Source organism: Rattus norvegicus, chromosome 12 (assembly GCF_021556685.1).
Source record: "Rattus norvegicus strain SHRSP/BbbUtx chromosome 12, alternate assembly SHRSP_T2T, whole genome shotgun sequence".
Taxonomy (NCBI): domain Eukaryota; kingdom Metazoa; phylum Chordata; class Mammalia; order Rodentia; family Muridae; genus Rattus; species Rattus norvegicus.
The window spans coordinates 15543637-15604584 of record NC_141545.1 but is presented as its reverse complement, the minus strand read 5'-3'; the positions used below and the strand labels follow the sequence as shown (position 1 = coordinate 15604584).

The 60948-nt window shown below is 41.0% G+C and overlaps 1 protein-coding gene and 1 pseudogene across 1 annotated transcript; one reads left to right on the top strand and one right to left on the bottom strand.

The window, feature by feature from the left end:
• Positions 1 to 807: 807 nt before the first annotated feature.
• Cyp3a18 (cytochrome P450, family 3, subfamily a, polypeptide 18) lies at positions 808 to 50797 on the bottom strand. Its single transcript, NM_145782.2, is given in 13 exon segments — positions 808 to 1319; positions 4538 to 4700; positions 9972 to 10198; positions 13006 to 13166; positions 16090 to 16156; positions 17655 to 17782; positions 19697 to 19845; positions 20075 to 20163; positions 21584 to 21697; positions 25210 to 25309; positions 27847 to 27899; positions 40422 to 40515; positions 50649 to 50797. Coding segments are annotated over 13 exon segments (1494 nt in total). The 5' UTR covers positions 50720 to 50797; the 3' UTR covers positions 808 to 1241.
• LOC148002187 (Nuclear RNase P) lies at positions 29362 to 29617 on the top strand (annotated as a pseudogene).
• Positions 50798 to 60948: the final 10151 nt, after the last annotated feature.

The following is a 60948-nucleotide window of genomic DNA, read 5'->3' as shown; positions in this document are numbered from 1 at the left end:
AGATGACCAAAATGCATATGCTCCAACTCCTTCTTAAAAGGGGGGAAATATCCATAGGAGGGGATATGGAGGCAAATCTTAGAGCAGCGACTAAAGGAATGACCATTCAGAGCCTGCCCCCACATGTGGCCCATATATATACAGCCACCAAAACTAGATAAGGTTGATGAAACTAAAAAATGCATGCTTTAAGGGCCACATAGATCTCTCCTGAGAGACACATCCAGAGCATGTCCAATTCAGAGGTCAATGTTAGCAGCAAATCCCCCAGTGCAGGGGAATGCAGAGGGTAAGGGGGGTAGATTGGGGGAGAACACCCGTATGGGAGAGGGGAGGGGATGGGTGCTTTTGGGCAGGAAACTGGGAAAGGGAATAACATTCGAAATGTAAATAAAGAAATATATCTAATTAAAAAGTGAAAAAATTCTTCACAGGCATGCCTGGAGACTCATCTCACTCCCAGGTGATTCTAGATTCTCTGATGTTGACAATACTAACAGCCATAGAGTCCAAAGAAGTCTAAGAAAACATGGACTTTCGGAGATGTGTGAGGAGAGAAACATAATGCTACGTCAATCCTAAGAACAAGGTTTCGTCTAAGCTCTATTATAAATACTTCAAATGTGGCAGAATTAAACCATGGATACATTTCTCAAGGAATGTGTCAAATCCAAAAGGGTCAACCTCACCTACCTTTTAGAGTCAAAACAGGCTCACATGAGTGTCATCAGAAAGTGTTAGTCTCTTGTTTTATTGATTCAGTGGTTTTGCAATTGATGTGTAGAGTGACAAAAGCAAATCACACATCTTGAAAGATATATTTATTTATATTCTTAATATCATATATTTTTACAAAGAGAAAATTTGCTACACATTTACTAACTGTCAATACAACAGTTTCTATTGATAGAACTCTAGAGAAACAGCTACTGCAGTTAGAATACAGAACTGATGGAACTAACTGGAATCTGTATAGATGGTCCACAAGAATCATATGATGAACCTCCACATCTACCATTGAGTTAATAATTTTCTTTGAATCATAAAATAGATGATACACCGCAGAGCCACTGAGCCTGTTCAGTGAATTTCTGAATACTCAGTAATCGAGGAAAATTGATGAAGCCTATATTATATTGCTCTTATTCTAATGTTAATTAAATTCTCTGGTGTTCTGTGAAACAGTCTCCTTGAAGATTATAACATGGTTCCTGAGGGAAATTCACTGTCCAAATCTGGGTTTAATCTCTTGACACAAGCTTTAGGATGATGGGTCCTTCTGGTTGGAAAATTGGTTGCCTACTGATCTTCAGTGGGATCTGCAGTAATTGAACAAAAATAATGAGAAGCAGTGAGTGAACCACCAGCAAGGACAGAAGCAAGGAGAACAGATATATTATGAACACAAATACATTGTATATCAGCATGTGTGATATCAGTCATTTATATCAGCCATCTATCCTGAGTTCTTTATACCTATGTATTCACTTTATGCCTATATATATTTATATAGTAAAAAGCCCTTATCTATTTTTATACAGGAAAGTGTTAATTGAACACATATTGTGTATACAGAGCCAGGAAAAATTTATGTTCATTTGTACTCTTTAGTGACTTAAACTTTAAGTGAAAAGGACATGTGAAATCGAGCATATGGAAAATGAATTTTGAAGTCAATATAAAGTTAATTTTACATTTTTTGAAGCATAAGGTAATCCTGAATAGGTATCACAATTTCACCTCTATGGAGAGGCTCAGCTATCAGTGTGCCTGGGCATCAGATTTGCCCACTTGGTTCAGTGGTAGACAAGGACTTCAGGAAGCTCTGACCCTTGTTATTTTAGCTTCCCACGGGTTGTGCGAAAGGTGACCTTCTGAGTAATTCAATGTTTTCATAATCATTTGACTCAGTTGCTTCAGTCTGGAGGGGGAAATCATCCACTGTAGCTACTTGGTCTCAGTACAAGGCAAAAAAAAGAAAGAAAATTGTCATGGGGGAGGGGTGTCAGACTGTGGGTGACTAAAACTTGTCAGATTTCTCCAAGCCATGCTTACTTTCAAAACTAAATACTTTGTCCATGTGCCCATCTAAAGAAATGCTTCCCAGTCTTACTAGACAGCTACACTGCAGCCATCGGCCACTAAAGTCCTCCTGGCCTGGCAATGAAACAGGAAATCAGTATGTATTCCATACATGTGTGTTGGAGCATAACCATCAGGCAGTGACATGCATAGCATCCCCATTGTCTTAGTCACTGTTCTAAGTCACTTGGTCAATTCTCGTCATGGTGAGAAGGAGCATGGTAATAAGTAGGCAGGTATGGTGCTGGAGATGAAGCTGAGAGCTGCATTTTGATCCACAAGCCAAGAGAAGAACAATACTGGGCCTAGTGTGGAGTTTTGAAACCTCAAAGCCCATCCCTAATGATGCACTTATACCAACAAAGCTACAACTATTTCTTCTCAAACAGTGCCAATCCTTGATGAATAAGCATTCAAATATATGAGCCCATGAGGGCCATTCATATTCAAACCACCACACCCATTAATGAGAAATAAGACATTACATAGTTTTGAAATGAGATATTTGTCTTTAAGTTCTTCAGGAAAGATGTTTCAATGTTCTACATGTCCTATCTTGTTATTCTAACATTTTATTAGAATAATAACTTGGGTTGTGTGCATGTTCTCTAAAGACATACATAAAAATATTCACCTACATATGTTAGTTAAAATTTTAACAATAAAGTTTTAAGAACTCTTAAGACAACTGGCAACCACTCTTTAAAATATAGTGAAGAACTTTAATGTATATGTTTCCCAGCAAAGCACCACAAATACTTTATATAAGGGATGGTGTATTCTGCAATCCGAAGAAGATACAGAGAACTGAATTGGATGTTTTAGAGAAAAAGTATTGATTTGAATGAGCAACAGTGTGTGGGAACCAATTGTTGGGCTGGTCTTTTGTGCACTGTGTAAAGGTAGCCTTCATATTATTCTAATGCCAGCAGAGATCTGATTACAGGTTGGACTTTGCTATTGTTATTCTTGTGGCTGAATCATATTTTGTAAACACTCCCTCTTCTGATTGGCTTAATAAAGAACTGATGGCCTATAGCAAGCCAAGAAAGGAGAGGTGGAACTCCTGGGCAGAGATAAGCATGCTGGGAAAGAAACAGGCGAGAGGCTTCACCAACCAGATAAGGAGGAAGGAACAGGTGCCACATACTCAGGAAGTAATGGGCCATGGGGTAGAATGTAGATTAGTATAAGCTGGTTAAGTATAAGAGCTTGTTGGGAACAAGACACAGCTAAGGGTTGGGGATTTAGCTCAGTGGTAGAGCGCTTGCCTAGCACTCTCGGTCCCCAGCTCTGAGAAAAAAGAAAAGAAGAAAAAAAAGACACAGCTAAGACTAAGCTTTCATAATTAATAAAAAAAAGGTCTCCATGCCATTACTTGAGCTGCTGGTGAGTCTGAGACAGTTTGGCAACAACCAGTAGCAGAAAAGGAGTAAATGAGTCCTGATTACAATTGGGAATGCTTCTTTCAGTCTTTTGGGTATTGATTTGACCTGGAATTTCAAGGGTAAAGAGGAAGATGAAATAAGAAACAGAGACTTATTATGAAAGTATGAAAAGGAAGTTATTTTTGCTGGAGCAGAACTCCTTAAATGTGGGATCAAATGGTCAGGATGGCCTGAACACCTGAAGTGCTTGATACCTTGTAACAGTCTTGTAACAATATATCAGATCAACCCTTCTCAACTTTGGTTGTGCAGAAGTAAGGCATGTTTTAAGTCCACACCTGTGGTGAATTATTTCAATGTATCTGATTTGACCAGACATTGTGAAAGTTTAAGGCTCTTCAGTAGTTCTAAAGCACAGCCAGTGATTGGGAACCCCTGATACCTAGAAAGTTCTCTTAAGTCCTGTTATGTCTCCCACTCACAAACCATGAAAAGATGATTGATGTAAGCTGTGTACAAAACCTCTCCCCATATCCAGTTAACTTGTATTCAATTTCAAGGAGATTTCATATAGCCTTGTCCCACTAACCTGGACTGACTCTAAATAAATTCCTCATTTGAGCTTTATCCAGACACAACTCAGGGTAAAAGGACCTTAAAGTTCATATCAGACTACACATTCTTTGTTCCATACATTATTAAAATGTTTAATGAGTGTTGTGGTGGTTTGAATGAGAATGACCTCCACAGGTTTATGATTGGATATTTGGGTCCCAGTTGATGGAACTGTTTTGGGAAAGATTAGGAGGCATGGCCTACTTGGAAGTGGTGTATCACTGATGGTGAGTTTGAGGTTTCAAAAGGCTGGTACCATTCATTGCCAGTCAGTCTCTCTCTCTCTCTCTCTCTCTCTCTCTCTCTCTCTCTCTCTCTCTCTCTCTCTCTTAAACCCTTTAAAAAATACATTTCCTTGGTCATGGTTTTTTTATCACAGCAATAGAAAAGTAGCTAAGACATGCATTTTATTTTCCACATGTAAAGCTCTTAAGTCTTTTTTCTTGCCTCACCTGTGTCTTCTCACAAGGCTGGATATTGAAGTTCTGCAGGACTCCTATGACAGCAAGTTTCATGCTGATGAGAGCAAACCTCATGCCAATGCAGTTCCTGGGTCCATTTCCAAAGGGCAGATATACATAAGGATCAATGCTGCCCTTGTTCTCCTTGCTGAACCTGGAGCCACAGAAGGGATGAAAATGAGGTGATGGAACATAAAGACCCCAAGTGCTGCATGTTTGGAGTTCACTCCAGCAGGGATGGCACAGCCTACGCGTGTGAACTTGTAGCTGAACTCTTGCTGCAGGTGCCTGACTAAAAACCTGTGAGCTAAGGGTCCTTCCCACTTGCACCAAAATATAGGCACTCGCTGTGTTGTTGAGACAAATTAAAGTAAATGCCTTAAACACACAAAAAAAATCCCATCCAGAAATGGTGACCTGAAGGTCATATTGGGATTGGATAAATGAAGGCTTAGTAGGTTCCTGCCTCACACTTAAGGGGGATGTGAGGAAACTCTGTTACTATGGGGAACGCTAATTTCCCCTCCCTCTCACTGCTAACCTTCCCTCTCATTTCTTTCCTTTCTTTGTAGTGCTCCTCATTTGGATTTTCCTTAATTTCTTCTTCCTCTCTCCTTTTCTCTGAATTGTTTTTCCTTTCTCCCCTCCTCCATAGAATAGCTGAAGTCAAATAATTTTCTGGGGCACCGGACAAGTTTCTATTGTAGTTTCATGCATGACTTTCCTGTCTACCTTCTCCATGAAGCTAAAAAATAAATCTACTGAGCACTTAGAGCTTAATTTATTCAAATGTGATTTTTTTTTATTATTTTAGTATATAAATGAAAATAAATGCTCCTCAAAAGGTGAGAAGAATAGGACTAATTGGTGTTTTAAAACTATTTTTATATTTTGGAGAGAAAATGAAATATTTACTTGTGATACGCTATACAATATTATGGGGATATAGACAAATTGGGTTGTGTGTGGACAGAGAGTTCATACAGTAGACACAAGTTCATTATAATATTATATGGGGCTTGGGAGATGGCTCATGCAGGAAGAAAGTACTGGTATGGCAAGTATGAAGTCCTAGGTTTGATCCCAGCAACTTCCACAGAAAGTTGGTCATGGTGTTGTGTGCCTTGCAGTTGCAAGATGAGAGGTGGGAATAATTAGAACCCCAGAGTGCACTACTCCACTTAGTGAAATCCTAGGCCAATGAGATGTCCTGTCACAAACAGAAGGCACAGGGCAGTAGAGTGTAGAATCTGAGGTTTGCTCCAGACTTCAGACATAACGATAATCATGTTCATCCAGTTGTGCACATATACATACATATATATGTTCCTCCAACACACACACGTGCACGTGTGCACGCATGTGTGTGTGTGTGTGTGTGTGTGTGTGTGTGTACCCCTATAAGCACCTGTACACACACATGGATCCCCCTACACAAAAAAATCATATGGATTCATAACCTATAACACACTTACAGGTCAAATATTCTATACACATTTAGGTTTCTCACTGACTGACTCGATTCTGGTCATCATCTGCATGTGCTGTTTGATGACTGTATGAGTCAAAGAAAAGCAAAGTGATGGGCTGTGAACTACAGGAGGCAGGAATAGTGAGACTGGGGGAAAACCATAGATGTTATGGTCAAGAGAGCAGAGAAATCAATCAACTCTGATAGACCCCTTCCATATGTCCAGTGTGCAGTCATAATGATGGCACTAGGGCCACCACTGCCAACAGGTGGATGAGCCTATGAAATCTGAGAGCCAGACTCACTCTCCTTTCAAGCCACTGTCTTAAATTTTATTCTTGGTTTTGCTTTCCAACACAGTAGGGCAGCACAATCCATTTTTAAAGTGAAAACTTGCCTAACTCCTGACCTTGACTCTAACAAGGATGTTCAAGCCATTTCCAAGGAGGAATATCTTAGACTCAGGGGAGACTCAGGCTTTCTTGGATACTGGGAAGAAACTGGCCCAGGATGGCAGATTAAGACAGGACTGGAATTCTGGATGGTCTCTGTTGTCTCCAACTTCCAGACCTCTACTTGTGCTATTATGTCTATTCAGGAAAAGGTTTCTAATCAAATGGATGAGGGAAACTGTTTCCTAGAGCTGGTGATAGAGCAAATGAGATGGATCAGTGGACAAAGGAGCTTGCTGCCAAGCCTGATGGCATGAGTCCCATCCTCAGGGTCCACATGGTAGAAGGGTAAAGCAAGTCCCCCAAAGTTGACCTCTGATGTCCACACACATGCTGTGCATGCACACCACCCCTTTTTTGACACAAATCTAGTAAAATCTTCTAAAGCTTGCAATAAATTCACAAAGGTAAAAGTACTTGAAAGAAAAAAGTTCTCATTTCTAAAACTAGGTAGTACTTTACTAAATTAAAGCAGAATAGAGTCACTCAAGAAAATATACCTAAGCAATGAATATCCTAGTAAGAGCACCAGTGGAAGGGGAAGCCCTGGGTCCTGCTAAGACTGAACCCCCAGTGAACTAGATTGTTGGGGGGAGGGCGGCAATGGGGGAAGGATGGGGAGGGGAATACCCATAAAAAAGGGGAGGGGGAGGGATTAGGGGGATGTTTGCCCGGAAACCAGGAAAGGGAATAACACTCGAAATGTATATAAGAAATACTCAAGTTAATTTAAAAAAAAAGAAGATATACCTACTATGAAACAGCAGATTGCTTGTGATTTACTTTAAGTAAACAGTAACTCAAAATATAGCTGAAATACTGCTTTTCTAGGTCTCTATGTGCAACAACAGATGTGCCTCCAAAAGGATAGGTATCACCTTATTAATGAGGTTATGGTTAACATGCTGGCACTCTCAATAGTATATTTGTGTGATTTTGACAATAAGAATCACTTTAGAATTTTTTTAAGTTCTAATTCCAAGGACTTGGGAGATGCTCAGTGATCAAGAGAGCTCACTGCCCTTGCAAAAGACCTGAGTTTGGTCCTCAGAACCCACAATGGATAGTTCACAGCCTCTTGTAACTCAAGTTCTAGAAGACCTGATGTCTTCTGGTCTCTTCCCTCACCCCCCCCACTCTCTCTCTCCCTCCATGCCCCTATGGATCAGGATAAGCTGTAGCTCTTAGTTACTATCACATTGCCAACCTGTATGCCACCATGGTTCCTGTCATTATGATAAAAAACAAAGCCTCTGAAACTGTAAACAAGTCCTCAATTAATTGTTTTCTCTTATTTCAATAATTGACTTGGCCATAGTGTCCTTTCACAGAAATAGAACAGTGGCAAAGACAGAATTTGGTACCAGGGACTGGGGTATCACTGTGACAAGTCCGACCATGCTGTTTGTTGGGGGAACAGGAGAAGCATTTTGGACTTTGAACTAGGAAAGTGGTTGACTTCTTTAAGCAGGGTTTAATGGGCCATCTTAGTTGGAGCATGGAGAATTCTGCTGAGAGAGGTGTGAACTGTGACAGCCTGGTTCAAGAAATTTCAGAGAAGAATATTAGTAATAGGCCTAGAAATCACTCCTGTAATATTTTATCAAAAGAATTGGCTGTCAAAAAAAATCTGTCTGAAGTTAAATTGAAGAGTTTTGGACTAATGGTGTTGGCAAAGGAGATTTCAAGACATCAGAGGAGGTATTGACTTTGTCACATGTTTATTTGTGTTCTCTGTTATGTACATAGATCTATAATGATAAGAAGCAGACTGAATAAGGAAAAATAGAAAGTGTATGTTTGAAAAGAAAAGGGGCAGCAGGAAGTTCTATAGAGCCAAGTCCTGTGCTTGAGGAGATAAACAGACCCCAGCCAGCTAAGCTTTCAACTTGAGAAAAGGAACTAAAGGTAAGCTTCAACAGTGAAGGGAACCATCTACAACAAAAATATGATGCATATGTATTTGAAAGAGGTGGTCAAGTTCTAGCTCTAGCGAGTAGCAGAACTTGGCAGCTTCAGCCACGTGGTTCTGGCTTTAGAGTCAAGGATACAGGAAAGGTATTATGAAATCTCCCTCCATGACTAACTAAAGCTGTAGAAGCCAGACATATATCAAGGGTGACCCTGCATGGAGGCCCAGAGAGGCCATTAAGTGTAGCTGTAAAGGAAGCCTGGATTTCACTGGAGATGCCAAGATGTTAGAGATTCCAGATTCTCAGGATTCCTTCTAAGGAAAGCTGGAGACCAAGAGTAGAACCAGCCCAACAGAAAGAAGTGTGTTGCAGTCAACAAAGCTGAAAGGATTGGAGAGCTAAAGAATACCTTGACATCAAACTTGGAGGTACAGTACTTGGAGTCTGTCCTGCTGTGGTTTGGTATTGCTTTGGTCCAGTATTTTCCTTACTGTGGTCCCTCTTTTCCCTTTTGGAATGGTGATGTAAATCCTGTACCATTGTATGTTGGGAGTTATATGACCTGGTTTTTATTTTTATTTTCCAGGGGATTATAATTAAGAGATTGCCTTGAATTTCAGAAGAGACATTGAATTTTGTACTTTTAAACAATGTTGAGACTCTGATAGACTAGGGGGACTTCTGAAGTTAAACTGAATGTTTTTTTTGCATTATAATATGGCTACAAGCTTGTGAGGACCAGGGAGTAAAATGTAGTGGTTTGTATAATAAAGATTCCCATATCTGATTACTTAGTCACCTGGGAGTAACACTATTTGAAAGGATTAGAAGGATTAGGATGTGAGGCCTTGTTGGAAGATTTATGTCCTGGAGATGGGCTTTGAAGTTTCAAAAGCCCATGCTAAGCCCAGAGTCTCTTTTTCTGCATATAGGTCAGGATGTACCTCCCAGTTACTGTCACAGCACCTGCTTGCATGCCACCATGCTCCCTATCATGATGATATGGACTAAACCCCTGAAACTGTAAGCAAGTCTCTAAATAAATGGTTTTTTTTTTCATAATTGTTGCCTTGATCATGGCACATATCTTAGATGTTTTATCGGTTTGAATAGACACCATGACTGTGGCAACTCTTAAAAAGGAAAACATTTAATTGACACTGGCTTACAGTTTTAGAGGTTCAGTCCATTATCATAATGATGGGTAGCATAACATGACACAGGTAGACTTGGTACTAGAGGAATCAAGAGTTCGACATTTTGATCTGAAGGCAGCCAGAAAGTGACTTGCTTCTGCAGGTTGTCAACAGGAGGATCTCTCCCATACTGGGTGGATCTTGAACGTAAGACCTCCAAGCCCACCCCCACAGTGACACATTTTCTCCAGGGCCACACCTATTCCAAAAGCACATACCTCTTAACAGTGGCACTCTCTGTGGGCAAAGCATTGAAACACATGAGCCTATGGAGGCCATACCCATTCAACCCATGACAGTATCTCTTCACAGCACGGAACAGCAAATGAAACAGATGTTACATATTTAACCTGCCTGGTTCATGGTGGAAACCCCTTTCCAACACCTCTGTACCTTTCAGGGTTGAATTCCTCAGGCTCTAGCCAGTACTCAGGGTTCCGATGAAGAGGATAGATTGGTATCGTAACTACAGTCCCTTTGGGAATAAAAACTCCATTGATTTCCACATCCTTTTTTGAGACTCTGTCTAGCCTGGTAGCAATTGGGTACAATCTTAGACTTTCATTCACCACCATGTCCAGGTACTCCATTTCCATCAGAGCATCATAGGTGACAGGTGCCTGGGAAAAGGACACAGATGTTTCCAGATGAGGCTTGGATTTGACCTTCAGTCCAGTCTGTAGTGCTATTTCATATCAGAAGCTCTCAGGTATGACCCCAATTAGTGGAAAAGCTTAGTCTTAGTAAATCATTCTACACCTATGAGGTATAAGTATAAAATATTGGAGCCATTAGAATACTCCCATGCCCAGATGCCCCATTCTCATTTGGGACACTCCCATGCCTAGATCCCCCCATGCTAGGCACTGTAATACTCTGATTTCTTTTTCCCTGTGAGTGTATATGACCAATATATTATGACAGTTACACTCAGACAAAGTGGTCTCATTCATTTCCATAGGCTATTGGCTGACACCAAAGAAATATGTCATTGCAAGGAACAAACTCCCTGCTCCTGGTCCAACCAGGCTGACAATAACAATACCACATGTGATAGCACCTGTGATTTCAGACAGGATTAGTTCACTGAAAAGTACAATGAAGGGTTCTTGGTAAGATGACAGACTGGGTGCTGCCTTTGTGTGATCTGGTGAAGGAGAAGAAAATACCCTTTCTAGAGAAAGAAAGAGAGGAAGAACTTCAGAAACACAAAAAGAAGGTGGAACAGGTTAAAAGCCTGAGAGAAGAGATGGGTGAACTCATGGAAAAGAAGCCAGCTGAACTGAAGTTGGCTCCAGCTGCCCTGTGTCCCAGTTCAGGAAGGAGGGTTAGTCAAAGGTACCCCAAAAGTTAAACCAGAGGATCTGATTGAAAGAGACTGCAGCACCACCTTCAAGAAAAACTCCCACCTCTCACAAGCTCAAAACCAATGCAGGCCTGAATGAGATAACAATGTCTTCATTGACAAAATGAGTCCCATAGTCACTCAGTAAGACTGAGAGAACTTAGTGTTGTAAATTGACCCATGAACAAGGCCAGAAAATTGGGGACAACCATAAGACACAGACTCTTTTGGTGAATCTAGGATATTCAAGGTGACAGTGCTAACTGAGACTCCCTGAGTATATATTTAGAAGACTCTAGGTCAACACCACATTGATACCAGTATATTTAGAAGATTCTAGGTTAACACAACATTGATACCAGTGAGCCTCTGTTTATTATTTCACTATTCACAATAGCCAAGAAGTAGAACCGGACTTGGTGTCCAAGTAGAGACGAATGGATGGGTAAACCAAATGGGGTGCTTGTGCAAAGCAGAATGTCTTTTAACTATGAAGATATGAAACCAAAAAGTTTTCTGGAAACAGGTGCACTTAGAGATCATTAGGTTAAGTAAGGCAAACTAGGATCAAAAAGAGTGTGGAGGGCAGGAGAGAGGGAGGCAAGGAGGCGGGGAGGACAGACAGGAAAATAGAGAGGGAGGGAGGGAAAGGTGTGAAATGAAAACAGATCTACATGCAATTTAGGGGAATCCTGGTAAGAGAGGTCAGGGAGGATGCAGGATGGCAAAGTAGGAGGATGAACATGAGTCCGTTTTAATGCCATGCATATGAGAATGACCCAGAGAATCAGATTGCTTTGTGTGCTAACTTTTAAAAGGATATAAATTTTAAAATGTTTAAAACCATTTCCAATAGGGACCAGAAGCCATGGTCAACAGCATCCTTGGTAGCTGGATGAGCGTAACAGTTGTTGCTTCTGGGCCTGATGATGAATTCTGGAGGACATGTGTTTTGCCCCACTCTGCCCGAACAGCCACATGAGTCCCAGATAACTTCACAATTCCAAACCTCCCATTTGAGCAAGGAGATGGAGAGAGCCTGGGTATCATTATGTCTGTCACCTTTGGTGACATTTAAAAGACCATCCTGTAGATTTAGAATTTGGTTTAGAGGGACTGTGAGATGGGTAAAGATAGCTGCCAAGACTGAAGGCTTGAACTTGGTCTCTAACAAAATTGTGGAAAGAGAGACCCAACTCCTGCAAGTTATTCTTTGACCTCAATACATGTGCTGTGGCATGGACACTTAGGCACACACAGAGTAAATAAATAAATAAAACAATCATCAACAACAACAACAATAAACAATTGGCTTAGAAATTGAAGATACTGGCTCATCCCTTGACTTCTTTACCTCTAGCTATATCACTGAGTGCATTCCCATACAGCTAGGGTTAAAACATAAGCCAATTCTAAGGGTTTAATCTGGAGACTCCGAAGACAATGAGAGAACCTGTCTGGCACATGGACTGTAAAGAAGGCTATTGTCAGCAGAGGGTGCAGATACACAAAGAAACTATTCAAGTGATGCTAGTTAGCACCAGAAGACTTCAGACAGGAAGTAGTCTGATACACTATCTATACGATTACCAACCATAGAAAAGAAAAAACCTTCCTAGCTCAACTCATGTATATCACACACATAAATGCCATGCTATTGGACTGGACAGCAGAGCCATTTTGAGAGTAATATCTAGTCAGCATGCTGAGATCAATGAAGGCCAGGCTAGCACACCTTAAATAGCCAGGAGAATATCTCACAGTTATCAGCAGAGATAATTGTCCAGACACATGGATATTGACACGTCATTATACTTAAGAGCCATACCAGTTTCCTGGGTATCTCCTACCTGGCTCTATTGTCATTATATATAACAAATCCATCAGAACTAGCACTCTATTAAAGATTATGTATTTATGGGTCACATTCATTTCCTATGTCCCTCCCTTTATTTCTTTTTTAGACTCTTGCTAGGTGGAAGAACTATTGTATAGCTCTCTGTAAAAATTCTCATTGCAAGTGAGACGTGTTCTTATTAGTCTTTTACCTCTGCCTTCCCCCTCCTGGTACCATCCACTCACCTTATTGGGCAGAGCTCTATCAATCTCATTCTGGAGTTTCTTTTGCACATTGGGGCGAGTGGCCAGTTCATACATTATGAAGGAAATGGAGGTGCTTGTGGCATCATAACCCCCAAAAATGAAAATAATAGCTTGTGCTGCCATTTCTAGATCAGAAAGAGCTAAATGGAAAAAAAATTTTTCAGAAAAAAATGTCAAAGCAGAACATCATAGTTGAGATGAGAAGAAATTCAAATGGTACTCCCAGCTGTCTAGAGACGAACAGAGAAAGGCAGTTTACAGTAACTGGGACTGAGTTCCACTCTGGTATCTGTTTGAAACACCAGAAAAAGGTCAAATTATTATTATACTTTAAATATACTTTATGTGTATGAGTGTTTTATCTGCATGTATATCTGTGTACCACATATATCCCTAGTGTCTATGGAAAACAAGAGAGGGCCTGTGACATCAGATTCTATGTGATTGGAATTACGAATGCCTATGAGCTGTCATATGGATGTTGTTAATGGAATCTTGGTCCTCTGGAAGAGCAGTCAGTACTGTTAACTGCTGAGCATTCTCTTCAGTCCCAAGGTCAAATTATTTTAATTTTGGATTTAATAATCTAAGATCTGTATTATTGTTGACCACCTCTGTTAGGCTAAATTTATATCATTACAATAGGGCAATTTCAAGAGACAGGATTCTCTCCAATCTATACTGTTATCATAGTGTGGGATTAAAACAAAGTATTGTCATAGTTCACAGTGATTTTTTTTACCTCACAGGATCTGAAATCACCTAAGAGATGAGCTCCCTGGCATGCTGTCATGGTATAATCTAGACTTAATTTCTTTCTGGATATGCTTATTATGGTTTGTCTTGATTAAGTTTATTGATCTTGTCTCCAAATATTTACTTTCATTTGTGTGTGTGTGTGTGTGTTTGTGTGTGTGCGTGTGTGTGCGTGTCCATGGAGGCCAGAAGATGGTGTCAAATTCCTTGGAATTGGAGTTGCAAGTGGTTGTGAGCTCTGGAAGAGCAGCAAGTGTTCATTAACTGTTGAGCCACTGTTTCAGTTCTGGAAGACCTATCTTAATTATGGCATCATTCCATGAGGTAGCTTCCTGGACTAAATAAAAAGGAGAAAATGAGCTGAGGGCCAGCACTCCTATTTCCTGGATGCAGATGAAGTGCGATCAGCTGCCTTGAACACCTGATGCCATGACTCCTACCTCCATGATGGACCATGATGGGGGCCAATATGCACTGGCCAAAACCCATAGAATACAGAGACCAGGATTCAGCCCCACATAAACAATCTCAGTATAGGTCCATCTTATAACAGTTGCACCAGTCTGCAGGACAGGGTGTTTGGATGGTTGGGTGGGTGTTACATGTACCCTTAGGCACTAGCAGATTAGAGATCTCTACACTTTCTTTTCAGTTCTTCTGTGAACAGAAATCACCTTATAAATAAAGGTTGTTTTTAGGAATCAAAATTATAGAAGGGTTGGTAAGATGGATCAGTGGATAAAGGTACTTGGTCAGCAGTCCAGGTGAACTGATTTTGGTTCCTGGACCCATGTAAAGAGAAACCTGATTCTACAAAGTTATCTTGTGATGTCCACATGCATATCACAGCAGGTGTACTCCTCCATGCCACACACACAAATGCTGCTGTTGTTGCTGCTGCTGCTGCTGCTGCTGCTGCTGATACTGATGATGATGATGATGATAATGATGATGATGATGATGATGATGATGATGATCAGATTAAGAAAACGTGAATGAAAGTTGGCTAGAGATGGCTCAGAGACTAAGAGCTTCAGTTTTGCAAGAGGGGAGAGCCTGAGTTCAAATCACAGAACTCACATATATATGTATGGTCACACATCCTGGTAATTAAATCAAGGTGGGAATGGGGATAGGAAGGCCACTGAGGCTTGGTGGCTGCCAGACTAGATCCAGATTCATTTAGGAACCCTGTTTCAAATGATTAAGACAGCAACAGAGCAGAATACCAATATTCTCCTTTGGTCTTTGTGAGCACATTCACACACCACATACATTGCATATACATGCCATACACACACACACACACACACACACACACACACACATACACACACACCACACATGCTCATACACACACACACCATACATACCACATACAAACACACACATATCATACACACTACATAACCATAAATATCACATACAAACACACACATAACACACACACACACACACACACAAATAAAAAGGAACTAAAATGAACAAAATGGTAAGGAACCACAATGTTACACAAAGGATCCTGGGTAGACATGCATAAGACAGTTGAATGTAAAATAACTAATAATCAAAGAATTATAGCAGAGAATGCCAGAGGTCATATTCATAGAAGCAGGTGAACACAGTTTTTAAATAATTAAGAATAGGATTTAAATTTTTTAAATACTAAAGAGCAAAACATTCCTGTATTCTGAGTGATGACAGGTGAGAACAGAATAAATGATTGAGCTGGAAGCCATCATTCTGTACCTATAACAGTATAATAGTTTCCATTTCAAAGCATACACAGATGATATGAAACCAGGGGGACAAGAATGAAGAGGGGCAGGGTATATTGTTTCCCAGATGCTGCTTACACAGAGAAGTAAAAATAAACTGGAGATAAAGCTGTTGAACACAATTCCACCACTCACTTCCATTGGTCACCCCTACCTCTGGACAGTGTGCTTCCTGGGAGGGCCAAGATATAAATTCCTAGACAGGGATCCAGAATCAGTGAGATGGGATAATTTGATAATCAGAATTTTCTCTGTCATAGATGACCCAGCACTGAGGAATTCTGGGCATAAAGTGCTCCTCTGTCACTGCCCTACATGCTCTGGTCACACTTACATGGGTGTCCTTCCAGAAAGTTCCTGTGGATACCATACTTATCATCCATGTGCGTGACATGGGTGTCTTTCTGAAATTTGGCAGAAACGCTCCAATGCCTATACTGCTACCACCCACCTGTCCCCAGCATGCAGATTCCTGGCACCCTCTCCCCTGGGCTTCTTGATCCACACACTGTGAAGCATCATGGGTTACCTTTCTGGGACTCTTGGCCTTTGGAGTTCTGAGTATTCATCATCAGTTGAAGAAAATCCACTCGGCTCTGGAAGCAGAAAGAGAAATGTCAATGATGGACGTTTAGTTGGAAGTCAGACTTGAAATGGGTTCACCTCCCTTCTAAGAATAAAATTGTCTCCAGGAGTTTACAAGTGTGGCTTGAGTCATCGATGAATACAAGCATCTATGGGACTTTAAAATTGCTCCCTGTTTAAGAGTACTGAATGCATTTGCAAAGGACCTGGGTTCGGTTCCCAGCACCCATATGGTGACTCACAACTACTTATAAACTCCGTTCCAGTGGATTCAATGTCCTTTTCTGGTCCCTACAGGCACTGCACATACTTCATGCATAGGCATACAGGCAGAAAAAGGCACCCATACACTTAAAATTAAAGGAAAATTAAAGCATCTACCGCCAAACCTTGGGGAGCAGGACATTTCCCTGAGAGAAATGCAGCTTTTAGTCTTTGTTCCTTTGGTCTAAGTGTCTCTGGCTCATGAGCAAACTCCTGGTCAGAGAGCTGCTGACTCCTCTCATTGCATTTGCTCAGGAAAGTTCCCAAACTCCAATTCTCTGTTCTCTTCCACAGTGCTTAACCAACAGCCTCCTTAATTAATTCTATCTGTAGTGCTCATTGCCTTGTTTTGTGCAAGCATCCCCTGGTGCGCCACAGTCCAGATATTACAAAATTCTAAGTGATATTATAGGTCTCCCTGATCTGGAGATGGGAATTTTGAAACTTCCAGGCCACAAACAGCAAAGCTAGAGTAACAGCTAGCAAATTATTTGTCCAGAGAAAATATTTATCTATTGGGCTTGGGGTCTCACTGTCAAGAAAATACCCCCACACAAAGCAAGGCTTACTCAAATTTAACATGGGCTAAACTTTACCAGTTATGATAATATTTCTGTTGAAGACTATGTCAAGAGGTTTAAGATAGAAATCATTTTTGATATTAACTTTAGAGACAGAATAATAGTAGGTATCATTTCTAAGTACAAATTCTATTTTTGGCATTTTTTTCAGTGAAGGGTGGTGACAATGTTATTTGACTGGTACTTATCTCAGTTCATAGTAACTATCCTTCCTTTTGGCAAATCTGACACTGTTTCTCTCATTCTTTCTCACATTGAAACACCCAGCACTTATCTTCTCCCTAAGATATAAATACCATCTTTCTCTAATCATAGTTTTCTCTATTTATTTTTAAAAGGACACAAAGGAAAGTACACAATTCACACACTGAGAGTTTGATCCATAACCAAACCCTGAACATCAAGATTAAACCCTTTGCATTGTGACCAGACCCTGGATGCCATGATCAAGTCCTGAGCATTGTGACCAAGACTTGAGCATCATGACCAAACCTTGCATGTCATGGCCAAACCCTGAGTGTTATGACCAGATCCTGAGCATTGTGACCAAATTCTGAGTGTCATGACTAAACCCTAAGCATTATGACCAAATCCTGAGCATTGTAACCAGACCCTGAGCATTATGACCAAGCCCCGAGCATCATGAGAGTAGCATTCCATTTACCTTCTGGTTTGAATCAAGGCGATTTTTCTTCATTGTTTTTACGAATTTTTTGAAAAAGTTCATTGACTGTCTTGGAAAAATTGAAAAATTTAACATCTCATATATTGGAGTAAGAAATGGAAACAGAACTAGAGAGAGAAAATAAATAAATGCAGAGAATGAGTGATGATGGACTGTCTAGCATCAACTACAAGGCTAAGGAAAAATCATGCATGAGGGGGGTAGAAAGGTTGTCAAGGCAAGAAAATGAGATGGCTTGTCATAAGATTGTATCTTCTAGGTGTCTTATCTTTATATTCTGTGCAGGGACATACACTTCCTGAGTTATAACCACTGTTGTCCATAGTCCTGGGTTCTGGGGGGAAGTGGGGTGATGGAACGTCAAATCCTCATAACGCAGCCTCGGGCTAATATGTGTCTGAGAGTCTTAGCCACAACTTAATGAAAGACAGCATGAGAAGCAGGTTAGGAATGAACAGCTATTTGAGGAGAAAACCTCACTGGTTACTTTCCCCTGACCTAACTTGCCTCCTCCAGCCTTCCTTGTCTCTAATATTTGGGGATTCTCAGCTTTAGATGCTTAGGGAATGAGGCTGTTTCCTTCTCCCTCCCTCTTTTCTCTCTACCCTCAACTTATTTTCACCAATGCACAGTTTCTGGCGTTGTATATTAGTTAAGTGTAATCGAGTCAGTTTTAATGCCAAGTGGTGTTGCTATGTAGACAGATGCTCAAGGTATTTTGTGATGTCACTAATCATTAAATCAATCTTTAAAGGGGAAAAAATTGTATCTTCTAGATATGACAGGAAACTGGACCTATGAAATCTCAAAGCTGTTATTGTCCAGACAAGACCTGTGTAATGATAATGTGGGCTGACTTGTCAGTGTGAAATGGGAAATTTTTCACAGACTTTTATCTCTAGATTAAAAGCCACATGAAATTAGTGGCTACAGAGAGAAAGTACCAGTTTTCTCCAAGGATAAGACCCTGATAAACTATCCAATCCCAAGTGTTTGGCCATAAGCATGTGTACATGAGAGCAATACTAAATGGGCTTAGTATGATATATACATGTGTGTATGTATATACACACACATATATGCACACACATATATATGCTTATATACATAGTATATGTACATATATATGCATATACACATACATATATTAAGACACATATAATCAACCATTATACTTAAAGGATAAGAGTCATGAATTTGAGATGGAGTTGGGTACATGAAAGGAGTTAGAGGGGGATATGGAGGGGTGAAAATAATGCAAATATAGAACTCATATATAACATTCTTAAAAAATATAAATAATTACCCATAAGGTTGGACTCCAAAATGTGCTCTGAAGTGGTAATCATTTAAAAAGTCATAAAGAAAAATGAAGTTTCATATGGGATAGAGAAAACAGTGTCCTTGAGAACTACTGGCAGCAAAATTAAATGCTGCAGCTATTGTGGGAGCAATTTTTCAGTTGCCCAACAAGTCAAACCTAGAATTCTTTTATAATAATTCACTAATTACACATCAATTGCCTACCCAGAAAACATAAAAACAAATGTTGAGTCTTACTCTTGGTTACCAGTGTCCATGACAGCATTATTCACAACACCTCAAATCTGAAAATAACTTGAATAACTCTCAGATGGTATGGAACATAACTTGTCTACAGAATATGGGAGCTTCAGCAAATGGTTCTGTTAAATATATGATGGTAAGTGAAAGAAACTTGTTGCCAAATTTCATATATTCTATAAAATATTTGTATTGTATTTGGATACTATGCCCAGAATAGGCAGATCTAAAGGAGCACACCGTGAGCTGGACATTCTGTTATGATGAGAAGGAATGTGAGATTAGAACACATTTTCTGGTTGACAATTATGATGGATGTATGGGCCTTTGGTGAACAAAAATAAATTATACATTTTAAGTAGTCGAATTATTTTTACATGCGAACTATATCTTAATGATGTTATTTTGACTAGCGTGTAGAGGGAGGGATATAAAGAGAGATGAAATATTGTACATACCTACAGAGAGAAGAAATGGATCAAAAATTTGAAATTTTAAGATCTTCTTGGCTTTCTGCACGAAGGGATCCTGTGGATTGTTGAGGGAATCGACGTTCACTCCAAATGATGTGCCAGTGATCACGTCCATGCTATAAGCTCCAAAGATGCTGAGTGGGGAGAGACATGTGAATCAACATTTGTATCAGAGGCAGCTCATATTCCTGAGCTACCCAGGCAGGGACCCACAGAGTCAGAACCACAAGATCATTAGTGGGGTCCAGGATCCTGTCACACTCACACCCCAGCCTTTACTGGTGTCAATTTGAAGATGCCTTATTTCCAGAGTTGAGGGAACACTGAGGTACTTACTGTCCCATCAGCCACACCACCACTCACTCTTTCATGTTGATGGGCTCCCCTTTTGCTTCTTCTCGCCTCAAGTTCTTCAACAATGTATCTCCATACTGTCTCATGAGGGGGAACATCTAGGCACAAAACACAACACCTGTAGTGTAAATGTCAGCTTTATTTATGAAGGGATGGAGATGAAAGTTGTATCCAAGATGTACAAATACATGGCTGAAGCCAGAGTGTTTCTGTCTCTGTTTTAACTATCCCTAGTCCTAGGCATGGAAGCTTCTAGTGTCTGTACAATCTAATCTTCCAAGCTGACTGATTCAATCCAGCTTCTCTTGACTTCTGCCTAAATTGCCCTCGTTGTCCTTAACTAAATTTGGCAATACATCCTAATCTGGCTCTTTCTCAGTCTCTGGATAGTTCTGTCTTCACCTGTTTCTAATTTATTCTGTCTGTCACCTATCTCTGTAAAACTGCGACACACACACACACACACACACACACACACACACACACACACACCCATACCACCACAAACAGCAGCAACAACAATTGTGTCTAGTCTGTTCTCTTTCCTCATGATACTCTTAAGTAGCCTCTCTTGTGGATTACCCTAGTGCTGTTTGTTTTTTTAAGCTAATTCCATTTTCTAAACATGGGCTGCCTTGCATGAGGAGTGGATCACATACTCAGGTGATTTCCTGTGAACCTCCCCATCTTAACTGGTCAAATAAAGGCTATAGCCAGTGATTGGGCAGTAGAAGGGAAAGGTGGAATTGAAAGTTATAGAGAGGGAGATAGAGAAAGTCAGAGGAAGAGGAGGTGGAAGGAGAATGGAGCAGAACCACGTGGCCTGGGGGAACTCCAAGTTTCATAGCTGAGGGTTTCATAGCTGAGGAGTAGAGCAGTGTACTGGTATACTGTCCAATCCAAGTGTGCAGTTTATAAATGATATAACTGAGTTGTGTTTCTTTGCATGGGTTTATTGGGGTTGGAGAGTTAGCACAACACTCTCTTTCCTATCTGTTCTTGTGAGAGTTGACTGTATCTTATCTCTGACTCATTTTGTTAAATCATTCTCTGATTCATCACTTTGTCTGCCCCTGCCTCTCGACTAGAGATCACTTTTAAACGTGGCTGCTTCCTTCTAAAAACTAACATTACCTCGATTATTAGGGATAAAAAGTGTGTACTAATGCTGTATCTATATTCCAGTCAGATCATACAGTCATTCAAAGGATGTCTGCACTGAAGCCAGATCACATAGACTTAGAAGGTCTTTGGATGTGATTTCTTGCCAGAGCAGCCATGTTGCTCTATTCTGTCTAAATGTGGAATTTCAGGTCCCAGAAAGACACATCATCTCAGTCATGAGCTGATGAGTGGGATATTCCAGTTGATTTTATGATGGGTCCTCTTGGTATGAAGACAAAAGATCATCCTGTAGGAATTGTAACTCAGAGGATCAACCCTTGAAAAAGAACTATGGGCTTCTTTTCTACCTGTCTCTGGATTTGTTCTTTAAGTAAACACCCTCTTCATAATCACCTCCTTGAGTTTGCCACTGGTGAAGGTTGGAGACAGGATTGTTCGAAGTCTCTTCCATTCTTCATCCTCAGACATGGTAATGGCCTTTTTCATAAATCCCATTGGCCCAAAACACTAGAGTTCAAAGGGAAAGAAAGTTTATCATATTAAAATTATGATAATCTTCACAATTTTAGAAAGTTGATTAAGCAAGCATCATTTGCTTAACAAATATCACTGTTAAGTATCTGGATCTTACCAGATGTTCAACAATCTTCTATTGAAATTTTCTGTAATTCCTATAAATAAAGGTGATAGCTATACACCTGAAATAGCTTTGCATCTTTCTATGACCATCTCATTTTAAATGAAAATCACCCTTGCAGAATCCATGAGAGCAGATAGGACAGCCCTACAGTATCTTTCAAAACTGTGCAGACAAAAAAGAATGGACTAGTAACAGACAGCAACTGGCCTTAGCAAAGTTTACTACTGTAAATAGTGTAAGGAATTGAAGAATAGGGATGATGCTTTGAAGTCAAGTTTTAAAAAACCTGTAGATGCTATAAAGTATTTACTTGATATTCCTTGATAATGCAATTATTTTATATTAATTTCCATACATGGACACAAGGAAATGGAAATATAATTCTATTTCTCTGCTAGGAACTTTTTTCCTTCATGTACGTCAATGAACATTGGATCGATGGAATGTCTACATCTATCTATTTACATATATATGTACATGTGAACATATAAAATACTTCAGTCAATATCATACTTAGTGGTGAAAGCCTGAATGCTTTATTCACTAATTTGGTAGCAATCTTAAAAAGTCTGCTCTTGCCACTGTCATTCAGTCTCTTTCTAGAATTGCCAGCTAATGCACTAAGGCATGAAAACAAAATAGAAAGCATACAGATTGGAAATCAATAAGCAAAAATATTATTTTCAGGCCACATAATTGTCTGTGCAGAACATATAAAATAACACACAGAATTTATAGGAATAATATGTGAGTTTGGCAATTGTTCTATGATACAACAGCAATTAAAAATCAATTGTATTTAACATCAATTATATGAGAAAAATTCAAGAATATTACATAATATTCAAATATGTCCAGAAATGTTATATGTTAAGTCATTTTTACTTAGGAAATAAACTTTACAAAACATGTACAGGGTTTTCAGCTGAAACATAAAATTTCCATGTGGCAATCAAAAGAAATCTATAAAAGTGTAGAGCACACAATAGTCACAATAGATGACCCAACACAGAAAATATGTTCATTTACTCATGGGTCAGTTTCAATTTTTCATCAAACTGAGATCATTATCAGTGTATACAAGCTTGTTATGACTTTTGCTAGAAAGATAAAGGGTCAAGAATATTTCAATTAACTTTAAAAAGTGGGGAGAATGAATCCACTTGATGTACAGAACCAGTTGTCAATAAGATATGATCCTAGAGGATAGAAAGACATTGTGATCAATGGAAGAAAATATATAATGAGAAAATATTTCATACAAATAGGTCAATAAGAAAAAACTTTAGACTTATTTGCTTCATGTGTGTGTTTTCCTATATGTGTGTCTATGTACCACATGTTTATAGTTCTCGCAGAGGCTAGAAGAGAGCAGTGGATCCCTGAAGCTAGAGTTGCAAATAGTTGTTAATTGTGCGTTCTGGGAATTGAACCTGGGTTTTCCGGAAGAAAATCCAGTGCTCTTTAACCACTAAGCTACCTCTTTAGCCTCTAAATAGGTTTTGATAATATTACAAGAATTCTATGGAGGGAACAGTTTTCCCTAAATGATATACAAAAAACTAGACATGGTTGGTACAACCTGAGTTTCACACTTATACCCCAAAGTACAAATCATATAAAGTATAAAACTATGTGCATATATTTTTAAAAAGATAAGAGTGCTATGCATGACTGAGAATGTAGCTCAGTTGGCAGAGTGCTTGCCTGGCATACGTGAAGCATTTGGCTTGATCCTTAGCACTGCATAAATCAGGTGGGTGGCACATGCTGGGAACCCCAGGACTTGAGAGGTTGAAGGTTGAAGCAGGGACACATGAAACCTTATTAAAATAAGAGTACTGGGGTTGGGGATTTAGCTCAGTGGTAGAGCGCTTGCCTAAAAAGCACAAGGCCCTGGGTTTGGTCCCCAGCTCCGAAAAAAAAAAAGAGTACTAAACAAAACATAATCAGATATGACGCTGAAAGCACATTTATAAAAAGAAAATTGAATCAGATGCTATGAGGAAGAGAAACAGGCTACGTATGGCCACTAGAACACACTTGCAAGAGAAAACTCAATGGTGAAGAAGGGACAGTCCTGTGTCTTGACCGCATGAATGTCACCTTTAGATTTAGAAAATATGACAAACTGCAGAAAGCTACACATATACCCACACAAATCAGAAAAATGTAAGCTGTAAACAGTATCAAGGTCAACCTCCTTTGTGTATCAGTTGTGTCCTAGTTATCATCGTCAACTTGACACAGCCTGGAGTCAGTCATCTAAGAAAAGAGCCTTGAATAAGGAATTACCTCTATCACACTGGCCTGTGGTCATGTCTATGGGGGATTGTCTTGATTACTAATTGATGCAGGAAGGCCCAGTCTACTTATGGCAGTACTATCCCTAAGTCCTGTGCTTTATACGGAAGCTAGCTTATCATGAGTCTGAGCAAGCCAGTAGGTAGCTTTCCTTCATGATATTTTGCTTCAAGCTCATACTTGAGCTCAGTCTTGACTTCATTCCATAATAGAGTGTGACTTGGAAGTGTCAGTCACTGAATCCTTTCCTCTGCTACGTTGCTTTTGATCAGAGTTCTTTCTTTTTAGAATTATTTACTTATTTTACGTATATGAATACACTATAGCTTCTTCAGGCACACCATAAGAGGGCATCGGGTCCCATTACAAATGGTTGTGAGCCACCATGTGGTTGCTAGGAATTGAATTCAGGACCTCTGGAAGAGGAGTTAGTGTTCTTAACTGCTGAGCCATCTCTCTAGCCCCCAGAGGGTGCAGAAATGGAATGCAACAGAAATGAAAGTAGAAAAAGTAGAACTGAGATAGATAGATAGATAGATAGATAGATAGATAGATAGATAGATAGATAGATAGGCAGACAGACAGACCTTAAGAGCACCAAGAACTTTCCTGAGAATGGTCATGGCTCTTTACCATTATTATATAATTATCTTGAAATTTTAAATTTAATAGATTGTGGTAGTGGTTTGAATAGAAATTGCTCACACAGCTCATATATTTGAGTGCATGGCCATTAGGAGTAGTACTATGACAGGGATTAGGAAGTATGGCCTTGTTAGAGGAAGTTTGTCACTGAGGGTGAAACCCAAGCCAGGTCTGGTGTTTCTTTCTTCCTGTTGCCTATTGATCTTGATGTAGAACCCTTAGCTACCTCTTCAGCACCATGTTTGCCTGCATGTCACCATTCTTCCCACCATGATGACAATGGACTAAACCTCTGAAACTATAAGCCAGGCCTGATTAAATGTTTTCCTTTATTAGAGTTGTAGTGGTTATGGTATCTCTTCACAGCAGTAGAACACTGACCAAGTAAGACAATAGTAAAGGTTTATATTTCTAAAATCAGGATGCCTACCCGACGGTTTGTGAAGACTGAGTAACATTCTTTCACCAGCACCATTTTGATGATCTCTGGATCCATGATAGCCAAAAAAGGCTGTGGGCCCTCATAAAACCTGAGGTAGGAAAACAGAATGGACTGAACCTCAGAAGCCAGATTCTACAGCAGAAGTCACACACAGGGTTTCAGTCTCAAGTCCTGATGCACAGTGCACACCCTCAGCTGTATAAAGCACAATAGTATGAACTCCTAGTTCAAGTTCTGACTGTAGAAGCCATTAGAGTCTTATGAAATGAAGTCTTATGTAGCTGAAGCAGGGAAGAGGCAATTAGGACAAAACAGTCCTTCAAAGGCATCCTGGTTTTTGCTATTACCATTCTTGAGTGTTTAAATATTTCAGTATCTGTGTTGGGGCTATGGCTCAGTGGTAGAGTCCTTGTCTATCAAGTGTGTGGCACTGGATTTTACCTCCAGAGATATAAAATATTTAGGTAAAATGAATAAATTATTCCAAAGTCAAAACAGTGTGTATCAGAGGAAACTTAGAGACAAACTATTCTGTTTGTAATAATATTGCAGATGCAGTTACTTCGGGAACACTAGAGGGTAATACAGCACATGCCTAGCATTGGTCACATGGTCTCTATGGGCTGTGTCACCTCAGCAAACCCTGTATCCAGGCCTGTGGTTTCTGAGGATGGATGAGAGGAGATGAAAAATCAGAGACTCCCCCCATGTTTTTGTGTCTCACAGTGCATGAGGGGCACCTCCTCCAAGTCTCCAAAGCACCAGGTGTACTGAGAGGAAAGGATTGTACAGTTGGCTTAGCCAATCAACAAAACCACTGAAGACTTAACCTTGGGGGAGTAAACCATGACTGAATAAATCCCTGCAGTTCTTCTTCAATGTCAGCAGAATTAGATGGGCAGGAAATACCCATATATACTTCTAGCAAAGTTCTTATCTTGAATTTAATTAGTGGACAAGAAGCAAAATTGTTACACAAAGGCCTCATTTCAGGGCTGAGCAATCTGCAATCTCTTAGTGTGTGCACATTGACCAGTAGTGGATCTCCATGGAAATCATGATCTACTGAAGAAAGGAGCTTTGCTGATGAGAACCAAGAGGTGAGCTCTAACAAGTCATCTGGAGTCCATTCAAAGCTATGTCCATTTAGCAGAATGATAGTAGCAGATTCTCCTCCCAACACTCAGGGCAGAAGTGGGGAGAAAGATTCTAGAAGCAGAGGATTACCAGGAAACTGGTCTGAACACAATGGGGCTGTTGTATAGATGGGTCCACCATGGTTGTCACAGCATGCACAAGACCTTCATAAGCTCAAGACAAAAATCCTGGCATGCAGAGGGAAGGTTGGCGGGAAGTCCCATCCATAGCAGAGGAACCACTGGTGACTAATATAGCAACTCCTATTTTCTCCCCTCTAATTCCTGTCATTGCCCTTCCCCTCCAACTTCATGTGTTCTCTCTTTAAACCTACTTACTGCTGCCAGTATGTGCATGCATGTAGGGCCACCTACTGGAGCATGGAATAGCTGTTTGGGGACCCATCCCTGAAGAAAACTTGTCTTCCTACCAAGCCATGATTTACCAACTTTTCAGCTAGGTGTGGAGCCTTCTGACCATCTGACCATGTGTTTTCTGATGGTCATGACACACAGGTTGAAAAGTGCTGTTTTAGCAGAACATGGTGATTAGCACAGAGAGCCACAACTGCTCGACATGCAAAGAGTAAGAGATTGTGGAGTGTTGGTCTTATATGGGACATCACTGTCATTCCCTTAGTCAGTGTTACTGTTGCTGTAATGAAATACCAGAACCAAAAAGCCAGTTGCGGGAAGAAAGGCTATACTCCTCTTTCATTTCCGTATCTGTGTTCATTATTGAAGGAAGTCAGGACAGGAACTCAAACAGGACAGGAACCTGAAGGCAGAAGCTGATGCAGAGGCCAAAGAGGAATGCTACTTACTGGCTTGCTCAGCCTACGTTTTTATAGAACTCGCAGAACTTCCAGTCCTGGGATGGCATCACCCACAATGGGCTGGGTCATCCCCATCAATCATTAATTAAGAAAATATCCTGCAGCCTTGGCTGCAGCCCAATCTTATGGAGGCATTTTCTCAGTCAAGGTTCCCTCCTCTCAGATGACTTCAGCACGTGTCTAGTTGACATAAAACTATCCAGCAACCCTCCCCCTTTCAAGGCTCTGGTATTATCCTGGAAGATGGGGTAGAAGGATTGTAAGAGCCAGAGGCAGCAGCAGATGACTCCCGTGAAATTATTTTCTGGATACAGCAGTACAGTCCTACATCTGAACTGACATCAGCTACGACTGCATGCACAGAATTGTAAGGACTGCTTCATGTTCCTGAACATGTGCTTCAAGGTTGTGAATGTAGCCTTAATATATTAGAAGGGAAAGGTGGTAAACCTGGGGTTTTTGGGCTACCAAATCCCAGAGGGTGTCATGACAGGCAACCCTTTCCACTGAATTCACGCTGTTCAACTTGATACCTGTGACATGTGCCACATTAAAAGGCTTCACCCCCAAGAGCGGTGTGCTCACACTGTCTTCGTGCAGGAGAGTGCATTATCCTAATAAGGATGCAGAATGGAAGATTCCAGAGGACTTACCCCCATATTTTTCCATACTTTTTATAGCAGTCATCATCAAATTTCCACATGCCCTGGGAAGACAAATAGAATGAAACTTGTTATTGTTCAGTTACATAATGACTGCTTCCTAACTAGGGCAGAAACAACTAAAAACTCACAAAACTGGTCTTCGTGTCTCATTGGCAAACAGAGGCTAATTACTTTATTATATTTTAAAAATGTTTTAACTTACTTTACATCCCACTCACTGCCCCCTCCCAGTAACCTCCTCCCATGATTCTTCTTCTCTCTCCCTTCTCTTCCCCTCTGAGAAGGTAGGGGTCACCCTGGGTATCTTCCCACCCTGGCACTCATATCTCCATGAGGCTAAATGCTTCCATTCCCCAGACAAGGTGGTCCAGCTAGAAGAATATATCCCACATACAGATGACAAGTTTTGGGATAGTCCTCCCACTCCAGTTGTTAGGGATCCACATGAAGACCAAGCTACATATCTGCTACATATGTGCGAGGAGGCCTAGGTCCAGCCTATGTATGTTTTTTCTTTGGTTGATGGTTCAGTCCTGAGAACCCCAAGGGTGCAGGTTAGTCAACTCTGTAGGTCTTCCTGTGGAGTTTCTATCGCTTCAGGGCCTGCAATCCTTCCTCCTATTCTTCCATAAGAGTCCCCAGGCTCCATCCACTGTTTGGCTGTGGGTGTCTGTATCTGTCTGAGTCAGCCGTTGGGTGGAGCAAAGGCAAGTTCTTATTAGAGGTATCTAAAGGTATGGGGGAAGGAATTATCAGGATGATCTGGAATAAAAAGTTTAAGCTGTTCTTGCACTTCCTCGGTGCTGTACCTGTTGAAGGAACTGTTCTTGTCTATGGGTTCCACGCAACTGTGTCCTTCAGGTGATTGGCTCATGTATGTTGTTTCAGAGATCCTAGAAAACTCACCTCTTCCCTCCTTGAGCAGGTGAAGGATCCAATGGAAATGTGTGTGTGTGAGCTTCCTGATGCAACACATAAGCTTTCATTTCCTGGCTAGACTCCATCCCCCAATCTTTTATTTCCTGGCTCTACCCGTCCCACAATCTTATGGATAGGAGCGTTTGAGAAGGGACTGAAAAGATGGCTCAGTGGTTAAGAGCAGAGGATTGGTTTGAATTCCAGCAACCACATGGGGGCTCACAGTATCTGTAACTCCAGTTCCACGGATCCAATGCCCTATTCTGGGCTCTTCAGGCAACCCATGTACATGGTGCACAGACATGCATGAAGTCAAAACAACATACACATTTAAAACTAAGGTGAGACAGTGAGGCCAGGCTTAGTGACACATGCCTGTGAATCCTAGCGCTCTGGAGGTGGAGTTAGGAGGCTTGATTTCAAGTAAAGGTAGAGCCAAAGGCAGGAAAGGGCAGGATGGATACTTTGTTCCAAAAAGCTGCAGGTGTTTGCTGAGGCAGGTGAAGCAACGCAAGGTTTTAAGCAGCAATTTTTCTTCTTTTCCTGGTTTAGGGCTATTTTTGCTTATAAAAGAGTTAGCTAGGGGGCGGGGGAAGCTCATCAGCGGGGCCACGCGCTGAGTGCTCGTCACTCCATCGGCCCCTGGGAAGGTCTGAGACTGGGGCCTCCCGCGGCCCTAACCGGGCTCTCCCCGAGTGGGGAGGTGAGTTCCCAGAGAAAAGAGTTAGCTGAGCAACAGGAAAAATGTGGATGGAATTAGAGAAACTTGAGAATCAAAAAACGGAAAGAAAAAATGTCAAACACAAGAAAAAAGAGAACAAATAGGGTTATTCCCAGTGACTAAACCAGAGAGAGGAAGTTCCCCCCAGGAGGAAAGAGGGGAAGGAACTGTGCCAAAGGACAGTCAAGTCAAAGAAACGAAAAAGCAGGACAATGGTCAGATGAGGCAGCCTTGTTCAGGAGACAGGGTTAAACCCACAGCACCCTTTGAGGATGGGCAGTCCTAGGTCATCAAATTACCAACAGCATTCCTAGTCCTTATACAGCAAACGCCTGCTAATGGGGATGATTCACAAGATTATGGTGAAATAGGAATGACAAACCTACAGCATTTTAAAGAGGCAATGATATCTCACAGGATGCGTCCTCTCTATGTGAAACAAACCCTAAACAATTAGGCTATTAAAATAGAACTATTCCCCAAGACCAGGGGGATTGGTAGCAACTGTACTACAGGCTAGCTCTCAATTAACTGTACTACAGGCTAGCCCTCAATTAACTGTACTACAGGCTAGCCCTCAATTAACTGTACTACAGGCTAGCCCTCAATTGCAATAACTGTCATGGAGGAGAGAAGTCAGGAATTTGAAACAGTGAGATAGAATGAGGGGAATGAATATAGCAAGAGGCCAGTAGATGGAAGAAGGTTGGTATGCTGATATACAAGAATGGATTCAATCTGAAGACGCAATCCTAGAACAGTGTCATTTAGCAGCTCTAAGAGCTTGAGACAAACTTGAAGAGCTAGAAAAGGAGTTCACATCATTTACAAAAATTATACAAAGCTCAGAGGAAGCCTTCACTGATTTTTTTTACAAAGATTGGTCTCAGCAGTAAACAAAACTATATCTGACTCTGAAGCAAAACAGGTATTGATAGAGGCCCTAGCATTTGAAACTATGAGTACAGAATGTTTAAAAAGTCCTAAGACAACTGAAGGCACAGGCAGCAGCCATAGATGAATGGATAAAGAAAATAAGATATTGGTTCAAACACATTATATATATATATATATAATATACACATATATATAATAGTTCAGGTAATAGCTGGAAGTCTCTGATATCAAAACACTTAGTGCTTTAATTGTGGAAAATAGGGAAATTTGAAACAAAATTTTAAAAGCAATGATTTTTCTAAATGTAAGTCAGAAAGAAGGTCTAGGCTTCCAAGGCTGTGCAGGTGCTGTGTTAAGGGTTGCCACTGGATGAATGAGTGTCCTAGAGAGATATCCAAGACAATTTCTTGCCATCAGGAAATGAAATGGGAGGGTATGCTAGCTCAAGGCCCCGCAGCAAAAAGTACAAGCCATTTGCCTCTTGTCAGCCAGGAAATAAGCAGGCAGAAAAACCTGAACTAAGCATTGCAGATCTAATGCATGCTACCACAGGAAGTGCCACTGTAGACTTGGGCATGGATAAGCATCTTACTCTGTCAATGTTAGAAAATAACTACTGGAGCTTATGGTTCTTTGCCTTCAGGGACAGAAGGAATGGTTTTCAAAGGAGCATTTTGACTTCCCGAGGATTTATTGTGCATCCAGAATTATAACATGAAGATTTCAAAGGGAAACTAAAATAATGGCTTATGTAAAAAATAAGATATGCAACTTAACATAGGTAATAGGATTCTTCAGATGCCTCTGTTTCCTACCTCAGAGGCAAAGCTGCTCCAGGGGAAATATCAAGAGTGGGATTGCAGTAGGATGAGAGTAGGGTCCCAGCCAGCAGAAGAATGGGGTCCAAAAGACAGCATTAGAGATGACAGACAGTGCAGGAAGACGGTTAAGTAGGGCTGGGAAAGAGAAGAAACAAGATTGAGCAGAGTGAAGATTAAAAAAACAATTCATCCAGGAGAAGCTGAGCCAAAGAAGATATTGTTAGAAAACAGGAGAAGGATTCAAATAGAACCCACAGAGTGGCAGATATAAAAATAAAACAAAATAGAAGTTGCAGAACTTCTGTCACCATGTTTTTCTCAGAAGGCTGGAGTTCAAGATATGTGCAAGGGGCCTGCTCTACCATTCCACGATCTCTTTCATGGGTGTTTCCTTTCCCCAGGGTATATAAGGTGTCCTTAGTCAGCTATGAAGCAATGAGGGTCTACTTTAGAACTCAGGCCTGTAGTCAACTTCTAGCTATAAAACGTAAGACCTGACTGACAACTGGAGTCTTTAGGACATGAAATCTTAAACGAGAGCAGCTCACATGTATGTGACTTTCTTGGCCTGCCAGCTCCTGAACAAAACAGGAAAACCTTTTATTAATTATGAAAGATTTAGGCCTTAGCTGAGGCTTGTTCCCTACTAACTCTTATAACTAACTAACCCATTTATATTAATCTGCTTCTTCCACATTGTTCATTACCTCTCTTCAGTTTTGTAAACTCACTGTGTATCTGGCTGTGTATCCTGTCCCTGACTCTTGCTCTGAGTACTATCTCTCCCAAAAAGTCTTGCCTTTCATCTCCTGCCTCAGATATTGGCCTTTTGGCTCTCTATTAAACCAACCAGAAGGTGTTGCAGGGGCTGTTTACAAGATATGATATAGCCATATGAGTAACAGTGCCAAAGTCCAGCCTGTAATCAGATCTCTGCTGGTACAGGAATCGGTGTTAGAATAATACAAAGACCGTCTTTACACAGTACACAAAACGATAACTCCAACATGCATGCACCCAGGAGCTGACCTCACTACTTTCTGGCCATGCTTTAACTGTGGGCCAGGATCAGACTGGAGGGTTTGGAATGACCTGGTTGGAGAAGGAGAGAACAGAGGGAGAAGGAGAAAGAAAAAGAGAGAGAAGGAGGACTGTGAGGGGAGATTGATGATAAGCACATGGCCAGGAAAAACAGCAAGTACCTGATATACGCCACTGGGGAGGTAACCAGGCTGACAGAAGAGTAGGTCAGGGGTGATCCACGCCCCCCCCCCAGGTAATAATCAAATTTCAATAAAATAACCATAAGCTGAGGCTCATTTATTTGTTAACTAGATGAGGCTAAGCTTGAATTGTTTCTACTACACTAGCTACAAAAATATCAGCCATTCATTTCACATGGTACCAATTTTTTTATAATTGTGGCCAAGTCATTCTTCCTATGGTGATTCCATAAAGTGAGTCCACCTTTGCTTAGAAAAGCAAAATTTGCCGTGGTGTCTGAGTGTGAAAGGCAAGCACCATCCTATCTCAGTCCCAGCCGTGCCCTGCTCAGACTGGTCCTCAGAGTAGCAACACATTACAAAAGAATCAACACAGAACACCATTATTCTGTCTAACAGCCAAGGATGTCTAGGTATTGAAAGGTGGGTTAGAACCATTGATGTAACTGCAGGAGACACCGGAGTTTTGAGAGTTTCCTGGTAAGTGGGAATTCCCTGAATGTCAACACGCAGGCAACCTGATACAGGAATGCTGCAGAGCTGGTCAGCGGGAAGAAAACAAATGCTGCTCCTGAGCCCAGTGCAGAAGAAGAACATCCTAGTCTAGTGCACACAGGATGGTGCTATGTTACTGTGACCAAGCAGAGCTTCCCATGAGTGCTGGTTAAGGACACTTGTGCCTTCCTGGAGTCTTCTCTAAAGCAAAACCCCAGACTTCTGCCCTGACCACCAGGATCTAGTTCATCTGTGACAAAGGCTTTCTAATGAAAATTCCAAAGGGATGTCATCAAATCTTAAATGGAAGTCTGAGCGCTCTCCTAGTTGGACACACACTGTTTCTGACAGTCTGAGGCCACGGAACCTCCTCCTGATATTTTTTTTTTGTTTCTCTGTGTAGCTCTGGCTTGTCCTGGACTCATTCTGTAGACCAGGCTGGCCTCTAACTCACAAAGATCTGCCTGCCTCTGCCTCTGGGGTGCTAGAATTAAAGGCATGCACCACCATGCCAGGGCCCTAGGCAGTACATGCTTTTAATACCAGCACTCAGGAGGCAAAGGCAGGTAGATCTTTTAAGAGTTTGAAGATAGATAGATTAGATAGATGATAGATAGATAGATAGATAGATAGATAGATAGATAGATAGATGATGGATGGATAGATAGATAGATAGATAGATAGATAGATAGATAGATAGATAGATAGAGATATGGCTATATATACAATTCCAAGCTATATAATGAGACACTGTTACATACACAAAAAATTCCCGCTCAAAAATTTGATACTGGAGAGACAGTTCTGCCATTAAAAGCACCATCTGGAGACACCGCCGGAACCTGAAGGAAACAGACCGGATAAACAGTTCTCTGCACCCAAATCCCGTGGGAGGGAGAGCTAAACCTACAGTGAGGCACACACGCCTGGGAAACCAGAAGAGACTGCACTCTGCGCACATCCAGAGGAAAACACCAAACGCCATCTGGAACCCTGGTGCACGGAGGCTCCCGGAAAGAGCGGCGCAGATCTTCTCGGTTGCTGCCACCGCGGAGAGGACTTAGGCAGTACCCCACGAGCACACTTGAGCCTCGGAACCTCAGGTAGGACCAACTTTTCCCCTGCAAGTGACCTGCCTGGTGAACTCAAGACACAGGCCCACAGGAACAGCTGAAGACCTGTAGAGAGGAAAAACTACACGCCTGAAAGCAGAACACTCTGTCCCCATAACTGGCTGAAAGAAAACAGGAAAACAGGTCTTACAGCACTCCTGACACACAGGCTTATAGGACAGTCTAGCCACTGTCAGAAATAGCAGAACAAAGTAACACTAGAGATAGTCTGATGGCGAGAGGCAAGCGCAGGAACCCAAGCAACAGAAACCAAGACTACATGGCATCATCGGAGCCCAATTCTCCCACCAAAATAAACATGGAATATCCAAACACACCAGAAAAGCAAGCTCTAGTTTCAAGATCATATTTGGTCATGATGCTGGAGGACTTCAAGAAAGATGTGAAGAACTCCCTTAGAGAACAAATAGAAGCCTACAGAGAGGAATCGCAAAAATGCCTGAAAGAATTCCAGGAAAACATAAATAAACAAGTAGAAACCCATAGAGAGGAGACACAAAAATCCCTGAAAGAATTGCAGGAAAACACAATCAAACAGTTGAAGGAATTAAAAATGGAAATAGGAGCAATCAAGAAAGAACACATGGAAACAACCCTGGATATAAAAAATCAAAAGAAGAGACAAGGAGCTGTAGATAGAAGCTTCACCAACAGAATACAAGAGATGGAAGAGAGAATCTCAGGAGCAGAAGATTCCCTAGAAATCTTTGACTCAACTGTCAAAGATAATGTAAAGCAGAAAAAGCTACTGGTCCAAAACATACAGGAAATCCAGGACTCAATGAGAAGATCAAACCTAAGGATAATAGGTATAGAAGAGAGTGAAGACTCCCAGCTCAAAGGACCAGTAAATATCTTCAAAAATATCATAGAAGAAAACTTCCCCAGCCTAAAAAAAAGAGATACCCATAGGCATACAAGAAGCCTACAGAACTCCAAATAGATTGGACCAGAAAAGAAACACCTCCCGTCACATAATTGTCAAAACACCAAACGCACAAAATAAGGAAAGAATATTAAAAGCAGTAAGGGAAAAAGGTCAAGTAACATATAAAGGCAGACCTATCAGAATCACACCAGACTTTTCGCCAGAAACTATGAAGGCCAGGAGATCCTGGACAGATGTCATGCAGACCCTAAGAGAACACAAGTGCCAGCCCAGGTTACTGTATCCTGCAAAACTCTCAATTAACATAGATGGAGAAACCAAGATATTCCATGACAAAACCAAATTTACACAATATCTTTCTACAAATCCAGCACTACAAAGGATAATAAAGGGTAAAGCCCAACATAAGGAGGCAAGCTATACCCTAGAAGAAGCAAGAAACTAATCGTCTTGGCAACAAAACAAAGAGAATGAAAGCACACAAACATAACCTCACATCCAAATATGAATATAACAGGAAGCAATAATACTATTCCTTAATATCTCTCAACATCAATGGCCTCAACTCCCCAATAAAAAGACATAGATTAACAAACTGGATACGCAACGAGGACCCTGCATTCTGCTGCCTACAGGAAACACACCTCAGAGACAAAGACAGACACTACCTCAGAGTGAAAGGCTGGAAAACAACTTTCCAAGCAAATGGTCAGAAGAAGCAAGCTGGAGTAGCCATTCTAATATCAAATAAAATCAATTTTCAATTAAAAGTCATCAAAAAAGATAAGGAAGGACACTTCATATTCATCAAAGGAAAAATACACCAAGATGAACTCTCAATTCTAAATATCTATGCCCCAAATACAAGGGCACCTACATACGTAAAAGAAACCTTACTAAAGCTCAAAACACACATTGCACCTCACACAATAATAGTGGGAGATTTCAACACCCCACTCTTATCAATGGACAGATCATGGAAACAGAAATTACACAGAGACGTAGACAGACTAAGAGAAGTCATGAGCCAAATGGACTTAACAGATATTTATAGAACATTCTATCCTAAAGCAAAAGGATATACCTTCTTCTCAGCTCCTCATGGTACTTTCTCCAAAATTGACCATATAGTTGGTCGAAAAACGGGCCTCAACAGGTACAGAAAGATAGAAATAATCCCATGCGTGCTATCAGACCACCACGGCCTAAAACTGGTCTTCAATAACAATAAGGGAAGAATGCCCACATATACTTGGAAATTGAACAATGCTCTACTCAATGATAACCTAGTCAAGGAATAAATAAAGAAAGAAATTAAAAACTTTTTAGAATTTAATGAAAATGAAGGTACAACATACCCAAACTTATGGGACACAATGAAAGCTGTGCTAAGAGGAAAACTCATAGCACTGAGTGCCTGCAGAAAGAAACAGGAAAGAGCATATGTCAGAAGCTTGACAGCACACCTAAAAGCTCTAGAGCAAAAAGAAGCAAATACACCCAGGAGGAGTAGAAGGCAGGAAATAATCAAACTCAGAGCTGAAATCAACCAAGTAGAAACAAAAAGGACCATAGAAAGAATCAACAGAACCAAAAGTGGGTTCTTTGAGAAAATCAACAAGATAGATAAACCCTTAGCCAGACTAACGAGAGGACCCAGAGAGTGTGTCCAAATTAACAAAATCAGAAATGAAAAGGGAGACATAACTACAGATTCAGAGGAAATTCAAAAAATCATCAGATCTTACTATAAAAGCCTATATTCAACAAAACTTGAAAATCTACAGGAAATGGACAATTTCCTAGACAAATATCAGGTACCGAAGTTAAATCAGGAACAGATAAACCAGTTAAACAACCCATAACTCCTAAGGAAATAGAAGCAGTCATTAAAGGTCTCCCAACCAAAAAGAGCCCAGGTCCATATGGGTTTAGTGCAGAATTCTATCAAACCTTCATAGAAGACCTCACACCAACATTATCCAAACTATTCCACAAAATTGAAACAGATGGATCACTCCCGATTTCCTTCTATGAAGCCACAATTACTCTTATACCTAAACCACACAAAGACACAACAAAGAAAGAGAACTTCAGACCAATTTCCCTTATGAATATCGACGCAAAAATACTCAATAAAATTCTGGCAAACTGAATCCAAGAGCACACCAAAACAATCATCCACCATGATCAAGTAGGCTTCATCCCAGGCATGCAGGGATGGTTTAATATACGGAAAACCATCAACGTGATCCATTATATAAACAAACTGAAAGAACAAAACCACATGATCATTTCATTAGATGCTGAGAACGCATTTGACAAAATTCAACACCCCTTCATGATAAAAGTCCTGGAAAGAATAGGAATTCAAGGCCCATACCTAAACATAGTAAAAGCCATATACAGCAAACCAGTTGCTAACATTAAACTAAATGGAGAGAAACTTGAAGCAATCCCACTAAAATCAGGGACTAGACAAGGCTGCCCACTCTCTCCCTACTTATTCAATATAGTTCTTGAAGTTCTAGCCAGAGCAATCAGACAACAAAAGGAGGTCAAGGGGATACAGATCGGAAAAGAAGAAGTCAAAATATCACTATTTGCAGATGATATGATAGTTTATTTAAGTGATCCCAAAAGTTCCACCAGAGAACTACTAAAGCTGATAAACAACTTCAGCAAAGTGGCTGGGTATAAAATTAACTCAAATAAATCAGTAGCCTTCCTCTACACAAAAGAGAAACAAGCCGAGAAAGAAATTAGGGAAACGACACCCTTCATAATAGACCCAAATAATATAAAGTACCTCGGTGTGACTTTAACCAAGCAAGTAAAAGATCTGTACAATAAGAACTTCAAGACACTGAAGAAAGAAATTGAAGAAGACCTCAGAAGATGGAAAGATCTCCCATGCTCATGGATTGGCAGGATTAATATAGTAAAAATGGCCATTTTACCAAAAGTGATCTACAGATTCAATGCAATCCCCATCAAAATACCAATCCAATTCTTCAAAGAGTTAGACAGAACAATTTGCAAATTCATCTGGAATAACAAAAAACCCAGGATAGCTAAAACTATCCTCAACAATAAAAGGACTTCAGGGGGAATCACTATCCCTGAACTCAAGCAGTATTACAGAGCAATAGTGATAAAAACTGCATGGTATTGGTACAGAGACAGACAGATAGACCAATGGAATAGAATTGAAGACCCAGAAATGAACCCACACACCTATGGGCACTTGATTTTTGACAAAGGAGCCAAAACCATCCAATGGAAAAAAGATAGCATTTTCAGCAAATGGTGCTGGTTCAACTGGAGGTCAGCATGTAGAAGAATGCAGATCGATCCATGCTTATCACCCTGTACAAAGCTTAAGTCCAAGTGGATCAAGGACCTCCACATCAAACCAGACACACTCAAACTAATAGAAGAAAAACTAGGGAAGCATCTGGAACACATGGGCACTGGAAAAAATTTCCTGAACAAAACACCAATGGCTTATGCTCTAAGATCAAGAATCGACAAATGGGATCTCATAAAACTGCAAAGCTTCTGTAAGGCAAAGGACACTGTGGTTAGGACAAAACGGCAACCAACAGATTGGGAAAAGATCTTTACCAATCCTACAACAGATAGTGGCCTTATACCCAAAATATACAAAGAACTCAAGAAGTTAGACCGCAGGGAATCAAATAACCCTATTAAAAAATGGGGTTCAGAGCTAAACAAAGAATTCACAGCTGAGGAATGCCGAATGGCTGAGAAACACCTAAAGAAATGTTCAACATCTTTAGTCATAAGGGAAATGCAAATCAAAACAACCCTGAGATTTCACCTCACACCAGTGAGAATGGCTAAGATCAAAAACTCAGGTGACAGCAGATGCTGGCGAGGATGTGGAGAAAGAGGAACACTCCTCCATTGTTGGTGGGATTGCAGACTGGTACAACCATTCTGGAAATCAGTCTGGAGGTTCCTCAGAAAATTGGACATTGAACTGCCTGAGGATCCAGCTATACCTCTCTTGGGCATATACCCAAAAGATGCCCCAACATATAAAAAAGACACATGCTCCACTATGTTCATCGCAGCCTTATTTATAATAGCCAGAAGCTGGAAAGAACCCAGATGCCCTTCAACAGAGGAATGGATACAGAAAATGTGGTACATCTGCACAATGGAATTTTACTCAGCTATCAAAAACAACGGCTTTATGAAATTCATAGGCAAATGGTTGGAACTGGAAAATATCATCCTGAGTGAGCTAACCCAAACACAGAAAGACATACATGGTATGCACTCACTGATAAGTGGCTATTAGCCCAAATGCTTGAATTACCCTAGATGCCTAGAACAAATGAAACTCAAGACGGATGACCAAAATGTGAATGCTTCACTCCTTCTCTAAAAGGGGAACAAGAATACCCTTGGCAGGGAAGAGAGAGGCAAAGATTAAAACAGAGACTGAAGGAACTCCCATTCAGAGCCTGCCCCACATGTGGCCCATACATATACAGCCACCCAATTAGACAAGATGGATGAAGCAAAGAAGTGCAGACTGACAGGAGCCAGATGTAGATCGCTCCTGAGAGACACAGCCAGAATACAGCAAATACAGAGGCGAATGCCAGCAGCAAACCACTGAACTGACAATAGGACCCCTGTTGAAGGAATCAGAGAAAGAACTGGAAGAGCTTGAAGGGGCTCGAGACCCCATATGTACAACAATGCCAAGCAACCAGAGCTTCCAGGGACTAAGCCACTACCTAAAGACTATATATGGACTGATCCTGGACTCTGACCTCATAGGTAGCAATGAATATCCTCTTAAGAGCACCAGTGGAAGGGGAAGCCCTGGGTCCTGCTAAGACTGAACCTCCAGTGAACTAGACTGTTGGGGGGAGGGCGGCAATGGGGGGAGGGTTGGGAGGGGAACACCCATAAGGAGGGGGATGTTTGCCCGGAAACCAAAATATTATTATTAAGTATTAAATAAATAAAAAAAAGATTTATCAATAAAAAAATAAAAAAATAAAAGCACCATCTGCACTAGCAGAGGAACCAAGTTCAGTTCCCAAGCCCGACATGGCAATCTACAACCATATGTAACTCTAGTTCTAGGAGATCTGACATCATCTTCTGACCTCTGCAGGCACCAGGCTCAAATGTGGTGCACAGACACAAGTGCAGACCAGTACTCATAGTCCTAAATAAAAGCAGATAAATCTAATTTTAAAAGAAATTACAACTATAAGAAATGAAAGAGCAGTCAGGTAGTGATAGCACATGTTTTTAATCCCAGCACTTGGGAGACAGAAACAGATGGATCTCTGAGTTTCAAGGAAGCCTGGACTCCAGAGTGAGTTCCAGGACAGCCAAGGATATACAGAAAAACCCAGTCTCAAAATAAAAATCAATCAATAAAAATATAAATGAAAGAGCTTAAACACTACTCACATCACCGTAGTTGAAAATGGTGCCAAATAAAGGCACAGGTTTGGGTCCAGGAATTCCTAGTTTCTTAAACAGGCCATGAGAATAGGTCCCATATCTGTAAAGTAACAGAAAAGTCCAAGTTTATACATATGAACATGTGTCAGTCATGACTATGACTCAGGAACTTCAAGAATCAAACCCGACGAATAACATCTAAATGACAAATAACAGTAAAAACCCAAACAGCTACAATCCCACTCTCCTCTCCAATGTTCACTAAGTATGCCTACCCATCAGAATGATGGGATAGAGATGGTGGAAGCTACTGTGCTTCCAGTCCAGGAGAACATCATTAATAAAAAGCCTCAGATTTGGATTTTAGAGTCTTAGAGTTTCAGGCTCAAAGCTTCCCAGGGTGTTCCATTTGCTCTTGTCCATTTAGAAAAATCCCTGAAGCAGTGACTCTCATTAGATAAAAGGGAAAGGCTTATTTGCATAACTGAATTACTTAATGCCACAAGGCCATGAAGACCCTATGGTATTGTTCTTCCAGATTGGTCAGAGACTTATGTGTTTGCTTTTCTCTAAGCCACAAGTTTGTTAGAGGCTCTAACTGCTCTGAAAGTTGCCCTTTTAGAAAGACCTGGAACCAATCATCGAGTTCTTATGTCCTTATAATGACAATTGAGTTCATGACTGCCACTGGCATCAGAGAAATGTCAGAGACCCCCAAGATTCTCTGACTTGCAATCTGGTTGACATAAGCTACAGAGAAGGCTATTTTCCAGTATGTTCCCTTAATGACCAAGACATTGTTTAAAGGCTGTTTCTCTCATGGGTCAATCTGGACCTCCAACTGGTGGTAATTATCCAGTAGGCACAGTGGTGGACAGAATTTTATTTATCATGATGGTTAATGTGGTGGTTTGAATGAAAATGGCCCATCATGGGTCCACATGAAGTGGCACTATTAGAGGTGTGGCCTTGTTGGAGAATTTGTGACCTTATTAGAAGAAGTATGCCACTGGGATGGACTATGAGCTTTTAGCTGCTCAAGCCAAGCCTAGCTACACACTCTCTTCTGCCTGTTGGTCCTGATGTAGAACCTTCAGCTCCTTCTCCTTCACCATGTCTGCCTGTGCTTTCCACAAAGAAGATGGTGGACTATAAACCCCCTGAAATTGTAAGCCACCCAAATTAAATGTTCTTTTATTAGAAGTTGTGAGGGTCATGGTATCCTTTCACAGCAATAGAAACCCAAACTATGACAGAAATTGGTACCAGAGACTGAAGCATTGAGGTAATAGGGCAGACCACGCTCTTGAATGTTGACTTTGGGACTTTGTATAAGAAACTAAGTGGAGACTTCCTGTGTTTACCGGAAGTCCCACACCCGCGGATCCCGGCCCACAGCAGCTCTCTGCTCCCAAACCCCGTGGGAGAGAGACCTCACCGCCTGATCAGGTGGGCACTCCTGAGGTTGCAGAGCGGAGGAGACCACCAACACTGCCCACCCCTGCCCACATCCCTGGCCCAAGAGGCAACTGTATAAGGCCTCTGGGTTCCCGTAGGGGAGGGCCCAGGAGCGGCAGGATCCCTGCGCCTGAGACACCGCCGGAACCTGAAGGAAACAGACCGGATAAACAGTTCTCTGCACCCAAATCCCGTGGGAGGGAGAGCTAAACCTTCAGAGAGGCAGACACGCCTGGGAAACCAGAAGAGACTGCACTCTGTGCACATCCAGACGCCAGAGGAAAACACCAAATGTCATCTGGAACCCTGGTGCACGGAGGCTCCCGGAAAGAGCGGCGCAGATCTTCCCAGTTGCTGCCGCCGCGGAGAGGACTTAGGCAGTACCCCACGAGCAAACTTGAGCCTTGGAACCACAGGTAGGACCAACTTTTCCCGTGCAAGAAACCTGCCTGGTGAACTCAAGACACAGGCCCACAGGAACAGCTGAAGACCTGTAGAGAGGAAAAACTACACGCCCGAAAGCAGAACACTCTGTCCCCATAACTGGCTGAAAGAAAACAGGAAAACAGGTCTTACAGCACTCCTGACACACAGGCTTATAGGACAGTCTAGCCACTGTCAGAAATAGCAGAACAAAGTAACACTAGAGATAATCTGATGGCGAGAGGCAAGCGCAGGAACCCAAGCAACAGAAACCAAGACTACATGGCATCATCGGAGCCCAATTCTCCCACCAAAGCAAACACGGAATATCCAAACACACCAGAAAAGCAAGATCTAGTTTCAAAATCATATTTGATCATGATGCTGGAGGACTTCAAGAAAGACATAAAGAACTCCCTTAGAGAACAAGTAGAAGCCTACAGAGAGGAATCGCAAAAATCCCTGAAAGAATTCCAGGAAAACACAATCAAACAGTTGAAGGAATTAAAAATGGAAATAGAAGCAATCAAGAAAGAACACATGGAAACAACCCTGGACATAGAATATCAAAAGAAAAGACAAGGAGCTGTAGATACAAGCTTCACCAACAGAATACAAGAGATGGAAGAGAGAATCTCAGGAGCAGAAGATTCCATAGAAATCATTGACTCAACTGTCAAAGATAATGTAAAGCAGAAAAAGCTACTGGTCCAAAACATACAGGAAATCCAGGACTCAATGAGAAGATCAAACCTAAGGATAATAGGTATAGAAGAGAGTGAAGACTCCCAGCTCAAAGGACCAGTAAATATCTTCAACAAAATCATAGAAGAAAACTTCCCTAACCTAAAAAAGAGATACCCATAGGCATACAAGAAGCCTACAGAACTCCAAATAGATTGGACCAGAAAAGAAACACCTCCCGTCACATAATTGTCAAAACACCAAACGCACAAAATAAAGAAAGAATATTAAAAGCAGTAAGGGAAAAAGGTCAAGTAACATATAAAGGCAGACCTATCAGAATCACACCAGACTTTTCACCAGAAACTATGAAGGCCAGAAGATCCTGGACAGATGTCATACAGACCCTAAGAGAACACAAATGCCAGCCCAGGTTACTGTATCCTGCAAAACTCTCAATTAACATAGATGGAGAAACCAAGATATTCCATGACAAAACCAAATTTACACAATATCTTTCTACAAATCCAGCACTACAAAGGATAATAAAGGGTAAAGCCCAACATAAGGAGGCAAGCTATACCCTAGAAGAAGCAAGAAACTAATCGTCTTGGCAACAAAACAAAGAGAATGAAAGCACACAAACATAACCTCACATCCAAATATGAATATAACAGGAAGCAATAATCACTATTCCTTAATATCTCTCAACATCAATGGCCTCAACTCCCCAATAAAAAGACATAGATTAACAAACTGGATACGCAATGAGGACCCTGCATTCTGCTGCCTACAGGAAACACACCTCAGAGACAAAGACAGACACTACCTCAGAGTGAAAGGCTGGAAAACAACTTTCCAAGCAAATGGTCAGAAGAAGCAAGCTGGAGTAGCCATTCTAATATCAAATAAAATCAATTTTCAATTAAAAGTCATCAAAAAAGATAAGGAAGGACACTTCATATTCATCAAAGGAAAAATCCACCAAGATGACCTCTCAATCCTCATCTTCGATTGGTTTATATACAAGTGTGCAATTTCTAGGCTTGAAAGTAAAATGATGCTATCTGGTGCTGGATAGAGGAGCCTTATTTTTTATTATGGCAGCTTGCTATTTTTGTAACATGGTGATTTGGTTGAACACAATAAAGTACAGTAGTAACTGATCTCCCCCTCTTCCTGGATGAGTGAGGAGATGATTAAATGTTGATGTCAGCATCCATGAGCATATTCAGATGAGCTTCTGCTTCTGTTGAAAAGGATGCTGTGTTTGATTGTGGTCCGAAGCTTTGAAGCACTACTTGGCATCTCCTTCCTTGGAGGTCTCACTGTTTAAACATAACAGATTTGATAGCTTGTTGGTAAGGTGAGGTCCAGCTTGTCTCCACTGGTTCATCTTCATGTGAATCCGGTGGTTATACGGTTTTGTTCTAGGGATATTTCATTTTTTTAATAACGGTTTTAGCTGACATTCATGGAGAGAATGAATCCTTAGAAGTGTGCCACTAGTGAAAGGAAATCCTGTCTAGAGTATGTTTCTTTACAAAGCTGTGTCACACCATCCTTTGGGCCCTCTGCTGGAAAAGTAGAATCAAGTCTCAAATAATGCCTTTTAAATTGTATCCTCTAGTATTATAGATGTAGGACAGTACTGTATCATACCTCTGTGGATGTAAAATAGCTTGTACCTGCTTTATGATACGTAGTAGTGACTGTGCTTTATCAGAGCTGTTTTTAATGATGTTGCTCAGAATGTTTTCTTTCCAGATGATGATTGAGAAGCTAATTTAAAAAAAAAATGGTGCCAGGTACCACAAGAGTAACAGAACTGTGCTGTTTTCTCGGGTTTTGTTTTTTTACTTTTTTTTTTTAATGGAGTGTGCTGGATGTCTCTACAGTTTTGTTCAGATGACTGCAGAACCTGGAAAAGCTGTTGCTGCTGTTGATGCATAACACACTGCTATTATTGGTCTTTTTATATAAATATAAATATATATATACAGATATATAATTTGAATTTTTTGAAACTTTACCTGTGCTGTCAACTTTCGAAAAAAGTATCCCCGTTTACTGTGTTGAGTTGGCACTGTACAGAAATTAACAGCCATATTGGTCTAGAAATGTTGAACTTAAGTTTTTTCCATTTGTACAGGGGTAACACACTGTATTAAATATGTAAGGTCTTATATACGTGGGTTTGATTACAAAAACTAATAAAGTATTCTCTAAATTTAAAAAAATAATAATAAAGAAGACCGGGAGCCAGTTGCTGAGCGGAAGGTACAGGTGAGACTTCTGGGTCTCAAGAGGAAAAAGAGATGCAGGGAAGAGAAGGGCTTTTTTTCTGCCATGCTTGGGAACGAGAAGAAGACGGCAATCACGTAAGATCTCGGGACAGCCAGGGCCTGTGGCTCCGCTGCGGGAGGGTTGTCAGAGATGTTTGGCAGAGGCTGATTGGAACAGACCACTGAGTTTGTGGCAGAAGGAGAGAAGGAGATGGTGTTTTGGTAAGGGCGCACATTTCCAGGCAGAAGGTATCTGCGCCCAGCAAGTGTACCATGAAAGGCAAGCTGTAAAGTGACAAGCTGAGTGTGTGTCCTTTACCGGCAGATTCAAAGGTCTCGGGTGGGGCTGGCAACACGACCTCTCCCCGGAGCAAGGGTCTCGGGAGTGGGATGGTGGAGCGGAAAACCCCAGGAGCAAGGTGGGTAGAGAGAGAGGCCCGGTTGGGGCTGACCGCCACCGGTGCCAGGAACCAAGCGGGGCAAAGGTGGGTAAGAAAGAAAAACTGGGTCAGTGCTGGCGGCACCCATCCAGCTAAGCCCGGTGGAACATAAGGGAAGCAGGAGTGGGCTGGTAGTGCAGCAGCTCCCAGGCAAAGGTGGAAGTTGGCTTTTCAAACTACACACAGCAGAGTAGAGCGGTTTAATCCACTACAGCAACAATCACCCTGCACAAAACTCAAGTCTAAGTGGATCCCAGACTTCAACCTCAAACTGGAAACACTGAATCTGATAGGAAAGAAAGTGGGGAGTGTCTTGATCGCATTGGAACAGAAGACTACTTCCTGGACAGAACACCAATGACTCAGGCATTAAGATCATCAATCAATAAACCAGACCTCGTGAAAGTGTAAAACTTCTGTAAGGCAAGGGACAATTCCACCAAGAGGATATTAGTTCCATAGATTGATGCACGGAACTTGGGAGCACTGACTTTCCCAAACCAAACACTATCAGATCTAAAGCCACAGACTGACCCAGCACAATGACAATGGGTGACATCAACACCCAATTCTCACCAGCAGACAAGTGTAGAAGTTTGGTCCCGGTTCTTCCTCCCAGCCCTGTGCTCCCAGAAATAAGAGTCAGACTCAAAATATATTTACAGATACCTTGGCCACATAGCTGGGTTCTAGCTGACTCTATCAAAACTAAAGATAACCGATTGGTTTTAACCTACAAAAAAAAAAAAAAAGAAAAAAGAAACTAAGTGGACCTTAATGAGCAACCTAGTAGGAATATGGAAGACAGTGTTACTAGGGTAATTTGAATTGTGCAGGTCTGATTAGTGTGTGACCTAGAGACTGTTTTTGTAATGTCCTTATCTAGAAAAAATCTGCCCTAGGCTAAATTCAAGAGATAAATTATCAGCATTGGCAGAGCAGATTTCCAGACAGCATAGTATCGACTGTTGTTTGGTATATCTGTGGCCACACTTATGCAGATTTACAATGAAAAGGAACATGGTGAGCAAGGGAGAATACAAATGTACAGTTTGAGCAAGTATAAATGCATTAATGAAGACCCTGATGCTAAGTAAAGAGAGTGGTAACTTCAGAGCAAGACCTCACCCAGCTAGGCTTCCAACTTGTGAGAAGGAATTAAAGAAAACATCTTTAATTACAGAACTGGGGAGGCACAAGCAGGTGGATTTCTGAGTGTGAGGCCTGCGTAGTCTACAGAACAAGTTCTAGGACAGCCAAGTTTAGTCAGCAAAGCAAGCCACAGAGCACAGAGAGCTGGTGAACACGTAATAGAATATGAAAGGCGGCCTGTTCCAACCTCGGCAGTTTCAGCCGCATAGTTCTGACTTTAGGGACAAGGATAGAAGAAAGGAGGTATGGAATCTCCCCCCCCGCCCCCCGTGACAGAGAGAAGCCACTGAGGTCAAGGAGTATCCCTGCTTGGAGGCCTAGAGAGACCATTGTATGGAGCTGTGAAGGTAAAGCCTGGATTGCCTTGGAAGAACTTAGGATGTTGAAGATGCCAGAGTTGTGGGATATCTGCCTAGGAAAGCTACTAAAAGAGAGTAGAATCAGCCCAAAGGAGAAAAAAATGTGTTGCAGTCAACAAAGCTGAAAGGAGTTGGAGATCTGAAGAGCTTTTTGACATCAGACATTGAGACACACACAGAGTTTGGAGTTTTCCCAGTTGGCTTTCCATCTTGTTTTGGCCTAGCAATTCCTCATTATAGTTCCTTCTCTCCCCTTTGGAATGATGATGTATATCCTGTGCTATTATATTTCGGAAATATTCCATTTTGACTTTACAGAGGATTACAGTTAAGATATTGCATGAGTCTCAGGAGAGACTTTGAACTTTGGACTTTTAAACAGTGCTGATACTGTGATAGACTATGGGAGCTTTCAAAGTTAGACTATGATATGGCTACAAGCCTATGAGGGCCAGGGAGAGGTTTGAATAAAAATGGACCCTGTAGGCCCACAGGGAATGCACTGTTAAGAGGTGTGACCTTGTTAAAAGAAGTATGTCACTGGGAATGAATGGGTTTTGAAATTTTAGATGCTCAAGCCAGGCCCAGTATGATTCTCTTCCTGCTGCCTGTTGATCCAGATGTAGAACTCTCAACTACTTCTCCAGCACCATGTCTGTACATCGCCATGGTTCCCACCACGGTGATACTGGACTTAACCTCTAAAACTATAAGCCAGCCACAATTAAATGTTTTCTTTCTTAAGAGTTGCCATGGTTATGGTGTCTCTTCACAGGAATGGAAACCCCGACTAAGACAGTCATAGATGAGAAGAATTATTGCCTGTGTATGTCAACTCAGTATGTACAAAGTTCTGCTTAATCAGGTGCTCCATAGGGCGGGGCTGCTATCACTGATGATGTAGCACATCTTAATTTCTCATGATGCTACAGACCTCCCGACTCCAGTGTGACTGACACATAGCAGATGCAGGAAAAGAAGCAAGGCTGATAAAAGGTGATTCTGCAGATTATTGTAAGCTTTTCACACAAGGGAAGTGTTATCACATCAAGCTTAGAAATTCTAGCAGAAATATTTATTTTATATAAAGGTTTTATCTGACCCAAGCATTCTTTGATTTGCAATAAAAAGGAACTTCAGAAGGTCAGGTACTTTCTATTGATAACAGATTAAGTATATGGCATAAAATATGAAACTATACATGTTGCAGAAAACATTAATTAAATTATATTATTTTACATATATGAGTGTTTTACCTGCATGTATGTCTATGTACCACATATATTCAGTGGCCACAGAGGGCAGAAAAGAGTCCTAGAGCTCTTGGAACTGCAATTATAGATGGTTATGAGCCACTATGTGGGAACTGGGAATCAAACCCTGGTTTCTATGAAAAAAAAAAAAACAGTTAAACCAGTGTTTTTAACTGCTGAGCCATCTCTCTAGTCCATTCTCTCTTTGTTAATATGAGTCTATTACTCAATGCAGTTTCTAAACCCTTGCTACAAATCAAGTGAAACTCATAAAACACTATCAAATATAATCAAGAATTTGCATTAAGGGACATGTACTAAAGGATCACAACGGATCACCTCAACAAAGCCCAACTAGTAACTGGGATTCCTCCTACAAGATTGTGCTTACTGCTTGTCCTAGGGATTCACTACTGTGAACCATTCTGTGACACCATGACCAAGGTAATTTTTATTAGGACAACATTTAATTGAGGCTGACCTATAGTTTCAGAGGTTCAGTCTATTATCAGCAAGGCAGGAATATGGCAGAATCCAGCTAGCAGAATACTGACTTCCAGGCAGCTAGGATGAAGGTCTTAAAGCCCACACCCAACATGACACACTTTCTCCAACAAGGCCACACCTCCTAATAGTGCCACTGCCTGGGTCAAGTATATTCATACCACCACACTGCTTTTTGTTGTTGCTAAAAACAAACAAACAAACAAATCAAAGAAAACAACAAAAACATTTGGTGTTAAGTGGTTTCAATATTGCAAGGTGGAAACATGATTTTAGAAAATAATAGTATTCTGGATAATGATCAAAGAGAATTATGGATGGCGGCCTTTCAAAAATTGCTGGGGTATTGTGTTTATTAGTTTTCTTTTAATCAACTTGATACAAGATATATTCATCTGGGAAGAAGCAACCATAGTTTAGAGAATGCCTCTATCAGATTGTCCTGTGGGCAAGTCTGTGGGGTATTTTCTTGGTTGATGACTGAGGTAGGAGGGTCCAGACCACTATAGGCAGTTTCGCACGTAGGCAGGTACTGCTGGGTAGTATAAGAAAACTGACCAAGTGAGCCATATGGAGCAAGACAGGAGACAGTGTTCCTCCAAATGCTTTGGTTTCTGTCCTGAGTTCCTGCCCTGGCCTTCCTTTACTATAATAAAACTCTCTCCTCCTCAAGTTTTTGGTCATGGTGTTTATCACAGCAGTAGAAAAAAAGAACAGACACAATGTGGGAGTTTGTGTAAATTGGATTAGAAGGTATGACAAATGGAAGCAAGAAACACCCACATCCACAGGGAACCAGTCATATACTCATCACTTATGCTGGCAAAACAGAGAAGGGTGAAAGGGGAGAAAAAGTCTAAGCAACTAGGCTATTCTAAGGGTTCTTAAAGCTTGGAAAGGTCATGGTTGCTAATGTTGCTGTGCTAAAATGTTCCACAAGAAGCAACTTAGAGGGGGAAGGATTTATTCTCCTGACAACTCCACATTACAGTCCATTGTATCTGGGAAGTCAAGGCAGAAACCCAAGTAGCCAGTCACAGTGAAGAGCACAGAGAGGACAGGTCTCTGCTTGTTTGCATTCATCGGGTTTTCTTTTTTTTTTTTTTTTGTTCTTTTTTTCGGAGCTGGGGATTGAACCCAGGGCCTTGCGCTTCCTAGGCAAGCGCTCTACCACTGAGCTAAATCCCCAACCCCATCGGGTTTTCTTTTATGTTATCTAGTTGCATAGGGAATGCTGCTGCCCACAATGAGCTGGGTCTTCCTGCATCAATTAACAATCAAGACAATCCTACCCAGGGTTGCCTATAGGTCAACCTGACCTAGACAATTTCTCAGTCAAAACTCTCTTTCTAGAAAATTTCAGGTTGTGTCTGTCAAACTCATAAATAGAAACTAACCAGCACACTAGCCAATTGTTTATAATGCCACAGAATGGTTGGTTAGTCTAGGTGTAGACCGAGAGCCATCTGCGTTATTATATGGGTAAGTCTTGTCAAAACCCATATGATTAGAGTTGTGGGTGGAAGCTCATAAGATGGCCAATGACATTTGTAGGAACTACCTGATGTTGATTTCAACTTCCCCTCTGTTATCTCTTTGGATGTTTCAACAGGAAAAGAATGGGGGGGCTGCATTTCTGGTTACAGATGGGGGAGGAGCCTGGACAGCTACTTACATGTAGAAGAGCATCAAGCTAGTAGCTAGAAGCACCCAGGTCTCTATAGAAAGGTTGGGAATGATCTCCATCTTAGCTCTCCTTCAGCAGTTCAGGCCTCCAAGTTTCCTTCCCAGCTGACAGTCTTGCAGGGCTCCTCTGCTATGCCTAGCTGACATCTAGGAAGGCCACTCTATTTATTTGCCGGGAAAGGGGGAGGTGTCGGGGACACATCCAGTACAAGGGTCATTTGCACATTGCCTGAACTTGAAGTTCTGGTGTGGCCTCTCTACCTGGCATTTGTCAAAGTGCCAAAAAGTTCATGCATTTTCCTACTCTGACCCTTGAGCTTATATTCTGTGTGTATTTATTCTGTTGGGAACTCAAATAAATCCACTGGCACTATTTTCTTCTAATTCGCAGTTGTGTCTATAGCTGTTCAAGTTCCAAAACACACTAAGTCCACACAATCGAACTATATCTATAGATCTTTACCTATTCATGGCCCTCTCCCAATAAGGCTCCTGTGTGCTCTGAAAGGTGTGAAACCCACAACTGAAATCACTTTCCACCATGCACTGATTCCTTTGGCACACAAGTCAGCTGTTTTTCTCTGTACTCCTTATGGCATCCCATGGCACGCTGCCCCACCCTCCAGCTCATACATTCTTCGCCCATCTTTCCTGCAGCCTTGGGCCTTGGGCAGAAAGGTTGATACAAATGTCTCATCTACAATACATCTCTTTTTTTAATCTACTTTAATATGTCTCTTTTAACAGTTCTTACCCAGTCAGTTGTATATGTTATGGTAAAGTTTTCATGATCACTTTATAAACAAGGAGACAGAAAGGGGTAAAAGGTATCCACGACTGAACCAGGAAGGCAGGAAACAGGCAACATTATGATGAGTTAGAATTCTATAGGGAATGTGTTCTTGTTGTTAAATGGGCTCCCGAGTACCCTCCTGGTTGAATCGGCATCACACAGAGTAAATATTTCTATTTACACCCCCTAAAGTACTCCTAGCAAGGTCACAAGTTGTTACAAAATGTTTGCAGTGTGATTTATCTTGTGTGCCTGGCCCTTTAAGAATGTTTAGCCATTTAAACTGCTTGACCCTATGACCTTCAGTGTTGGTTGCCTCTTGGATTTCTGGGAATGGGATAAGATATTTTTTAAAAGCCAGCTGAGGTGGGGTAGGGGGCTAGCAGAGTGAGAAGAGAAGCCAGTGAAGGCGTTGTTAGAAGGCAGCTGAGCCAGGAGGAGCTGAGCTGAGCAGATAGGCTAGAACAGTTGTTATAGTTTGGAGTTGCTAGAATTGGGTAAACTGAGAAGGGGCTGTTAAAGCAGGCTGTTGGGAAACTGAGGGAGGACGAGTTAGGAGAGAATATTAAAGGGGCTGGACTGAAAACTGGGAGGAGGGCAAGCAGGAAGTTAAGAGAACTGGTTACCATTTTCAACAAGAAAAACATTAAACACACACACACACACACACCACACACACACACACACACACACACACACACACACACATTTTACAAATGGCTTTATGAGCACACAATCAACACAAACATCTTAGTAGCCATTTATTAAATTGCAAGTTCCTGAAACCATCATCCAAGCAGGAAGGCAGATGTTCTAGAGGAGTGGTTCTCAGCCTTCCTAAGGCTGTGTCCACTTAATATAGTTCTTCATGTCGTGTGACCCCAACATAATTTTCATTGCTATTTCATAACTAATTTTGCTACTGTTATGAATCATAATGATGTAAATATCTGTGTTTTCTGGTAGTTGTAGGTGACTCCTGTGCAAGAGCCATTTGACACCTAAAGAACAAGGTTAAGAACCATTGTTCCAGAGAGTTCTAACATATTCCAACCAGGGCATTCAGAGGTAAGAGGAAAGCAGAAAGCACATGAAAGCATAGGATAGAGGAGAAACCAAAGGATGTTGGCAAATTTCAAAAAACCACAGACTGGGAATGGCCAGGGTTAAACATCATGGCTATATCTTACTTCATTCTCTGCTGCTATTGTGAAATAATGGTTTTCTAGTTACATAAGTTGAGAAGTCCAAAGTCTAGGGGCAGATATGTGGTCTGGGTGTGTCTTTCTTTATCATTCTAGGACTGAAGGTGGAAAGACAACAGAGAATGAGATATCATCTCCTCAAGAATACAGTCCTGTAGCAACTGTGATTGCAAAAATGGCATCAATCCATTCATGAGCAGAGACTTACAGTAGATTCACACCTCTAGAAGGTTCCACCAGCTAGACAGGATACATGTAAGATTAATTTTAACCATACAAGTGGGGGAACACACTTAAAACGTTGCAAGTATCATTATTGAATATATAAAAATTCTTGATTGTGAGGTGCTGTGTCTGAATTTAATCAATTAGTTAGTTAATGCTTCTCCCGTTTTGACAGACATGTTGCCATGCCCACCTGGCATTTTGGATGATTTTAATTTCTGTCCTTGTGCTTATGTGGTGATCACTTTGGACACCCAGCCATCTCCCTAGTCATTAGCATCTTCATATTCATTCCTGCTAATAAGCCATCAGGTTACACAGTTTGTGTGCATGTATGCTTTGCCTGTATGTATGTATATATGTATATATGCATGTACATGTGTGTATGTATGTATACATGCATGTATGAATGTATGCATGCATGTCTATCTTGTGTTTGCCTAGTACCTGTGGAGACCAGAAGAGGGTGGCATAGCCTCTGGAACTAGTTAACAACCATCATGTGGGTGCTGGGAATTGGACCCAGGTCCTTCAGAAGAGCAGTCAGTGCTTTTAACCACTGAGCCACTAAGCAATCTCTCCAGTCTCTACTATGATGTTTCAAAGGTTCGCCTCAGCAGCAAGTGTCTAATTTTTAACATTCTCTGGCAATTGCATTTGTGTATATAATGAAGTTTTAGTCATTTTCACCCCATTTTAACTCTCATATTCTCTCTCTACAGAAACCCTTCTTCTCAACAAATCCCTCTGCCATTTTCCTCTCCATCCTTCCTTCTTCCTTTCTTCCTTTCTTTCTTCCTTCCTTTCTTTCTTTCTTCCTTTCTTTCTTTCCTCCTTTCTTTCTTAGTAGCCCACTAGGTTTAACTGTGGCTGCTTTCATGAAGATAGATTGAGAATCATTTCATTTACTAGACCATGAACAGCATGGGTATCAGGGGCTACATCACTGAAGAAAATATGCTTGCTTCAGAAATCATTAACTACTCATAGTCCATTAGTGGAGTGTTGGGCCCACAAACTCTTCACCCATGGACAATGAAGACAGTGGGCACAGCCTTTGCAGGCCTGGTGTAAGGAACCAGAGCTGCAGTGAGTTCATGGGGACAGGGAAAAGAAGTGGGACAGTTGGATGGGGACAGGGAAAAGGAGTAGGATAGTTGGATATGGGATATCTTAGTTACTTTTTCATTTCATTGTTTCAGGGGGTTAAAGTCCATGATGGTTGTGGTGGTTTGAATATGTCTGGCCTATGGGAAGTGCTACTATTATGAGATGTGGCCTTGTTGGAGGAAGTGTGTCACTATGTAGGCAGGCTTTGAGGTCTTCTGGTTCTCAAGCTCTGCTCGGTGTGAGTAAGTCCTCTAATGGTTATCTTTGGATCAAGATGCAGAACTCTCTGCTCCTTTTCCAGCACTCTTTACCTGCACAGTGCCATGCTTCCTACTTTGACGATAGTGGGTCAAACCTCTGAAACTAAAAGCCAACACTAATTAAACATTTTCTTTTATAAGAGTTTCCATAGTCATGGTGTCTTCTCAAAGCAATGAAACCCTAACTAAGACAATGGTGGAAGAGACAATCTGATGGTGAAAGGCAAGCACAGGAACCCAAGCAACAGAAACCAGGACTACATGGCATCATCGGAGCCCACTTCGCACACCAAAGCAAACACTGAATATCCAAACACACCAGAAAAGAAAGATCTAGATTTAAAATCATATTTGATCATGCTGCTGGAGGACTTCAAGAAAGACATGAAGAACTCCCTTAGAGAAAAACAGGAAAACATAAATAAACAAGTAGAAGCCTATAGAGAGGAATCACAAAAATCCCTGAAACAATTCCAGGAAAACACAATCAAACAGGTGAAGGAATTAAAAATGGAAATAGAAGCAATAAAGAAAGTACACAGGAAAACAACCCTGGATATAGAAAACCAAAGGAAGAGACAAGCATCACAAACAGAATAAAAGAGATAGAAGAGAGAATCTCAGGAGCAGAAGATTCCATAGAAATCATCGAAACAATGGTCAAAGACAATGTAAAATGGACAAAGTTACTGGTCCAAAACATACAGGAAATCCAGGACTCAATGAGAAGATCAAACCTAAGGATAATAGGTATAGAAGAGAGTGAAGACTCCCAGCTCAAAGGACCAGTAAATATCTTCAACAAAATCATAGAAGAAAACTTCCCTAACCTAAAGAAAGAGATGCCCATAAACATGCAAGAAGCCTACAGAAACCAAATAGATTTGACCAGAAAAGAAACTCTTCCTGTCACATAATAGTCAAAACACCAAATGCACAAAATAAAGAAAGAATATTAAAAGCAGTAAGGGAAAAAGGTAAAGTAACATATAAAGACAGACCTATTAGAATCACACAAGACTTCTCACCAGAGACTATGAAAGCCAGAAGATCCTGGATAGATGTCATACAGACCCTAAGAGAACATAAACGCCAGCCCAGGTTACTGTATCCTGCAAAACTCTCAATTAACATAGATGGAGAAACCAAGATATTCCATTAAAAAACCAAATTTACACAATAACTTTCTACAAATCGAGCGCTACAAAGGATAATAAATGGTAAAGCCCAACATAAGGAGGCAAGCTACACCCTAGAAAAAGCAAGAAACTAATAGTCTTGGAAACAAAACAGAGAAGAAAAGCACACAAACATAACCTCACATCCAAATATGAATATAACAGGAAGCAATAATCACTCTTCCTTAATATCTTGCAACATCAATGGTCTCAACTCTGCAATAAAAAGAAACAGATTAACAAACTGGATACACAATGAGGACCCTGCATTCTGCTGCCTACATGAAACACACCTCAGAGACAAAGACAGACACTACCTCAGAGAGAAAGGCTGGAAAACAACTTTCCAAGCAAATGGTCGGAAGAAGCAAGCTGGAGTAGCCATTCTAATATCGAATACAATCAATTTTCAACTAAAAGTCATCAAAAAAAGGAAGGGCACTTCATAGTCATCAAAGGAAAAATCCACCAAGATGAACTCTCAATCCTAAATAACTATGCCCCAAATACAAGGGCACCTACATAAGTAAAAGAAACCTTACTAAAGCTCAAAACACACATTGCACCTCACACAATAATAGTAGGAGATTTCAACACCCCACTCTCATCAATGGACAGGTGATGGAAACAGAAATTAAACAGAGACATAGACAGACTAAGAGAAGTCATGAACCAAATGGACGTAACAGATATTTATAGAATATTCTAGCCTAAAGCAAAAGGATATACATTCTTCTCAGCTCCTCATGATACTTTCTCCAAAATCGACCATATAATTGGTCAAAAAAACAGGCCTCAACAGGTACAGAAAGATAGAAATAATCCCGTGTGTCCTATCAGACCACCACGGCTTAAAGCTGGTCTTCAATAACAATAAGGGAAGAACGCCCACATATACGTGGAAGTTGAACAATGCTCTAGTCAACGATAATCTGGTCAAGGAAGAAGTAAAGAAAGAAATTAAAGACTTCTTAGAATTTAAAGAAAATGAAGGTACAACATACCCAAACTTATGAGACACAATGAAAGCTGTGCTAAGAGGAAAACTCATAGCTCTGACTGCCTGCATAAAGAAACAGGAAAGAGCATATGTCAGCAGCTTGACAGCACACCTAAAAGCTCTAGAACAAAAAGAAGCAAATACACCCAGGAGGAGTAGAAGGCAGGAAATAATCAAACTCAGAGCTGAAATCAACCAAGTAGAAACAAAAAGGACCATAGAAAGAATCAACAGAACCAAAAGTTGGTTCTTTGAGAAAATCAACAAGATAGATAAACCCTTAGCCAGACTAATGAGAGGACACAGAGAGTTTGTCTAAATTAACAAAATCAGAAATGAAAAGGGAGACAGAGCAACAGAATCAGAGCAAATTCAAAAAAATCATCAGATCTTACTACAAAAGCCTGTATTCAACAAAATTGGAAAATCTGGAGGAAATGGACAATTTCCTAGACAGATACCAGGTACCGAAGTTAAATCAGGAACAGATAAACCATTTAAACAACCCCATAACTCCTAATGAAATAGAAGCAGTCATTAAAGGTCTCCGAACCAAAAACACCCCAGGTCCAGAAGGGTTCAGTGCAGAATTCTATCAGACCATCATAGAAGACCTCATACCAATACTATCCAAACTATTCCACAAAATTGAAACAGATGGAGCACTACCGAATTCCTTCTATGAAGCCACAATTACTCTTATACCTAAACCGCACAAAGACCCAACAAAGAAAGACAACTTCAGAATAATTTCTCTTATGAATATCGACGCAAAGATACTCAATGAAATTCTGGTAAACCGAATCCAAGAGCACATCAAAACAATCATCCACCATGATCAGGTAGGCTTCATCCCAGGCATGCAGGGATGGTTTAATATATGGAAAACCATCAACATGATCCATTATATAAACAAACTGAAAGAACAAAACCACATGATCATTTCATTAGATGCTGAGAAAGCATTTGACAAAATTCAACACCCCTTCATAATAACAGTCCTGGAAAAAGTGGGAATTCAAAGGCCCATACCTAAGCATAGAAAAAGCCATATACAGCAAAACAGTCACTAACATTAAACTAAATAGAGAGAAACTTGAAGCAATCCCACTAAAATCAGGGACTAGACAAGGCTGCCCACTCTCTCCCTACTTATTCAATTTAGTTCTTGAAGTTCTAGCCAGAGCAAACAGACAACAAAAGGAGATGAAGTGGATACAGATTGCAAAAGAAGAAGTCAAAATATCACTATTTGCAGATGATATGATAGTTTATTTAAGTGATCCCAAAAGTTCCACCAGAGAACTACTAAAGCTGATAAACAAATTCAGCAAAGTGGCTGGGTATAAAATTAACTCAAATAAATCAGTAGCCTTCCTCTACACAAAAGAGAAACAAGCCGAGAAAGAAATTAGGGAAACGATACCCTTCATAATAGTCCCAAATAATATAAAATACCTCGGTGTGACTTTAACCAAGCAAGTAAAAGATCTGTACAATAAGAACTTCAAGCCTCTGAAGAAAGAAATTGAAGAAGACCTCAGAGGATGGAAAGATCTCCCATGCTCATGGATTGGCAGGATTAATATAGTAAAAATGGCCATTTTACCAAAAGCGATCTACAGATTCAATGCAATCCCCATCAAAATACCAATCCAATTCTTCAAAGAGTTAGACAGAACAATTTGCAAATTCATCTGGATTAACAAAAAACCCAGGATAGCTAAAACTATCCTCAACAATAAAAGGACTTCAGGGGGAATCACTATCCCTGAACTCAAGCAGTATTACACAGCAATAGTGATAGAAACTGCATGGTATTGGTACAGAGACAGAAAGATAGACCAATGGAACAGAATTGAAGACCCAGAAATGAACCCACACACCTGTGGGCACTTGATTTTTGACAAAGGAGCCAAAACCATCAAATGGAAAAAAGATAGCATTTTCAGCAAATGGTGCTGGTTCAACTGGAGGTCAACATGTAGAAGAATGCAGATCAATCCATGCTTATCACCCTGTACAAAGCTTAAGTCCAAGTGGATCAAGGACCTCCATATCAAACCAGATACACTCAAACTAATAGAAGAAAAACTAGGGAAGCATCTGGAACACATGAGCACTGGAAAAAATTTCCTGAACAAAACACCAATGGCTTACGTTCTAAGATCAAGAATCAACAAATGGGATCTCATAAAACTGCAAAGCTTCCGTAAGGCAAAGGACACTGTGGTCAGGACAAATCGGCAACCAACAGATTGGGAAAAGATCTTTACCAATCCTACAACAGATAGAGGCCTTATATCCAAAATATACAAAGAACTCAAGAAGTTAGACTGCAGGGAGACAAATAACCCTATTAAAAAATGGGGTTCAGAGCTAAACAAAGAATTCACAGCTGAGGAATGCCGAATGGCTGAGAAACACCTAAAGAAATGTTCAACATCTTTAGTCATAAGGGAAAGCAACAACCCTGAGATTTCACCTCACACCAGTGAGAATGGCTAAGATCAAAAACTCAGGTGACTACAAATGCTGGCGAGGATGTGGAGAAAGAGGAACACACCTCCATTGTTGGTGGGATTGCAGACTGGTACAACCATTCTGGAAATCTGCAGTCTGGAGGTTCTTCAGAAAATTGGACATTTAACTACCTGAGGACCCAGCTATACCTCTCTTGGGCATATACCCAAAAGATGCCCCAACATATAAAAAAGACACATGCTCCACTATGTTCATAGCAGCCTTATTTATAATAGCCAGAAGCTGGAAAGAACCCAGATGCCCTTCAACAGAGGAATGGATACAGAAAACGTGGTACATCTGCACAATGGAATTTTACTCAGCTATCAAAAATGATGACTTTATGAAATTCATAGGCAAATGGTTGGAACTGGAAAATATCATCCTGAGTGAGGTAAGCCAATCACAGAAAAACACACATGGTATGCACTCATTGATAAGTGGCTATTTGCCCAAATGCTTGAATTACCCTAGATGCACAGAACATATGAAACTCAAGACGGATGATCAAAATGCAAATGCTTCACTCCTTCTTTAATAGGGGAACAAGAATACCCTTGGCAGGGAATAGGGAGGTAAAGATGAAAACAGAGGCAGAAGGAACACCCATTCAGAGCCTGCCCCACATGTGGCACACACATATACAGCCACCCAATTAGACAAGATGGATGAAGCAAAGAAGTGCAGGTCGACAGGAGCCGGATGTAGATCTCTCCTGAGAGACACAGTCAGAATACAGCAAATACAGAGGCAAATGCCAGCAGCAAACCACTGAACTGAGAACGGGACCCCCGTTGAAGGAATCAGAGAAGGGACTGAAAGAGCTTGAAGGGGCTCGAGACCCCATATGAACAACAATGTCAACCAACCAGAGCTTCCAGGGACTAAGCCACTACCCAAAGACTGTACATGGACTGACCCAGGACTCCAACCTCATAGGTAGCAATGAATAGCCTAGTAAGAGCACCAGTGGAAGGGGAAGCCCTTGGTCCTGCTAAGACTGAACCCCCAGTGATTGTGATTGTTGGGGGGGAGGGCTGTAATGGGGGGAGGGTGGAGAGGGGAGCAACCATATAGAAGGGGAGGTGGAGGGATAAGGGGGATGTTGGCCCAGAAACCGGGAAAAGGGAATAACATTCAAAATGTAAATAAGAAATATTCAAGTTAATAAAAAAAAATTAAAAAAAACAGACTGGGAATGACCAGGGTTAAACATCATGGCTATATCTTACTTCATTCTCTGCTGCTATTGTGAAATAATGGTTTTCTAGTTACATAAATTGAGAAGTCCAAAGTCTAGGGGCAGCCATGTGGTCTGGGTGTGTCTTTCTTTATCATTCTAGGACTGAAGGTGGAAAGACAACAGAGAATGAGATATCGTCTCCTCAAGAAGACAGTCCTGTAGCAACTGTGATTGCAAAAATGGCATCAATCCATTCATGAGCAGAGACTTACAGTAGATTCACACCTCTAGAAGGTTCCACCAGCTAGACAGGATACATGTAAGATTAATTTTAACCACACAAGTGGGGTACACACCTAAACCATTGCAAGTATCATTATTGAATATATAAAAATTCTTGATTGTGAGGGGCTGTGTCTGGATTTAATTAGTTAGTTAGTTAATGCTTCTCCCGTTTTGACAGACATGTTGCCATGCCCACCTGGCATTTTGGATGATTTTAATTTCTGTCCTTGTGCTTATGTGGTGATCACTTTGGACACCCAGCCATCTCCCTAGTCATTAGTATCTTCATATTCATTCCTGCTAATAAGCCATCAGGTTACACAGTTTGTGTGCATGTATGCTTTGCCTGTATGTATGTATATATGTATATATGCATGTACATGTGTGTATGTATGTATGCATGCATGTATGAATGTATGCATGCATGTCTATCTTGTGTTTGCCTAGTACCTGTGGAGACCAGAAGAGGGTGGCATAGCCTCTGGAACTAGTTAACAACCATCATGTGGGTGCTGGGAATTGGACCC